Source organism: Vulpes vulpes, unplaced genomic scaffold (genome assembly GCF_048418805.1).
Source record: "Vulpes vulpes isolate BD-2025 unplaced genomic scaffold, VulVul3 Bu000000727, whole genome shotgun sequence".
NCBI classification, from domain to species: Eukaryota; Metazoa; Chordata; class Mammalia; order Carnivora; family Canidae; genus Vulpes; species Vulpes vulpes.
In genome coordinates this window covers 1-72,089 of record NW_027325706.1, presented here as the reverse complement: position 1 = coordinate 72,089, position 72,089 = coordinate 1, and the positions used below count along the sequence as shown (strand labels likewise).

The window sequence follows — 72,089 nt, the reverse complement described above, 5'->3', positions numbered from 1 at the left end:
CGAATCGAAAATAATCACATCAAAACGAAAATAAACGAATCGAATCAAAAAATTCGAATCGAAAAGAAACGAATTGAATTGAATCGAAAAAAATCAAATCGAATAGTAAATAATCGAATTGAAATGAAAAAAATCAAGTAGAAGCGAAAATAATCTAATCGAAACCAAAATAATTAAATGGAAATGAAAATAACCGAATCGAATCGAAAATAATCAAATCGAATCGAAAATAATCAAATCGAATCGGAAATAATGGAATCGAAACCAAAATAATCAAATCGATATGAAAATAATCGAATCGAAAATAATCAAATCGAAACCAAAATAATCGAATCGAAATGAAAAAAATCAAGTAGAAGCGAAAATAATTAAATCGAATCGAAAATAATCTAATCGAAATAAAAATAATCAAATCGAAACGAAAATAATCAAATAGAAACGAAAATAATTGAATCAAAAAGAAGCGAATTGAATTGAATCGAAAAAAATCAAATCGAATCGAAAATAATCAAATCGAAATGAGAAAAATCAAATCGAATCAAAAATAATTGAATCGAATCTAAAACAAATCTAACTGAAAATAATCAAATTGAATCGAAAAAATTCGAATAGAAAAGAAACGAATTGAATCGAATCAAAAAAATCAAATCGAATAGAAAATAATCAAATCGAAAATAATCAATTGAAATGAAAATAATCGAATCGAAACCAAAATATTCAAATCCACATGAAAATAATTGATCGAATCGAAAATAATCAAGTCGAATAGAAAATAATCGAATCGAAATGAAAATAATCAATCGAAACGAAAATCGAATCAAATTAAAAATAATCAAATCGAAACGAATATAATCTAATTGAATAGAAAATAATCAAATCGAAACGAAAATAACCGAATCGAAATTAAAATAATTGAATCGAAACGAAAATAAATAATCAAAACGACAATGATCGAATTGAAACGAAAAAAAATCAAATTGAAACACAAAAATAATCGAATCGAAAAGAAAAAAATCGAATCGAATAGCATCGAATCGAAAAAATCGATTCGAATTGAATCGAAAATATCGAATCGAAACGAAAATAAATGAATCAAAACAATGATTGAATCGAAACGAAAATAAATGAATCGAAACGAAAAAATCATGTAGAAGCGAAAAAAATCAAATCAAAAATAATCAAATCGAAAATAATCAAATAGAAATGAAAATAATCGAATCGAGATGAGAAAAGTCAAATCGAAATGAAAATAATCGAATCGAAACGAAAATAATCGAATCGAAAAGAAAATAAACGGATCGAATCGAAAAAATTCGAATTGAAAAGAAACGAATTGAATCGACATGAAAATAATCGAATCGGATAGAAAATAATCGAATCGAAACGTAAAAATTCGAATCGAAAAGAAACGAATTAAATCGACATGAAAATAATCAAATCGAATAGAAAATAATCGAATCGAAACAAAAATAATGAATCGAAATGAGAAAAATCAAATTGAAAAGAAAATAATCGAATCGAATCGAAAAAATTCGAATACAAAACAAATTGAATCGACATGAAAATAATCGAATCGAATAGAAAATAATCGAATCAAAACGAAAATAATCAATCGATACAAAAATAATCGAATTGAAACCAAAATAATCAAATCCACATGAAAATAATCGAATCGAATCAAAAATAATCAAATCGAAACTAAAATAATCAAATCGAATCGAAAATAATCAAATTGAATAGGAAATAATCGAATCGAAATGAAAAAAATCAAGTAGAAGCGAAAATAATCGAGTTGAAACCAAAATAATTAAATCGACATGAAAATAATCGAATCGAAATAATAAAATAGAAACGAAAATAATCGAGTCGCAACCAAAATAATCGAATCGACATGAAAATAATCGAATCGAAACGAAAATAATCGGATGGAATAAAAAGAATAGAATCTAAACAAAAATAATCAAATCGAAATAAAAAAAAGGAATCGAATCGAATCTAAGAAAATCAAATCTCATCGAATCAATAGAAACCGAATGGAATGGAATCGAATCGAATCGAAAAAAATCGAATCGAAATGAAAATAATCGAATCGAAATGAAGATAATCGAGTTGAATAAAAACATAATCGAAACGAAAATAATCGAATCGAAACAAAAAATCGCATCAAAACGAAAATAATCGAAACCAAAATAATCACACAACATGAAAATAATCGAATTGAATCGAAAATAATCACATCGAAATGAAAATAATCAGATAGAATCAAAAGTAATCAAATTGAAACCAAAATAATCGAATCAAATCAACAATAATCGAGTCGAATCGAAAATAATCGAATCGAAATGAAAATAATCGAATCGAATCGAAAATAATTGAATCGAAATGTAAATAATCAAATCGAAGTGAAAATAAACGAATCGATTTAAAAATTCGAATTGAAACGAAAATAATCGAATCGAATCAAAAACAATCGAGTTGAAACGAAAATAATTGAGTTGAAACAAAAATAATCCAATCGAAATGAAAATCGAATCAAAACGAAAATAATCGAATGGAATAAAAAGAATACAGTCAAAAGAAAAATAATCAAATCGAAATGAAAAAAATGGAGTGGAATCGAATCGAATTGAAGAAAATCAAATCGCATCGAATTGATAAATATCGAATGGAATGGAATGGAATCGAAACGAAAATAATCGAATCAAAACGAAGATAATCGAATCGAATAAAAACATAATCGAAACGAAAATAATCAATCGAAATGAAAATCAAATCGAAGCCAAAATAATCAAATCCACATGAAAAAAATCAAATCGAATCGAAAATAATCAAATCGAAACTAAAATCATATCGACATGAAAAAAATCAAATCGAATTGAAAATAATCAAATCGAAACTAAAATCAAATTGACATGAAAAAAATCAAATCGAATCAAAAATAATCAAATCGAAACAAAAATAATCAAATTGAATCAAAAATAATCAAATCGAATCGAAAATAATCAATCGAAACGAAAATAATAGAAACGAAACCAAAATAATCAAATCGACATGAAAATAATGGAATCGAATCGAAAGTAATCAAATAGTAACTAAAATAATCGAATAGAATAGAAAATGATGAAATCGAAACGAAAATAATCAATCGAAATGAAAATCAAATCGAAAACAAAATAATCAAATCGACATGAAAAAAATCAAATCGAATCAAAAATAATCAAATCGAAACAAAAATAATCAAATTGAATCAATAATAATCAAATCGAATCGAAAATAATCAAATCGAATCGAAAATAATCAATCGAAACCAAAATAATCGAAACGAAACCAAAATAATCACATCAACATGAAAATCATGGAATCGAATCGAAAGTAATCAAATAGAAACTAAAATAATCGAATCGAATAGAAAATGATCAAATCGAATAGAAAATAATCAATCCAAATGAAAATAATCGAATCAAAACCAAAATGATCAAATCGACATGAAAATAACCAAACGAAATGCTGTGGAAGCGAACCGTACAGGCAGTCAGGATGCGGGAGGGACAGGCCATGAGCTCAACTCTCAGACGTGTGTGAGCTGTGCAGGCCGACGTGTGCTGGACACTTACTGATGGGAGCTAGGACCGAGCTACACTCTCATTGAAGAAGGACATTTGCGATCTCTGCATTGAACTCAGATACACGAAGTAGAGTCCTGTCGCTTCCACATGCTTTTCACACAACCTCTTCCGGCACCTCACATAAATAAAAAATCTTTAAAAAAAATGAAAGAAGGTGTTCTTGATGTGCTCATAGTTTTAATTAAACATGAATCAAGTGACCTTTTGGCTCCTTGACATGCAGGATTCTATGTATTCAACATATAAATATTACACAGATGTTGACGTGTAAATATTACAAATAGAAGGAGAGCTAAAGAGAAAAAAATGTGATTTAACAAGAGAAAGGGGATCCCTGGGTGGCGCAGTGGTTTAGCACCTGCTTTTGGCCCAGGGCGCGATCCTGGAGACTCGGGATCGAATCCCACGTCAGGCTCCGAGTGCATGGAGCCTGCTTCTCCCTCTGCCTATGTCTCTGCCTCTCTCTCTCTCTCTCTCTCTCTTTCTCTGTGTGACTATGATAAAAAAAACATAAATAAAATAAAATAATAAGAAAAAATTTAACAAGAGAAAGGCAGTAGGTAAAAAGAAGAAAAAAAACAAGTAACACAGAATACAAACCCAAAGTGAATGTACTATAAATATATTGAAGATCTTAATACCATCAATATTGCATAAATGTAAATATTAGGCTAAAAGTATTAGGTCTAGTAAAGATGAACTTTATTGGGGTTAGCTCAATCAAATATTTAGAAATTAAGATGTCAATTTATGTTAAGAGGATCCCCCCAAAATGCCAAATATCTGAATTATTAAAATGATATAAATATGTACTATAAAGTACATCTCAACTGTGAAGATCTTTTACCTTTAAATATAATAAAAGAGGGATCCCTGGGTGGCGCAGCGGTTTGGCGCCTGCCTTTGGCCCAGGGCGCGATCCTGGAGACCCGGGATCGAGTCCCACGTCAGGCTCCGAGTGCATGGAGCCTGCTTCTCCCTCTGCCTGTGTCTCTGCGTCTCTCTCTCTGTCACTATCATAAATAAATAAATAAAAAATTAAAAAAAAAATAAATAAATATAATAAAAGAAGGACAATAGAAAGAAATTTTAGTATATAATACAGTTCTTCCTCATTATATGGTAATGGAATTACTTTATATGAGAATCTGTGTGACATCCTATATGTAACCTCTGTTCTACCTTTATCTGTTCTATCTTTATGAACTTCTTGGTAGTTTCACTTATTAAAAGATTCTAACAGTATTTAGCTCTCTCTAAAGGGACCTTTGAGACCAAAATGGTTGCAACAGAATCTTTCTTTCTGTAAAAGATACCATAAAACAATTAAATGTTACTTGAGTCCTCACTGAAAACCATTCTCACTAAAACTAATGATTCCCTATGTCAATATTAAAATCTATTTTTTAACCTCATTTTGGACTTATAAAAATATTAAAATATATTTAAATATCTCATACTGAATATCTAGCAATAGCCACAAGGAAAAATAGCACAAATTTAATACTATTATACTAAAATACATTTTATCTTTATACTTCAATGTTTTAATATTAATAACAGATTCTATACTGCTTTATATTTTTTCTTATTTAATCATCTCAACATCCTTGTAAAAATAGTACAGATTTATTTTAAAAATAAGGAGAAAAGCTCATGGAATAAAATATTTTGTCAGATGAACATGCATCCATTTCTTCTATATTTGTTTCTCTATAATTCATTATTGTTGTTCAACTTACTTGAGATTATTTTTTTGAAAATGTTTTACACTTCCATAGACAAATTTATGGCAAATAGAAATTATTATTTTGTTCTTTCACTCAATAAAGAGTTTTAAAGTCAAAACAGTATAAAACTGAGCTTCAAGGGAAGAATTCTGTGGCTAAGTAGAATCATGTAAGGATGTACTTAAGAGTAGGTTGTGTGGTTAACTGATATCATCACTCCATTACTTCTATAATTTTTCATGATTTATATTGTCTTCTCCAGATATTTCCAAGCTAGTGAGGAAATTCAGAACACAGTTTCAGGGTAACTACTATGTTTCCTTTTAACTCCCTATAGTTTAACTTCCTTCACATTTTAGGAAGGACAAAGTCTAAGAAAGGCATCTTCAAAGAGAAGACATTGAGGAAAGTTACTCATGGCATTTATAATCTTGCAGATTTATTTTTTTTATGTTCAAAATAAACAGAACCTGGAAAATTACTGAAAAGTACCTATGGGATAAAGTTTGGCATAATTCTAAAAACAGAATGAAAAAAGAAAGAAGGAAAAGAAAGAAAGAAAGAAAGAAAGAAAGAAAGAAAGAAAAAAAAGAAAGAAAGAAAGAAAGAAAGAAGGAAAGAAGAGAAAAAAAGAACAAAGAAGAAAGAAAGGAGAAAAGAAAGAAGTCATGTGAATTAGAAATGAAAGAACTAGGAGTAAATTTTTTAAAAAGGAATAAAAACATTTTTTAAAGTGTCCTCCAATATTTAAATACTTTATTAGGAGAGAAAATAGATCAATTATTCATGATTCATGACTATAGTTTTCAGATTAGTGTTTAAAAATTAAGGGGCTACACTTTTTTGACATTACAGAATAGTTAAGGTTGTCTAGAGATAGAATGAGATAGCTTTCTAGGCTTGTTTTCTCATTAATTTGGATGAGGTGGTTTCTAATATCCCTTTCAGTTTTACTATTGCAGTGTTATCTTTTTAAAAACGATTTTCTTTATTTAATAAAGAGAGAGACCACATGAGCAAGGCAGAGCTACAGGAGAGGGAGAAGCAAACTCCCCTCTGAGGAGTGAATCTGCTGTGGGGCTCCATTCTAGGACTCCAGGATCATGACCTGGGCAGAAGGCAGATGCTTAACTATCTGAGCCACCCAGGCACCTTGCACGATATTATCTTCCTCTGGATATTTAGAGTGAGTGTAACATGAGACAACCCACCTGCATACATCTGCTAAGCAGTTTACAACTCCCCGAGATTATCCCCCTCTTTACATTATCCCTGATGAATACTCTTAAAAGTCGAAGTGAATTCAAAACAATCCTAATGCTGTCCCTGATGCCCATACCTCTCTTATTGCAATGTACCACTTTTTACCATTTATTATGTTTGTTTAGACATTCATTTATTTCCTTGATAGACAGTAAGCACTGCTTATAAATTGTAATTTGGGGGGAAGGATCTTCCATATTGAAATCATTTGGGGTTTTAAAAGGCAAATTCCTGGAATTGATTCTAGAACTACAGGAAGACTTGCCATTATTTTCTGTATGATACACTGAACTTTATTCTTTTAAATGCTTAGTGTTACTAAGCTACTGCTATAAATTCTTTTATTTACCTTTGTGTTTTCCAACGTCTGTCAACTCTTGGCCTAATCATTACTAATACCCAGCCTCAGCCGTACCGAGCTGCTGATTTATTTCTGAATACATCTTCAGGATATCAGGATATCCTCAGACGTCATCGTTCTGGGCAGGCTGATGTTAATCTTGTTATAAACCTTGCTCCCTAGGAGCTATTTTCTGACTGCTTTCTCCTATTTATGCCTTACTTAGGATCCTGTTTCAAAATAGACCAAATGGAAACACACTCTTGCCTGACTGATGCTGTGATCTAGAATATCCTATTACACACTTTATCCATCAAGGTGAACCACACAGCATCTTGAAGATAGCCTAAATCATGCCCACATGTGCTACCTCCCTTTAATTATTCTAATTAAGACTCCTTTTCTTCCAACAAATGACCAGCCCTATACCTAAGACTCTTCTTCGGTGGCCCAGTCCTAATCACAAATATGCAATTTTACTTCTTGCTGTACCCTCAATGAGTGGAAAGCCTGGCTTCTTGTAAAAGATGAGAGAGGGTAGTCCTAGCCTCAGTGAGAGGGGGCATTTAAGGTAACATTATCACAAACCTCAAAACAGTTTGTCCCCTTTTCTTTTCACCTCTCTCCCCCATATGCCTAGACAGGATGAAACAGATGCTCATTAATTCTTAAAATCCCTTTAAACTATATAATGTACACTCTCAGATTAGTGAGATTAAAACACATGGTAGTTATATAGTTTATAATGTGTCCAGAATTAATCAATAGATCAACAGCACTATTTGCAAGGTAGGCAGTCAGGCCTGAAGATTTTTTACCAAAAGCCCAAAAAGGAAACACTTCTCAAGTTGCTGTTGGTTATCATGATCTGCGCAAACAAATTGTATTGCTGCACAACGTCAATAGCCCACATTCTACGCCTTGTTTTGCTTTTTAACACTGAGAAGACCAACAGCTGTTACTGATCTAAGAAGAACTAAAGCATTTACAGTAGGTGGTACCACCTGTGCTTTTCTTATTCCACCCTTAAAAATCTGCTACTTTATTTTGGAGCTGGATGCAGAATATGGCAGTGACTCAATGTCAGGGGGAGTGAGAAGTCAACTCTGGCTTAGTTCTGATAAGGAGTAACATGACCTTAATAAGTCACAACAATGTGTGTTGATGAATATCTTCTCTTGATTTTGCTTTATCCATTTCAAGAATCTAAGAAAAGACCATAAATAAAAAGGAAATTTGAATTCAGCTGACTTAACTGAACGAAAGATTTACAACCCAGATAAAATGCAAGATTCTATATATATGCAAATAATGATCTTAACTATTTCATGTTTCATTTTAGCTTCTTTACCTTAAACCCTAGAAAAAATACACTTGCCAAGTTACTGCCTACTTGATCCTATAGCTGTGGAATTTTAAATTTAAACAGGTTGTTGGTGAAACATGTCTTCTATTTCCAAGTGAAGTGTTTAAGAGATTATGGAAAATAGAGAATTAACTCAATTGGGGACAAAAATAGCTTCGAAATTTGGTAGCTTGAGTTACCTAGCACTTATATATGAAGTTTCCTCTAAATGCTAAATTTCAAAATGTTATATACAGAATAATTTAAGTCATGTAATACAAAACTTTTGACAAAAGGAAATGTATCGAGTGATACATTTACTTCAACTGAATCAGGGGATCCCTACACAACCATGAGTTGATGTTTCTGCATCTTGGTGTTCTAAATTAATCAATGTTATAGAAATTCAACTAGAATTTAATTGTTCAATGAAAAAAGCGAGGTAATAATCTCTTGTCATTTTTTTTAACAACTTTTCACATTTCCCATAGTAAATTGGGGGAGTAATCCCCCATAGTAAATTCCCCATAGTAAATTTCCTGAGTAAATTGTTTGCCAATATGGTATATTCTAACCCTGCCTATTTTTAACAACCTTTCTTGCCTTCTGAAGCAAAGAAACAAAAACGAAACCACTCTAGGACAATATATATATATATATATATTGCTTGAAAGCATTTCCCTTTAGGTGAATTACTTAAAATTCAGCCAAGTACAGACACTGTTTTTTAATTGCTGTTTTAGAAAACATTTGGACCTACCTGGAAATATTAAATATAAGTCTCATTTATAACACTAACAATAGGTTTCATTTATAATCATGAATAGAGTGTCAACTCAAAGAATGGCCCACATTTACTCCATCTGAGTTTTGTTTCTATTATTCACCTCACACTTCTCTGTTAGTTTTTGCTTGCTGTTTTCCAATATAATAATATTAATAAATAATATCATATCCAAATAGTTCTTAATTATGCTAGCACATTCTTTACTGATGGAGTGTTTAGTCAGAATTTTGTGTGTTTTTTAAAATTTTTATTATTTATTCATTCATGAGAGACAGAGAGAGAGGCAGAGACATAAGCAGATGGAGATGCAGGAAGCCCAACGTGGTAATCAATACCGGGATTTGGGGATCATGCCTTAAGCCAAAGGCAGACACTCAACTGTTGAGTCACCAGGTGTCCCATAATTTTGTGTTTTTCTTTCCAATCCAGTGAGACACATTTTTCCCTACAGAACATGTTGGCAACGGTGCTATCACACATACAGAAATCTTATGCTATTATTACATTATATGTTGGTATTACAGCAATGAATTTGTCTGGATAGCTGTAAAATATTTTTCTCTTATTACTATTTGTCATGTCCAGGGCATAGTCATGATGTTGGTGACACAGTGCTTAGATTCAGACTGCAAAATTTGGGGATTTTCTGAAAAGTGACTCTCACACTGACAGCTGAGACCCATTGCTAGGAATAGAGAACATCTCCCTGAAGGCTACATAGTTACAGTTCTTCTACATTAAGCCACCAGTTACCAATAATTACCCAACGTAAAGAACAAATCCTTCAAGTGTCTTGTTGTTGCTTCAAAAAGAATGCCAGGCTTTCCTTTACTCATCCACAATTAGTTTTGCTAACTTGAAAAGCATATGACAAGTCGACCGATCTATGAACCAGCTGCCATCTGATAGCTCACCTCTGCAAAATGAGAAGGGAGCTGATACCAAGATGCAGATTCATGAAAGACACCCTGAGAAAAATCAATGTGAAATAAAATAAAAGTGGATAAATGAAGTCTGTAATTAAGGACTTAACAGGAAGCATTTACTAGATGGAATAAGTTCCAAATGAAAAATAGTTTGAAAAGATAAGTCACAAAACCTGTGCTAAAAAAAATGGTAAAAGATAAAGAGGGCAAAGTACTTAGGAATTTCTATTTTACTACTGATAAGGCCACAAATGAGAATGTTCTGCCCAGAATTAATACAAAATTTAGGTGAATATGTTGGGTTACATCTCAGCCCTCTTGGACTCTTGTCTAAGTTTTTCTTTTTGGCAGACCAGGCTATCAAATTTTAGTAGATGAGTGAAAAATCAAATCATATTTCAGATAGTGAAATGATATGAAAGTGCCTAGCCTGTCTAGAATGGGAAAAGGATAAGACCATTAATTATAAAGTGAAACCACTTAGCAACTCAAGAATTGTATTTAGGATGCTGAATGTATAGTTGACAATAGTCATCCCTAAGAGCAGAGATCATATAATTTCATCTAGAAACAAGAAAGTAGATGTGCTTACTATACCTACTTACCATGCAATGTACCTACTTGATAACCTTCCATGTACTTATTTGCTTTTTGGCAGTTCATTCAATTAGATAAATTTGTATTAAGTACAAATTGTGTTCAAGGTACCCTTGAATGTCATGAAAGTAGGTAAACATGGTCACAGTTGGCATCACCTGTGTCAGTTGGCCTTAGGTTGCCAAATCTATTTTCTCTCTCCTTGAATCTGGGTTGCCCAGATTCCCCTTCAAGGGAATACTTACTGACTAGCTATGAGATATAGTCATTAGAGAGCTTACTGTGATCATTCTGCCTCAGTTAGAAAGAACCATTATTACCTAAAGTCATTCTTTTTCCTAATTTCAGTGCCTGAGCAAGACAGGAGAATAAGAATCTAGTCTTTGTGGTCTAATGCAGGATACTCTGACAGATAAGCCTTACTCTGAAGCTTTCCACATTGGCTGAGACTGTTGGATCTACATGCAGATCAACTTCTTCCTCCACCCAATCCTATTTCCTCTCTTTTTCTTTTATAGATGTTAGTTCATAATAAATAACTTACACCCCAACTACCATCACGGTATCTGCTTCTATGATGCTTGTTCTAGCCAATAAAATGTGGCCACTGTACCAGCTCTGAGACTAGACTTCAAAAAATCTTGCAGACTTTCACTCTGGGAACCCTACCAAGGCATCCTATCAACATGTCATGAGAGGCCAATAAAACAGCAATGAACCATATCAGAGGTCTTCCAAAGCAACAAGAAACCAATCAACCCAGCAGCTCACTGTACACACATAAACAGACGCATTTTAAACTAGAAGATGAGCCTAGCTGAGCCCAGCCCAAATTGCTAAATAGCAGAATCAGGAGCTAAATAAAAGATTGTTGTTTTAAACCATTGAATCTTTGGGATGATTTTTCATATAGCCAAAGCTATCTTATTATACAAGCATACTTAATATTTCTAAAAAGGCAATTTGTTTGAATTTTGATATTTTTATTATTTTTATAAAGACCCTATAATAATGAACATGCAATTATCATTTAGTATAGAGTTATTTTCAGCTCTAGTCACACAGCTCTGTGCTTATTGTGTGGATGCCTGGAAATCCGGCACTGTCTTTCAGCCAAGATAAAGGCATTTACCTTTAGGCATTTACTAATGATTTATCATGTGCTATTTAATACCTGAAACTCCCTTGTGGCTCTTAGGCCCAGTTGGTTTATTGATAGCTTACACCTTGTGTAACCAGTTAGCCTGAATTAATTATGTAAACAGGGTCATGAAAGACCTCACTGGAAACTTTCGAGTTGCTCTCCCCAAATTAGTATTTGTTTTACAAATTTTGGTAATTCAATCTAGAAACAAAATACATCCTTGTGTTCATAGCAAGGCTTAAGGCAGGTGCTTCTGGAAGTTTTGGGGCCCCTAAATCTTGCCTGAAGTCTCTTTTTTTTTTCTGCTTTATAGTATCTTTTGCCCTTATTAAAAGATTTGCATTAATATGCTTTATGGTGACTCTATAAGTCTATTCAATTAACCGATGTGTTGTACTCTGCAGGCTGTGTGTGAGTGTTTAGGTGCTCTTCAAAAATTAAGAACAAGATTTGTGAAATTTTTCTTAGTATAGATCTAAGGAAACCATAGCTGCACAAGATCAAGATCAAAGTTAAATTTGTTTTCTGGTTTTTTTTTTTTTTTTTTTGCTTTTTGATAAGGGTCTTTGTGTATGTGTGTTTATGTGGTTACATTTTGTTTGAACTTCTGGTTCTGGAGCAGTGTAAAGAAGTTCAATTACAAAAAAGGGAAAAGAGAAAACATGAAAGTCAGCTTCAAACACAAAAAGTAAACATATATTATTCACAAGTATAAGGACAAGAAAATAGAAAATGATTTAACATTATAATCCAATGACAAGTCAAAAGAAAAATAAAACATTTAATAGAATCAACTTCACACATGACAACAATAGAACATGATTAAAGGATATTAGGGCTGTAAACAGAACACATGCCCAAAGTAATATCTTTTAAATACTGGATATGTTGCCTGAATATCCCTTGATAAAAATTCCCTGAAGTTGATGATTTAAGGATTCCTGGTGAAATTCAAACATGTTACTAAAATATGGAAACAGCTTATTAATTAAGCAATATATGCCCCAAGACGATGAGCAAAAATATTATTTTTTTTGTAAGTTTCCTAGAGAAGAAAGTTCTTGATAAAGTTGATTGTAGCACAAAAGAGTTATGATTAAGTCAGCAAGAATATTTGAAGGTGTAGTGGAATAAAAGGACTAGAGGGTATGCTAGAGCAAAAAGTCCTAGAAACACAGGAGTAATGACTGAGAAAAGAAACACGGAAGATAATGGTTATTTTGACAAAGGAAGTAGTTACTTAATGTGGATCATGGTTTCTTCATAAATGTACAAGGGTTTACATTTACCCCATGGAGGTGTACTACAGCCCCATAGATCTCTTAGAGTATACTACACCTCGAATACTGAGCTGAACATAGTGAAAATACTCAATGGTTTACTGTATCCAACATCCTCCAAGTGCAAAATACTACTAGAGAGTGGCTTAATTCCACTAATATTATGTTACTAAGTATTATGGGTAATAGATTAATGAAACCTTTTATCCTTCTTCATGAGAATTTGACTTTAGGTTAATTTTCTAACTCTGTTCCCCTGGCAACTTAATAAGGTGGTATGTCCTCTATGTTTCTAAGCAACAAAGATTATGATTGAAAATAACCTCTGTTGGCAAATTTAATCTGGACTCAGAGATCTAAAAACTACTAGATAAGAAGCCATAGCTTCTTATGAGTATGATGATTCTATGCATTATGTCTTGAGAGGCCTCTAGAAGCTATGTCTAAGAAACTGTAACAAAATATATTGGCTCCTATGGAGCATGATACTTTTACCTCATGTCAGATCCTGCACCCACCGGACACACACATCCTCTTCTTGCAAGTAAGTAGTATAGGCCACTGAAATGTGCAGAAAATGAATGCTTGATGTTTCCGTCAAGCATTGGAAACTATATTTTTCATTCTATATCCTCCTCCTTAGTAGTCTGGTATCATATATGGCTTATGAGAGTCTTAGAACCTATTCCTCGATTTGGCAAAATTCCCTGGGTGAGTGTTACACTTCACATGTATGAAGTAATATAGTATGCTAATAAAATATGATCAGTTCATCACTATTTTGAACTTCATCATCTACAAAGGCCAAATGAGGTTACATTCATAAAAACCTGGGGTTAAGAACTGGGGATTGGGAATTCAACACCTTTTGGGGAAACAAAATTCAACCCATAATAGAAACATAACCTTGCAGGACTAAAATCATAAAGGTCAGATATATTGCCTCATTATTTAGGCATCCCTGAATTTTGTCAGGTATTTTTAAAATTAGAAGTAGCATAGAAATAATAGATATTTCCTTCAATCACCATTGCAACTTTCTTCCTTCAAGAGTCAAATGATTTCCTCACAAGATGAGACCAAAATGAAGTGAACACTTCCAACCCCTTCTTACCCTCCAAAAGCTTATTCTGATGCACTTTCAAGACATCAAATTCAATAAACATGACAGATATTGAATAAGGAAACTGTATAAGCAGAACATTTAGAAAAATCTGCAATAATTTGTGAGAAGTGTCTATACAAGTGCAAGACACTGGTCTTTTTCACATATTCCATGAGTCAAGCCTTTGTTACAGTATATTTCTGATTTATATACTTGTTAAAAGAGATACAGAGAAATGGGGTACAGTCAGTTGTATGAAATCAGTAAATATTTAAAAGGTGTGAAATAGAATTAAAATGTCAAAGTCAGCTTTATAATTAAAAAAGCAAGTTACAATATGACAAATGACATATTCATTACAATTTGCTTCTCAGAAAACTAGAGGTTACCAATTAAAAACCTAAGTTTAAGTCTCTTAAGTTTTTAACAATAACAAAAGCTGTTAAGGAACTCTTCCAAAAATCATCCAGATATATGTTTTCATCATATTTTCAGTCATAATTTCACTTTTTTAAAGAGATAGTTATATTTGGCTATCAGAAATGCTATCTGAAACATATCCCTAACTTATTTAATGTTACATGTCATTGTTTTCCATTATGATATGCCATAAGGAAATATTTAGTGCCAGGTTGAGTACTCAGGAAAAATTATAAATACACACTTGGCAAAGTTCCTGGGTTAATGATCTATGGGATAAATACCCAAACACCTCACGTTAAGCAAACTATTTAAAATATCTTTGTAGCGAAATTTAAAAAAAATGTTATTGTTAAGAAGATTTATGAAAATCACATGGGATACTACTCAATAATTGTCAAATAAACCACTAAAGTTTACCGTATGCTTTTGCAAAAGATCTACTTGTGTAAAGTTTCTGAGCAAGTTTGTTCCACATTGTGCTAAATTATCATCCTGAAAAAACTCAGAAAGTTCCTCAAATAAATGATTCTATACATATTATGTTTCATTAAAGGTATCCAATATGTCACATAAAGCTATTGCTTTGGACACATATGTTTTAAAAAATACCAAAATGGTAGGAGAACTTAACATTTCTTTCCATATCCACAAAACTTCTTTTCTTTTTTTTCCCCATTTTTGAGATATTTGACAAGATTTACTGTAGTATAATATGTCTTAACTCCTACATTGAACTTGAAGCTATTAAAAGTTGCAATAAAGACAGGGTAAGTCCTTACACCTCTTCTAGGTGGACTGGGCTTATTATTATTATGCTGTGAAGGATAACCATGTTAGTCCTCTAGGTTCACATTAGCTTTCTTTCCTCATTTGAAAAGGAACTTGTCTATGCTATTTTTTGATTAACTATCTTCTAATTAATCCAAATAGTCTTTGCACTGCCACTCTGAAAATTCCAAAAATTCTTCAATTTAATCCATGTTTAAGTACCTGTGAGAGAGGAGGGAAGAGCAAGATGGTGGAAGAGTTGGGGCCCTCAACTCACCTGGCCTGACAAACTTACCTAGATAAATTTCAAAACATCCTGAACACCTACTTATTCGACCTGAGATTCAAAGAGAGAATAGCTGGTATGCTACAGAGAGAAAAGTTTTGGCTTTCTAAAAGATAGAAAGGCTAAATAAATAAATAAGAATAAAGTGGGGAGGGGCACTCCGAGGAGCACAGCTCTCACTCAGCCCGGCACCTGGCAGGGGATGGGGCATCTCCCCCAGGCACAGACACCTGAGAATCAGCACAGCAGGCCCCTCCCCCAGGAGACCAGCTGGAAGAACTGGGGAAGAGCAAGTTTATTGACCAAGCAGCACTGAAATCTCCATGACTGAGGGAAAATCAAGGGAAAATAGAATCTAGAACTAGAGGGCCCCTTTTCCCCCCCTTTTCCATTATGACTCATTTTCATATTAGACTAAAAATCTCCAGTATTTTTTCTCTTTTCCCACCTTAACTATAATATTTTACCACCTCTTCATTTTTAAGTTTTTTCCTTTTTGACTTTCATATTTCTACAATTATATGTCTTAGATGTATTTTTCACTTCTGGATTCCCTTCAACATAATTTAATTTTGGGAGATATATGAGTTATGGGTTTTTGTTTCTTGTTTATTCTGCCTCGTTTTGTTTTACAATGGTGTAAGTTAATACCTTTTAACACACGTCAACATACACCCAGAAACAAGTGGAATAATGTGCTGATTCATTCTGTGAGATTATATTCTCTCTTCCTTCCCATTCTGCGCCCCCCTCTTTTATCTTGTTTTGGTGTTCAAAGTTGGGGCCTTAAATAAGTATTGATGGTATATATAAATTTAGGATAGAGCATCCTCTAACATACAGAACAAAATACACTCAAAACCAAGAGGAATACCCTCTAGGACCCCTCAGGTAGACTACATTATCTCCACTATCATTTATTCACCACCACCATCCCCCGCCCCCCCCTTTTTTCTCTTTTTTACTTTCTTTTTCTTATTCTCTGTGGTTTTTGGCCCTTTATTTTTACTAATTTGTTTTAAAATTTGTTTTTCACTTTAGTGATCCTTTTGTTTTATGTTGTTCTGTTTTATTTATTTATTTATTTATTTATTTATTTATTTATTTATTTATGGTCTCTGACCTCTTCGGAATCATCTAGGGTATATTTTACTTAGGGTGTGGTTGATATTTTTGTTTCAACCCACTCATACAGCCACTCTGCACTGGATAAAGTAACTAGAAGGAAGAATTCACCAAAAAAGAAAGAACCAATAACAGAGTTACAGAATTTGGATTTAAATCCAATGTCAAAAAGTCAATTCAGAAGTACAAATACAAAGCTACAGATGGCTCTGGAAAAAAGCCTAAAGGACTCTAGAGACTTTGTTATTGCAGAAGTGAGATCTAATCAGGCCTAAATTAAAAAGAGATTAAATGAGATGCAATCCAAACTGGATTTCCTAACTGCTAGGGTTAATGAGGTGGAAGAGAGAATGGGTGACATAGAAGACAAGTTGATGGTAAGGAAGAAAGCTGAGGAAAAAAGAGAAAAACAATTAAGAGCCAATGAAGAAAGGGTTAGGGAAATAAATGATAGCTTGATAAGGAAGAATTTACATATAATTTGACTCCAGAAGAGACTGAGAGATAGATAGGACCACAAAGTATAAAATTTTTTTTTTAATTTTTATTTATTTATGATAGTCACACAGAGAGAGAGAGAGAGAGAGAGAGAGAGAGAGAGAGAGGCAGAGACATAGGCAGAGGGAGAAGCAGGCTCCATGCACCGGGAGCCTGATGTGGGATTTGATCCCGGGTCTCCAGTATCGCGCCCTGGGCCAAAGGCAAGCGCCAAACCACTGCGCCACCCAGGGATCCCAGGACCACAAAGTATATTTGAACAAACCATAGTTGAGAACTTCCCTAATTTGGGGAGGGAAACAAGCATTCAGATCCAAGAGTTAGAGATTCCCCCCACCCCAATCAATACAAACCATTCAACACCTCACATTTAATAGTGAAGCTTGCAAATTTCAAAGATTAAGAGAAAATTCTTTTTTTGATAATAAATTTATTTTAGAGTTAGGAGTTCTTATGTCCTGTCTCCCTTTCTGATTTTTCCCAAACATTTAAGAGAAAGTTCTTAATGCAGCATGAGAAAAGAGATTCTTAATTTATATGGAGAGAAATACCAGATTAACAGCAGACCTCTCCACAGAGACCGGTCAGGCCAGAAAGGGCTGGCAGGATATATTCAGGGTCCTAAATAAGAAGACTTTCATTCAGAATTGGAGAGAAAAAGAGCTTCCAGAATAGGCAGAAACTGAAAGACTATGTGACCACCAAACCATCTCTACAATAAATATTAAAGGGGACCCTGTAAAAGAAAGAGGGAGCTCAAGGAAATAATCCACAAAAACAGGGACAGAATAGGTATTACGATAACACTATAAATTCATATCTTTCAATAGTTACTCTGAATGTGAATGGGCTAAATGATCCCATCAAAAGACACAGGGTATCAGACTGGATAAAAAAGAAAGTCCCATCTATTTTCTGTCTTACAAAAGACTCATTTTAGACCTAAGGACACTTCCAGCCTGTAAATGAAGGAGTGGAAACCATCTACCATTCAGATGCTCCTCAAAGGAAAGCTGGGGTAGCAATCCTCAAATCAGATCAATTAAAGTTTATCCCAAAGACTGTAGTAAGAGATGAAGACAGACACTATATCATACTTAAAGGATCAATCCAGCAAGAAGACCTACCAATCATGAATATGTATGCTCTTAATGTGGGAGATGCCAAGTATATCAATTAATAATGCCAAGTATATCAATTAATAACCAAAGTAAAGAGATACTTAGAAAATAATACACTAGACTCATGGGCCTTGGCAATCCGTGGGGTGCACCTGCGCAGCTGTGGATGCCGCAGGTTTTTGAAACATGAATTGTTCACTCTTCTTGACTGCCCTTTGCTTGTGAATAGCCTCAGCAGCTCCAAAACTCGATGAAAGCTTAAATGCATAATGGTACCAGTGGAAGGCAATGCACAGATTATATGGCATGAATGAAGAAGGATAGAGGAGAGCAGTGTGGGAGAATATGAAAATGATTGAACTGCATAATTGAGAATATAGCCAAGGGAAACATGGCTTCACAATGGCGATGAATACCTTTGGTGACATGACCAATGAAGAATTCAGGCAGGTGATGAATGACTTTCAAAACCAGAAGCACAAGAAAGGGAAAGTGTTCCAAGAACCTATCTTTGCTGAGATCCCCAAATCTGTGGACTGGAGAGAGAAAGGTTACGTAACTCCTGTGCAGAATCAGAGTCAGTGTGGTTCTTGTTGGACTTTTAGTGCAACTGGTGCCCTCAAAAGACAGATGTTCCGGAAAACAGGCAAACTTGTGCCACTGAGTGAGCAGAACCTGGTGGACTGCTCTAAGGCTCAAGGCAATGAGGGCTGCAGTGGTGGCCTGATGGATAACACCTTTCATCATGTTAAAGACAATGGAGGCCTAGATTCAGAGGAATCTTATCCATATCTTGGAAAGGACATAGAGACCTGTAACGACAAGACTGAGTGTTCTGCTGCCAATGACACTGGCTTCATGGACCTCCCTCAATGGGAAAAGACCCTAATGAAGGCAGTGGCAACTCTAGGGCCCATCTCTGTTGCTACTGATGCAGGCATTTCCAGTTCTACAAAGCAGGCATTTAATTTGATCCAGACTGCAGCTGCAAAGATCTAGATCATGGTGTTCGGGTGGCTGGCTATGGCTTTGTAGGAACAGACTCAAATAATAAATTTTGGATTATCAAGAACAGTTGGGGTCCAGAATGGGGCTGGAATGGCTATATAAAAATGGCCTAAGACCAGAACAACCATTGTAGAATTGCCACAGCAACCAACTATCCCATTGTGTGAGCTGATGGACCACAAGATTAGAGGACTTGAGGACAGCATATCTGGAGGAAGTTTATCTTAAAATTGACCAAACTCTTATTGTGTAAGATAAGACACTTGAATCATTGAGAATCCAAGTTGTGATTTGAATTCTGTGACATTTTTATCATTTTCTGTGACATTACCACTACTTTAATTACTGCTATATATGGCTTTATAATGTTGAAGACTTATTACTTAATTCTAAAATTTTTGACTTCTTATTTATTCAAAGGATATATAAACTTTACCTTTTGAAATAAATTTTAATTCAATAAGTAGAGGAAGAAAAAAATAAAATAATACACTAATAGTAGGAGACTTCAACACAGTCCTTGTCAGTAAATATCAGATCTTCTAAGCATGACATCACCAAAGAAACAAGGGCCTTAAATTATACACTGGACCAGATGGATTTCACAGATGTTTACAGAGCTTTCTAACTGAACACAACTGAATACACATTCTTCCCAAGTGCACATGGAACTTTCTCCAGAATAGACCACACACTAGGTCACAAATGAGGTCTCAACCGATACCAAAAGATAGGATTGCCCCCCTGCATATTTTCAGACCACAATGCTTTGAAACTAGAACTCAGTCATAAGAAGAAATTTGGAAGAAATTCAAACACATGGAGGTTAAAGAGCATCCTACTAAAAGATGAATGGGTCAACCAGGAAATTAGAGAAGAATCTATGGATTCAGGGAAACTAATGAAAATGCAGATACAACCATTCAAAAAATCTGGGATACAGCAAAGAGGTCCCAAGAAGGAAATACATCTCAATACAAGTCTCCTTCAAAAAACTGGAAATAACTCAAATACACAAGCTAAACTTGCACCTAAATGAACTGGAGAAAGAACAGCACATAAAGCCTACACCAAGCAGAAGAGGGGAGATAATAAAGATTCAAGCAGAACTCAATGAAACAGAGACCAGAAGAACTGCAGAACAGATAAAAAAAGAAGAACAGGAGTTGGTTCTTTGAAAGAATTAATAAGATAGATAAACCCTTAGCCAGCCTTATTAAAGAGAAAAAAAAAAAAAACCCTCAAGGTAATAAAATCACAAGTGAAAGAGGAGGGATCAGAACCATACCAAGGAAATACAAATGATTTTAAAAAACATTTTATGAGCAGCTATAAGCCAATAAATTAGGCAATCTAGAAGAAATGGATGCATTTCTGGAAAAATCACAAATGACCAAAACTAGAACAAAACGAAATAGAAAACCTGAACAGGCCAATAACCAGCAAGGAAATTGAAGCAGTTATCAAAAACCTGCCACGACGCAAAATTCCAGGGCCAGATGGCTTCTGAGGGGAATTCTATCAAATGTTTAAAGAGGAAATAATATTCTACTAAAGCTGTTCTGAAGGATAAAAAGGGATGGAATACTTCAAAATTTGTTCTAACAGGCCAGCATCACCTTGATTCCAAAACCAAAGACCCCACCAAAAAGGACAATTATAGAACAATATCCCTGATGAACATGGATGCAAAATTTCTCAACAAGATACTAGCCAATAGGATCCAACAGTACATTAAGAGGATTATTCACCATGACCAAGTGGGATTTATCCCTGAGATGCAAGGTTGGTTTAACACTCATAAAACAATCAATGTGATAGATCACATCAACAAGAGAAAAAAACAAGAACCATAGGATCCTCTCAATAGATGCAGAGAAAGCATTTGACAAAATACAGCATCCATTCCTGATCAAAACTCTTCACAGTGTAGGGATAGAAGGAACATTCCTCAGCATCTCAAAAGCCATCTATGAAAAGCCCACAGCAAATATCATTCTCCATGGAGAAAAACTGAGAGCCTTTCCCCTAAGATCAGGAACATGACAGGGATGTCCACTCTCGCCATTGCTATTCAACATAGTACTAGAAGTCCTAGCCTCAGGAATCAGACAACAAAAAGAAATAAAAGGCATTTAAACTGGCAGAGGAAGGCAAACTCTCCCTCTTTGCACATGACACGTTACTGTGTGTAGAAAACCCAAAAGACACCACCCCAAGATTGCTAGGACTCATACAGCAATTCAGCCATGCGGCAGGAGTCAAAATCAATGCATAGTAATCAGTGGAATTCCTATAAACTAAAATGAGACTGAAAAAAGAGACATCAAGGAGTCAATCCCATTTACAATGGCACCCAAAACCATAAGATACCTAGGAATAAACCTAACCAAAGTGGTAAGGGATTTATGCCCTAAAAACTACAGAACACTTCTGAAAGATTTTGAGGAAGACACAAAGGGATGGAAAAATATTCCATGCTCACGGATTGGAAGAATTAATACTGTGAAAATGTCTATGCTACCCAGGGAAATTTACACATTCAATGCAATCCCTATCAAAATACTATGGACTTTCTTCAGAGAGTTGGAAAAAATCATCTTAAGATTTGTATGGAATCAGCAAAGGGAATATTGAAAAAGAAAACCAGAGCCAGGGGCATCACAATGCTGGATTTCAAGCTGTACTACAAATCTGTGATCCTCAAGACAGTGTAGCATTGGCACAAAAACAGACACATAGGTCAATGGAACAGAAGAGAGAACCTAGAAATGGGCCCTCAACTCTATGGTCAATATTCGACAAAACCAGAAAGAATATCCACAGGAAAAAGGACAGACTCTTCAATAAATGGTGCTGGGAAAATTGGACAGCCATGTGCAGAAGAATGAAACTAGACAATGCTTTTACACCATACACAAAGATAAACTTAAAATGGATGAAAGATCTAAATGTGAGGTGAGAATTCCTCAAAATCCTAGAGGATAACACAGGCAACACCCTTTTTTAACTTGGCCACAGCAACTTCTTGCAAGATAAATCTATGAAGGCAAAGGAAACAAAAGCAAAAATGAACTATTGAGACTTAATCAAGATAAAAAGCTTCTGCACAGCAAAAGAAACAGTCAACAAAATAAAAGACAACCTACAGAATGGGAGAAGATATTTGCAAGTGACCTATCAGATAAAGGGCTACTATCCGAGATCTATAAAAAAAACTTATTAAACTCAACAGCAAAGAAACAAACAATCCAATTATGAAATGGGCAAAAGACATAAATAGACATTTCACCAAAGAAGACCTACACATGGCCAATAAGCACATGGGAAAATGCTCTGCATCACTGGCCATCAGGGAAATACAAATCAAAACCACAGTGAGATACCACCTCACACCAGTGAGAAGATTAAGAAGATTAAGAAGATTAAGATTAAGAAGATTAAGAAGATAGAAAACAGCAAATGTTGGAGAGGATGTGGAGACAGGGGAACTGTTGGGAACTTGGTGGGAATGTGAACTGGTTCAGCTACTCTGAAAAACAGTGTGGAGGTTCCTCAAAGAGTTAAAAATAGAGCTACCCTACGACTCCGCAATTGCCCTGCTGGGGAGTTACCCCAAAGATACAGATGCAGTGAAAAGCTGAGACACCTGCTCCCCAATGTTTATAGCATCAATGTCCACAACAGCTAAACTGGCATGAGCCATGATGTCCACTGACATATAAATGGATAGAGAAGATGTGATATATATATATATATCTAATATGTGATAGATAGATAGATATATAATATGTGATATATATATAATGTGTGTGGAATAATGGAATATTACTCAGCCATTAGAATGGACAAATACCTACCATTTGCTTCGACGTGGATGAGAGGGTATTATGCTGAGTGAAGTAAGTCAATTGGAGAAGGACAATCATTATATGGTTTCACTCATATGGGGAATATAAGAAATAGTGAAAGGGATTATAAGGGAAAGGAGGGAAACTGAGTAGGAAAAAATAGAGAGGGAGACAAACCTTGAGAGAATCCTAACTCTGGGAAATGAACAAAGTAATGCAGAAGCGGAGATGAGTAGGGGGTTGGGGTCACTGGGTGTCAAGCATTGAGGAAGGCACTTGATGGGATCAGCACTGGGTATTATAGTATATGTTGGCAAAAGAAACTTCAATAAAAAATAAATATTAAAAAAGTACCTGTGAGAGATCTCTTATTCTATAAATGCTCTAGTGGGGTAAGAGTATTTTCTCTGCTGGCAGAGGGGCTAACATTGAGGATATTTTTCAATCTATTGTTCTAGGACTTTCAAGAATATGCTCTCTTTTAACTGCCACAGCACAGGACGATATCAGAATTCACATATTCATGACTGTGTGGCTTAGAGCATTAGGTTAATTTCTAAGATCACAGATCTATGGTGAACTGTCACTCATGGATGGCTTGTATCATTTTTTCTGTCCTATGAAGCTGTGTATTTCTATCATTAATTAGCTATGTCATCATAGTAAAGTTACCACACCAATCAGAATTTCATTTTCTTTATTTGTAAAATAAAGGTTGGGGTGGGCAGCTGCTACCTTGTAAATTTTGATACATACAGAGGCTTTATCATCTATTACCTAAAATGAAGCATTTTTTAGAGTGAAAGGGCACTGCTTATAATTATGCCAGAGAACAGGCATACATGAGCGAGCAACGTCGTTCTGAACAAACTTCTAACTGGTGTGTTTTCATGCACTTTTAATCCAATTCAGTACATCTTCCATAGAATAATTATCTGTGGCTTCTCCCTCATCATGGAGTGTAAAATTCAAAAAGGCGAGAACCTTTCTCATTTGGTCACCCCTTTATTCCTAGAACCTAATACACATGCCTGGAATTTATAAGACAATAGACAATTTTTGTTTTTAATGTCTAAAAGAACGATTAGATGAGTCCACGGTTGTTTGGGAAAATGGATTAATGGTTAAAGGAAGAAGAAAAAAGAAGAGAATAGGTGTTAACCAAATATAACTACATAATACAGAATTTCTAAGTAACAGAGATGGCTATGCAGGAAAACACTGGACTTTGGTACATATTAGTAGAATCTACTCCAGATAATTCCTGTACTATCTTAGCTTACCCTAAGTAGCCATGATTTTTCATAGTAGCCCTTTTCGTCAGCCCTTAGATGTAAGCATATAGAACCTATTAGTTTATTGACAGTCAATATCAGAACTTGAGTCTCCTGATAACCTCCCTGTCCAGAATTTTTCCAATACAACATGCTCAGAACTGATAACAATGCTGCGTACCTATACACATTCTGTAAGTATGTTAATGAACACAGAGTCCTTAATAATTATTAGGACTCTGTTCCTGGAAACGATTTTTGGGTAGATAATGACTTGGGAAACAATTATAATTTAAAGTTAATTAAATAACTAAAATTTCACATATAAAATGATCACGTATTTGATAATACATGTTTAAGACAGATAAGAAAAAATGAAATCTTATGAGAGTTTAACAGCTCCCTCTACAAGATGGAACTCTAGGTGATATTTTGTCTGCCCCTGCCTATATATATATATATATACATACATATATATATATATATGTATATATACACACACACACACACACACACACACACACATATTCATTCACTCTTTCATTTTAAACATTTCTAGGGAGACAGTCACTTTCAGTAGTTCTTCAGTGATGGTACTTTGCTGGTGTAAACTCCAGGCCAGGCTCCGCCTCTGAGTGGTGACCTCTAACCTGTGCTCCATCTCTGAGGGGTCACAACCTCCTGGCCTTGGTCTCAGAGGGGTGAACACACAGTCTGCAAACCAAGCAAGAAAGATTTCTTTCTGACCCAGCAACAAACTGCTCAAAACTTGCAGCTGAAAACTATGCCAAACCGCATATACAGGTTTTTATACAACTAGAGATTTCTAGTTAAAAACCTAAGTTGAGTCTGTTCTTTAAGCCTATAAAAACTGTTAAGAAAGTTTTCCAAAAATAATCCAAATATATGTTTTAAAAATATAGTCCACTAAAATGTAGATATATATGTGCACATGTATTTATAGGCAGCGATATATATTCCTCCCTAGTGTTCAGATTTTCTATGTAAAAATAATTTAAAAATAAATTACAGGTAAATGCTTCTTAATAAGATGCATATAAGCTGAATTACCCAAGACTTTAAGTTTCACCATCCCAAAGTAATGACATAGGAATTTCTCTACCAATTACTGAAGTTTAAGAAATTCTCATTGAGACGTTTTGTTTTGTTTTCCTACTTCATTTTTGAGTTTTCAGATTTGGGGAACACCTGTTGAATAAGTTTAAGTACATGGATAAGGGGGGGGTGGGGAAAAATGGGAGTAGGGTCCCCAAGTCACCTGCGCTCACCCGACTTACCTAGATAACTTTCAAATCATCCTGAAACCCTATGAATTCTACCTAAGATTTAAAGAGAGAATAGCTGGAATGCTACAGAGAGAAGAGTTTGCACTTCTAACAAGGTAGGAAGCCGAGGGAAGAAAAAATAAAAAAGATTCCAGTGGCGGAGGGGCCCCACAAGGAGCCGGGCTAAGGCCAGGCAGCAAAAGCCTCCAGGACAGGAAAGCCCAGCCTGGAGAAGCAGGAAGTTTAAAAATCTGAACCGAATTCTTTCCAGAGGGGAAGGCGCTCAACAGGGAAACCGGGCAGAACCACAGGAGGGGCAATGGCACCTCCAACTCCCCGGGGTCACTAGGAGAGGAGGGCACCTGGGAGAGAGTGCACCAAAGACCACGGGTTGAGCTCTGTGAAGGGCTGGAGCACGCACCCGGCGGGACCTCGGGAGAAGCTCAGGCAGCGTCTCTGGCTGCAGGAGGCTGCACCCTGCTACCTTCGGGAGCCCGGGCCCCAGGAGTGCAATTCCAGCAGAACAGGCCCGGGGTCCCAGGGGACAAAGCAGACACAGCCCAGGATCCTGTGCTCCTTCTGGGACAGGCAGAGGCAGGGAGGGCAGAGGATAGCAAGGACCCTCCTGCTGCCAGGCACCCCCAGGCTGTGCAGATCAGCACCCCCTGCTCCTGGGAGCATCCAGGCGAGTGCAGACCAGTAGCCGTGGGAGTTACTGGGAGAGCTGACTCCAGAGCTAGAAGGGTGGCCGCACCAGTGTGGTTGTTCCTCCTGGTGTCACCCTGTGCCTGGGACAGAGTGGGGCCACCAGGGAACTGGGGCCTCAGGGGGTAAACAGCTCCCACTGAGCCATGCACACACCTGAGAGTCAGCACAGCAGCCCCTCCCCCACAAGACCAGCTGGAAGGACAGGGGAAGAGCAAGTTTTTGGCCTAGCAGCACTGGAAAGCCCCAGGGAAGTTGAGGGACTTATGGTATATAGAACCAGAGGATACCCCTCCTTGTCTTTTGTTTTTGTTTTTTCTTTTTTTTCTTCCCTTTTTTCCGGTACAATTCATTTTTAGCCACTCTGCACTGAGCAAAATGACTAGAAAGAAGAACTCACCACAAAAGAATCAGAAACAGTACTCTCTGCCACAATTTGATTACAATTTGATGTCAGAAAGCCAATTCAGAAGCACAATTATAAAGCTACTGGTGGCTCTGGAAAAAAGCATAAAGGAATCAAGAGACTACATGACTGCAGAATTTAGATCTAATCAGGCCAAAATTAAAAATCAATTAAATGAGATGCAATCCAAACCGGAGGTCCTAACGATGAAGGTTAATGAGGTAGAAGGAAGAGTGAGTGACATAGAAGACAAGTTGATGGCAAGGAAGGAAGCTGAGGAAAAAAAGAGAAAAACAATTAAAAGACCATGGGGAAAGGTTAAGGGAAATAAATGACAGCCTTAGAAGGAAAAATCTACATATAATTGGGGTTCCAGAGGGCGCCAAAAGGGACAGAGGAACAGAAAGTGTATTTGAAGAAATTATAGTTGAGAACTTCCCTAAGTTGGGGAAGGAAACAGGCATTCAGATCCAGGACATAGAGAGGTTCCCCCCAAAATCAATAAAAAACATTCAACACCTCAACATTTAATAGTGAAACTTGCAAATTCCAAAGATAAAGAGAAAATCCTTAAAGCAGCAAGAGACTAATTATATGGGGAGAAATATTAAATTAACAGCAGACCCCTCCACAGAGACCTGGCAGGCCAGAAAGGGCTGACAGGATATATTCAGGGTCCTAAGTGAGAAGAACATGCAACCAAGAATACTTTATCCAGCAAGGCTCTCATTCAGAATAGAAGGAGAGATAAAGAGCTTACAAGACAGGCAGGAACTGAAAGAATATGTGACCACCAAACCAGCTCTGCAAGAAATATTAAGAGGGACTCTGTAAAAGAAAGAGGATACCGAAAGATATAACCCACAAAACAGGGCCTGAATAAAATAGGTATTATGATGATACTAAATTCATATCTTTCAATAGTAACTCTGAACATGAATGGGCTTAATGATCCCATCAAAAGACTCAGGGTTTCAGACTGGATAGAAAAGCAAGACCCATCTATTTGCTGTCTACTGGAGACTCATTTTAGACCTAAGGACACGTACAGCCTGAAAATGAAAGGTTGGGGAACCATTTACCATTCAAATGGTCCTCAAAAGAAAGCAGGGTAGCAATCCTCATATCAGATAAATTAGAGTTTATCCCAAAGACTGTAGTAAGAGATGAAGAGGGACACTATATTATACTTAAAGGATCTATTGAACAAGAGGACCTAACAATCATGAATATTTATGCCCGTAATGTGGGAGCTGCCAAGTATACCAATCAACTAATAACCAAAGTCAAGACATAGTTAGATAATAATACACTAATACTGGGAGACTTCAACATGGCACTTTCTGCAAATGACAAATTTTCTAAGCTCAACATCTTCAAAGAAACAAGAACTTTAAATGATACACTGGACTAGATGGATTTCACAGATATTTACAAAACTTTACATCCAAACGCAACTGAATACACATTCTTCTAAGTGCACATGGAAGTATCTCCAGAATAGACCATCTACTGGGTCACAAATCAGGTCTCAAGGGATACCAAAAGACTGGGATTGCCCCCTGCATATTTTCAGATCATAATGCTTTGAAACTTGAACTCAATCACAAGGAGAAATTTGGAAGAAATTCAAACATGTGGAGGTTAAAGAGCATCCTGCTAATAGATGAATGGGTCAACCAGGAAATTAAAGAATAAAAAAGATTCATGGAAACTAATGAGAATGAAGATACAACTATTCAAAACTTTGAGATACAGCAAAAGCAGTCCTGAGAGGGAAATACATTGCAATACAAGCATCCCTCAAAAAATTGGGAAGAATTCAAATACACAAGCTAACTTTACACCTATAGGAACTGGAGAAAAAACAGCAAATAAAATCTACACCAAGCAGAAGAAGAGAGTTAATAAAGATTCGAGCAGAACTCAATGAAACAGAGACCTGAAGAATTGTAGAACAGATCAACAAAACCAGGAGTTGGTTCTTTGAAAGAATTAATAAGATAGATAAACCCTTAGCTAGCCTTATTAAAAACAAAAGAAAAAAGGCTCTAATTAATAAAATCATGAATGAAAAAGGAGAGATTACAACCATACCGGAAATACAAACGATTTTTAAAACATATTATGAGCAGCCATATGCCAATATTTTAGGCAATCTAGAAGAAATGGAAGCGTTTCTGGAAAACCACAAATTACCAAAACTAGAATGGGAAGAAATAGAAAACCTGCATAAGACAATAACCAGGGAGGAAATTGAAGCAGTCATCGAAAACCTCCCAAGACAGAAAAGTCCAGGGCCAGATGGCTTCCCAGGGGAATTCTATCAAACATTTAAAGAAGGAACAATACCTATTCTACTAAAGCTGTTCTGAATGATAGAAAGGGGTGGAATACTTCCAAACTCATTCTATGAGACCATCATCACCTTAATTTCAAAACCAGACAAAGACTCCACCAAAAAGCACAATTATAGAACAATATCTGATGAACTCAGATGCAAAATTTCTCAACAAGATACTAGCCAATATAATCCAACAGTACATTAAAAGGATTGTTCATCATGACCAAGTGGGATTTATCTGCTGGTTCAACACTCATAAAGCTATCAATGTGATTGATCATATCAACAAGAGAAAAAACAAGAACCATACGATCCTCAATAGATGCAGAGAAAGCATTTGACAAAATACAGCATCTATTCCTGATCAAAACTCTGCAGAGTGTAGGGATAGAGGGCACATTCCTCAGCATCTTAAACGCCATCTATGAAAAGCCCACAGCAAATATCATTCAATGGAAAAACACTGGGAGCCTTTCCACAAGATCAGGAACACAACAGGGATGTCCACTGTCACCACGGCTATTCAACACATAGTACTAGAAGTCCTAGCCTCAGCAATCAGACAACAAAAAGAAATCAAAGGCATTCAAATTGGTAAAGAAGTCAAACTCTCCCTCTTTGCAGACGACATGATACTTACTGTACACAGAAAACCCAGAAGATCCACCCCAAGATTGCTAGAACTCATACAGCAATTCAGTAATGTGGCAGGAGACAAACATCAATGCATAGCAATCAGTGGCATTTCTCTACACTATCAATGAGACTGAAGAAAGAGAAATTAAGGAGTCAATCCCATTTACACTTGCACTCAATAGCATAAGATACCTAGGAATAAACCTAACCAAAGTGGTAAGGGATCTATGCCCTAAAAACTACAGAACACTTCTGAAAGAATTTGAGGAAGACACAAAGAGATGGCAAAATATTCCATGCTCATGGATTGGCAGAATTAATACTGTGAAAATGTCAATGCTACCCAGGGAAATTTACACATTCAATGCAATCCCTATCAAAATACCACGGACTTTCTTCAGAGAGTTGGAAAAAATCATCTTAAGATTTGTATGGAATCAGAAAAGACAGCCGGGGGAATATTGAAAAAGAAAACCAGAGCTGGGGGCATCCCAATGCCGGGTTTCAAGCTGTACTACAAAGCTGTGATCCTCAAGATAGTGTACTATTGGCACAAAAACAGACACATAGGTCAATGGAACAGAAGAGAGAACCTAGAAATGGGCCCTCAACTCTATGGTCAATATTCGACAAAACCAGAAAGAATATCCACAGGAAAAAGGACAGACTCTTCAATAAATGGTGCTGGGAAAATTGGACAGCCACGTGCAAAAGAATGAAACTAGACAATGCTTTTACACCATACACAAAGATAAACTTAAAATGGATGAAAGATCTAAATGTGAGGCGAGAATTCCTCAAAATCCTAGAGGATAACACAGGCAATACCTTTTTTAACTTGGCCGCAGCAAGTTCGTGCAAGATAAATCTATGAAGGCAAGGGAAACAAAAGCAAAAATGAACAATTTTAATCAAGATAAAAAGCTTCTGCACAGCAAAAGAAATATTCAACAAAATAATAGACAACCTACAGAATGGGAGAAGATATTTGCAAGTGACCTATCAGATAAAGGGCTACTATCCAAGATCTATAAAGAAGTTATTAAATTCAACACCAAAGAAACAAAGAATCCAATCATGAAATGGGCAAAAGACATGAACAGACATTTCACCAAAGAAGACCTACACATGGCCAACAAGCACATGGGAAAATGCTCTGCATCACTTGCCATCAGGGAAATACAAATCAAAACCACAATGAGATACCACCTCATACCAGTGAGAATGGTGAAAATTAACAATACAGGATACAAGAAATGTTGGAGACGATGTGGAGAAAGGGGAACCCTCTTGCACTGTTTTGAAAGTGTGAGCTGGCACAGCCACTTTGGAAAACAGTGTGGAGGTTCCTCAAAGAGTTAAAAATAGAGCTACCCTAGATCCCAGCAATTTCCCTTCTGGGGAGTTACCCCAAAGATACAGATGCAGTGAAAAGCCGAGACACCTGCACCCCAACGTTTATAGTGGCAATGTGCACAATAGTCAAACTGTGGAAGGAGCTTCGTTGTCCATTGAAAGATTAATGATAAAAGAAGATGTGGTATATGCATACAATGGAATATGACTCAGCCATTAGAAATGACAAATACCCACCATTTGCTTCAACATGGATGGAATTGGAGGGTATTATGCTGAGTTAAGTCAGTCAATCAGAGAAGGACAAACATTATATGGTCTCATTCATTTGGGGAATATAAAAAATAGTGAAAAGGGAAAGGAAAGAAAACGAGTGAGAAATATCAGTGAAGGTGACAGAACATGAGAGACTCCTAAGTCTTTGAATCAAACAAGGGGTAGTGGACGGGGAGGTGGGCGGGGGGATGGGATGACTGGGTGATGGGCACGGAGGGGGGCACTTGATGGGATGAGCACTGGGTGTTATGCTATATGTTGTCATATTGAACTCCAATAAAATACATATACATATGTATTATATGTATTTTATACATATAATATTATACATATAATATTTTATATTTTGTTTATTTTATTTTTATATTTATATTTTATATTGTACATATAATATTTTATACATATGTATTATAAGTAATATATATATGTATATGTATGTATGTGTGTGTGTGTATATATATATATATATATATATATATATATATATATATATATATAAATATAAATGTCCCAGGCTTTAAGCAGGATAAAGGCTCTCCTTACTTTATCTGGTGCTATGTGCTCTAATGAAGTAAAATTCTTGGCAACTGGGAATCGTCATATTCTTAAAGCTTTTGAAAGTATCATTTTTATATTTACCAGATGCCTTATAGAGTCCAAATTCTCATAAAGGGAGAAAATAGTCTTCCTTCCTAGTTTTCTTACACACACAAAAGGTACATGGATAAATGTCTAGGAAAACCTTCGACTTATGAATAAATACCTAAGGAAAATTAGAAAAATTCCTAAGTTTGTATCTGACTTTCATCTCATTGGGACCATATAAAAGTCAGTAATTTTAGGTTACTTGGATGACTAGTTAAGTGTCCAACTCTTGGTTTCTGTTCAGGTCATAATACCAATGATTGGGCTCCATGCTCAGCACAAATCTACTTGAGTTTCTTTGCCTCTCTCTCTCTCATTCTCAATCTCTCTCTTTCTGAAAGAAATAAAATCTTTTTAAAAATAATTTTTAAATGTTTTAGATAATAACTCAATTTTCTCAAGCCATAGAAGAACCATCCCAGAGCAAATTAAACTTTAATGTGTATCAATGAATTCCAAGATATATAATATTATGAAAAAAGTATTTCTTCTTATTTCTGGGATTAATCAATGAATAATAAAAGGTACATTTGCCTAATCAATAAACAGAAGCAATTTAGAAAAAAAATAGAGACTGATGATTTAAATATAAGCCTCAGTTGCTACAAATACGGTGCAATATGGGTTCTATTACTGAAAGTACCAAAACTGGTGTATAATATATATATTTCATGAAATTCACCTGTAGTATACTCATCTGCAATGATACCCAACTGCTGTCATCCATTTTCTTTGTCTATAATACAGGTGAGTGAAGCTAAGTGATAAGAGATTAGTCATGATAGAAAGGAGGAACTAGAATTAAAATAAAAGAAAAAGCAAAAGCAAAGCAAAACAACAACAAAATGATGTAAATGGTTCCTTTCTATAGCTTATAAATATTCTCCTCAGGTTAAAATTATTTTTAATACATTGCAAACAGGAGACAATTGTACAAATTCAATTGACAATTTCAATTGAAATGAAAGGATTCAAGGATTTTCATATCCCCTATGTGAAAAGCTGCTTTTCACTTTATTAACTTTTTAGTCAGCATCCTCATCTCTCACCCAAACCCTAACAGCTGATACTCTGAAGTAGAGCCTAATTTTTTTCTTTTTCCCATGGTAACTCATCTCATGTTTTTGACTGCAACTGATTCCATATATGAACAAATAAATGATTTAATAGCCTTTAAATCATTTGACATGTTAAAAAAGATATCATGCAAATCAAAAGTATTATCACCTTTATTTATTTTTTTTTTAATTTTTTTAAAATTTTTTATTTATTTATGATAGTCACAGAGAGAGAGAGAGAGGCAGGGACACAGGCGGAGGGAGAAGCAGGCTCCATGCACCGGGAGCCTGATGTGGGATTCCATCCCGGGTCTCCAGGATTGCGCCCTGGGCCAAAGGCAGGCGCCAAACGGCTGCGCCACCCAGGGATCCCTGCGACACAGTTCAAAGCACAAACCGTCCTTCAGCAGCTCACGTGAAAGCCTGCCAGTAGGCAGCAGAACCAAGTTACCAAAAAAGGCATTAGAAGAAGGAACCGGCCGCCGCCAGAGCCTGTGGTAGTGGTCCCTCGCCAGCCTCCGTGCAGAGCCAGTTTCACTCACCCCGTGGGAGTGGGATGTACCCCCACACTGGTGCCACCTCAACTTTGGGTAGGATATTAAGCCCGATTATGCCACATTCAATTCAAGTGGTTTTTTATTTTTTTATTTTCCTCACAGTCTTCACCACATCCAACTTATTATTCCCATGGTACTACTGTAGCTGGGGGTGCTTATGGGACCCCACACAGGAGTTCCTACCTTCTAACCTCTGTTCAAAGAACATGTGCACCTGCTTCATCCTCTTCCCATATGAGAAAATCCATTTGAACTATTCACACAATTGAACATCTTGGTGCATTAAAAAAAAAAAAGGGTAGAAAAAAGAAAAAAAAGAAAAGAAAAGATAAGAAAAGAAAAGGAAAGAAAAGAAAGGGTGTTTGAGTTTCCCTCTGAAGAAACGAAAAAGAAAAAAAGAAAAAGAAGCAGCAGGGTGTGGTGCGCCGTCCCCTCCCCCACGGGCCCAATCAGTACCTGCTGTGAAGGCGTTTGTGGCCTCTGACGTCCTGGAATCAGGATCCAGGGCAGGACGTCGAGCTTGAGCGCTGCACAGCGGCTGGCACGGACCCGGCCCACACCCGACAGGGGCAGCGCCACGTGGTTGAGGGCGTGGAGGGTCCGCGGCCGCCGTGCGCCAGGCCCCGGGGCCACCGCAGCTCCGCCCGGGCCGACTTCCCCTTCCCGAGGCCGCCTGCAGCTGGTCCAGGACGTTCCCCAGAGCTGGACGCCGTCCTGCAGCCTTTGTCCCCGGCTGCGGCGAGGCCTGTCCACGGGGTCTCCGGGCAGGGCCTGCAGGGCTCCCACGTGCTCGCGGCAGAGGCCTCGCCGCCTGGACGGAGGCCTGGGCCTCGCTGAAGAGCGGGTCGGCTTCCGTCACACACACGGGGACGCGCTCCTGGGCCTCGTCCGCGACGCGGCCCCGCTCCAGCTGGGGCCCACAGACGCCCCCACCACTCGGCTGGGTTCTCAGCCCTCCGCAGAGGACACAGGGGCGACACCCCGGCCGCACCCTCAGCGCTCCGCGGGGGGCATCCGCGTGACCTCATTGCGCACGGCGTACCGGACGTCAGGCGCACGTCACGCACGCACGTCACGCACGCTGGCCGCACGCAGCGCCCCTCCTCGGCGGTGTCCTAGACGTGAGCCGCCGCCTGTCCTGGGTCTCGTCCACACACGAGACGCTCCTGGCGGTCCGGGGGAGAGCGCCCGGGTCTGGGCCGTGGGCCGAAGACGCCAGATCTGGCGGGTCCTCGCGGCGTGTGTGTTCTCCTCAGGGAGGCCGCGCTGCTTGCGTGGGGAGGCCTGGGCAGGCAGAGCACATGCACCTGCCGGCCGGCTCCATGGCACAGGATGACGGGGCGGGTCCTGGATGTGGGGAGCCTCCTCCAGGGCTTCCAGCCAGATCTCCAGGGGCACCTCCCTGCCGTGACAGGACCGGCTCCCTCCATTGTCCAGGGATGTGCTGCACTGTGGGGTGACTGGGCCCCTAGTCAGACCCTCGACCAGTTGGGGCTGCCTGCCCAGATGCTTGGCCTCCACGACACGTTGGACAACTGACGCCCCGTCGAGCTTCCTCAGCTGGGGATGGGAGTGCTCCAAGGCGGCCGTCTTCACCGGGAACTAGTCAGCTCCCTCCAGGCCTACTACGTTTCTGCAAGGTACGTTCTCAAAGGATCATCATAAGGATGATTCCCGGGCTTGCTTCAGGGGCAGGTTCTCTTCCTTGGCAGGAGTGTGGTCAGGAGTCTGCATCATGATCATTTCATGATATATACAAATATTGAATCATTATGTGTGCACCTGAAAGCAACATGACGTTACATGTCATGGATACCTAAACAAAAAGTGATTTTTTACAAACAAACAAAAAAACCCCCACAAAACAGAGAGAGAGGATACAGTAAGGTTTATTACTCACATAATGAAGCCTTCTTAAAAAAAAAACAAAACAAAACAAAAAAAAAAAACGGTTATCTCACGAGCAGGTCCAAAAGCAGAGCCTGGAGATAACAGATAAAAGAGACCAGTTAGGCTTTTCTTGAAATTAGGGGATCTGCTTGAGTGAATGTTCCCATGAATGGGCCTGGGATTTGCATGGTTGGAACTTCCTACTCGTGCCAAAGGAGGGAGCACCCAGCCTTTCTTATCAGCTTAGCCAGTTGTGGGGCAGATGACACAGGGCTTGAAAACTTTCAGCAGTTAAATGTCAAAGATGAAGTCAGAGTTTGTTAAGATGCCAGAAGACAATGGCCCTTAAGGGCCTTTGCAACCACTGCTTTCTCTCCCATGAATCATCTTTGATCCAGTGTAACAAAATGTGGGTGGTTTCTTGTATTCTGGACTTATGGTGTAAGCTGACGGGACCTTGTTTTAAGTACTTAACATTCTAAATTCAGAGACCCACCGGAAATTGGAATTGTTGAGAGGTGCCGGTTAGAGAAAGGACACACGTTAACCCTGCTCATTCATCCCTACCAATTACTATAGAATGAACATTGGAAAATAATACTATGGTTGACATGTTGCAGAGATTGCTGTTCATGGAAAGCCTTCCCACTTTGGGGACATGGAAGGGGGCTCTATGAATTTTATTTTGAAAGTTTGGTAAAGGCTTCAAGAAGAGGAAACAGTTTTCATTCTTTGTTTATACATGTGCTTGGAACAAGGATTGCTGAAATTCTCCTGTGCTAAATGAACAGAAGGAAGGAGAATTGGAAAGAGAAAAGAAAGAGAGGGGGGAGAGAATGTGTGTATCTGTGCGTATGGGTAAGCTGCAGACATGAGAAGGAGCAGAAACACCTTCTCCAAGGATACAGGGGGAGCATTCTGCAGGGTCCCACGGGACCTCGAAGGGCAAATACAATTGGGGGATATAGCCTTGCCATGACACCTACAGATTTGAGGAGTGAAGGGGCAAAAGGGACATTAAACATTAAAGGAATTCATCAGCTAAGGGTCAGCTGAGAGATGGGGCCAAACCCACAAATGTAAAAATGCCGAGGGGAGCTGCACACAAATACTTTGTCATGGTTTGTTGGAGCTCATAGACATGAATATAATAATTATATCAAGCAAAGAAAAGACTACAATCCCACGCTAGTGAGTAAGAAAATATTGGAGTTCCCTTTCTTAACTCATGCCTCAGTACACAAAAGGAGGGAAGGGAAGTTTGGGAAAGACAGACCATAATTTTCTCTGCTTAACTCCATCTTTCATTAGCTCAAGGTAAGACTAATCTGTGCTACACAGTTGGGAAGGTGAGAGAGGAAATGGTACTGTTGAGTTTGAGAGTAAAGTTTTAAATTGTAGCAAGTCAGCCTTAAATGGGAAAGTGAGGTCCTTCCAGAAACCAAGGGAGATCAGAGAAGCTTTTGAATCTGGTTTCTCATTTTGTTTTGTTTTGTTTTAATGAACCTTTAGCAGGAAATTTTATCAACATAGTACCACATGAAGATAGTTACTAAAATATAGAACTTCAAGAAATTATTCCAGATACAGTCACATAACTGAATCATTCTGGAGCTTTCGACCTCAGTATAGGTGTTCTATCCCTGTGGGGCTACCTCTGACCATCATTGGTATGTGTTTTGTACCCTTCACTGTGGATGGTTGAGAAAGTACAGTAAACAAGTGGAATTTGAAGGTCACTGTCCTCTGTTGTGTATGTGTGTGCATGTCATTCACATACAGAATTATCCAAATATGTTTATTATGGGAAATATGATCACCCTCCACCATGGGGTGGTTTATACTAAGAATAGTAGGCTATAGAATAAAAATTAAGAACATCAATATTTGTTAAAGAACTGTTCACACAGAAGTGAGAGGAAGCACATTTAAAAGTCGTAGGTGTGACCAGAATAACATGGAGACAAACTCAGAGGAGAAAGGGAAGAGTAAAGAGTGTAAAACCTACCAAAAAAGATTACCCTAAGATAAATACTAAGATGTTGCACTGATGGTAGCATTTCAGATATCCGAGTGTCTTAAGCTATTTCTGTGACATTTATGGAGGAGTTTGAATAATAAATGGCTGTAGAGAAAAGTTGTTGAACACTAGCCATAGGAAAGTGGAAATCCCTATATATATATATATATATATATATATATATATATATATATATATATATCCTTTGCAATTGTCTTATAAACATTAACAGAAAACTAAACAAGTGGAAAATATTTCATCTACCTAATTTTAAAAATTATCTCAGCCGGAAAAATGTAAAAAAATGGCTATCTATATAAAAGATAGTTCCTACCTGTTTTGCAATTTATGACATCATTTCATTATGACAACTGTGAGAGCAATAATGCAATGCTGTCGGAGCCATTTTCCAGATTTGGGACCTGGGTGACTGACTGTACAACCTATGGAAGACATTTCTCTTTTCTAGATCTTAGTTTATGAATCTAGTCAATTTTGACTAAACCTCTAGACTTTACATTTTTATTTTACTCACATGTCCACAAATAATTTCTATTCACACGCAGTGTAGGAAAAATAAACCACCTGTGTTTCCAACACTGTTGTCCCACGTAAAAGCTGTGTAACTTTGGACAATTGACATATGCTCTCAGTGTCTCAGTTTCCTTGTTAAGTAAGTCAAAGTAATAATAATAGTCACTCTGTAATGTAATGAGGACAAATAAGATATTATATACAAAAACTTTCACAGAGTGTCTGGTAAAAGGTGATTTCTTAGTAAATGCTATCTAATATTATAATTGCTTGTAATTCTAAAATGGCCTATGTTACATTTGTGTAAATGTATGTCTATATGAGTTTATATGTGATAGGCATATAGTGTATAAAGAGAGATAAATATATCTATAGTCCTTTTTTAGAGTGTAGGAGCATATATTTCTTTTAATATATTTAACAATTTTGAACTTTATAAAATCATTTCCACAAAATCCATATGCATAGATATGAAACTTAAAACATAGAATTTCTAGCTCTCGAGGATTCCCACAAGAGGGGAAAAAGATTCTCTTCATGACTGGAAGAATAGAAGCACTTTGAGACAAACATGTGCTTCAGACTATAATCCACTTTCCTTTCCTACCATGGCACAGACAGCGTTATGAACCAGAAAATTGTTTGAGCAGCCACAGATAAGGAATTACAAATCTGGAGGTTCAAGAGTTGTATAAAGCAGATGTAAGGTTAATTTGCATGGTTTAGTTCCCTCCCAGATTTTTTTCAATATATTTCAATGGCTTAAAACTCTGAAAAACTGATAGGAAATAAAAAGGTTTCTATAGGCTCTCTGATTTCTTGCTGACTCAGCTGTCTGAAGGCAAAGCCAATTACTATGGCTTGCATTTTCTTGTGCAGAAACCAGAACATACTCATAGTTAAATAGAGTCATTAAATATTTAGGGGAGGGAGAAAAGTTTTATGAATTGAGATGATGACAACAAAAAACTATGTATGGGTATTTTCCTCTTAAACAACAAGAAAACACTTTTCTGAGAGTAACTTGAAAATCTCAAGCATGAAATATGATTTGATTTAATATCCATTTAATGATTTTTTTATATTTTATTTTTTTATTTTATTTTATTTTATTTTTAATTTTTTTAATTTTTATTTATTTATGATAGTCACAGAGAGAGAGAGAGAGAGAGAGAGGCAGAGACACAGGCAGAGGGAGAAGCAGGCTCCATGCACTGGGAGCCTGATGTGGGATTCGATCCCGGGTCTCCAGGATTGCGCCCTGGGCCAAAGGCAGGCACCAAACCACTGCGCCACGCAGGGATCCCCATTTAATGACTTTTTTAAATGTTGATTTTTTGGTTGGCATGTAAGAAGAAATATCCTCTGATATAAAGCTAAATTTTATCCTTGGCGTAATAAAAAAACCAATATGGTCTTCTGAACAAAGAACTAGCTGAACAATTGGGATTCTATTATTGGCCTCACCAGTGACTTACTTGCTCAGTGACCTCGGACATATCGCTTAAATGGCTTTGTGCCTCAAGGTTCCCAGCTGTAATATAGAGATTATAATGCCTGCACCTACTTCATGGGACTGTAGAACTATTTCAGTTGAGTTTGTTTAAAACCCCAAAGGTTTTTGAAACTATCAGAAATAACAGTTAAATTCAAACAAGGTTGTATTTCATTAATTTCTTTTTACTGTTTGATTTGGCTTTCTTGTAGTCTTATATAATCCTTTTTGTACTAAAATAAGTCACTAGGATGAAATTAATAGGTAAAGATTTTCATGGGATATTAAGGAACAATTTTAACAGTGAAGGGAAATTAAGAATACACTTCTGAGATCCACTGATATAACTTCTACTCCTTGGCATATTTAACTCATGATTCAAAAGAGAATTGTAATATGATCATGTAACTTGGAACTTCTCACTAAATCTATAATTGGCAATTTTCTTTTTTTTAATATTTTATTTATTTATTCATGAGAGACACAGAGAGAGAGAGAGAGAGGCAGAGACACAGGCAGAGGGAGAAGCAGGCTCCCTGCAGGGAGCCCAAGGTGGGACTCGATCCCGGGACTCCAGGATCACGCCCTGGGCCAAAGGCAGGTCCTAAACCAATGAGCCACCCAGGGATCCCCTCAATCGAGATTTTCTCATACTGTCTCTATAAATGCACTGATAATGCATCTTCATTTCTCCAAATCCAGAAGACCTATTAAAGCCCTGTTCAAATGCCATGTCCTTCTAGATTCCTTCCCTCTTTGTAACACTATGTGTCATCCAATAAGGAGTTCTGAATAGTAGGAGGACTTGAGTAAGAGAGATAGCTCATTTTTTATATTCCTGACGTTTCATGATTTCTTACAATTATAAATACATTTGCATACAAATATATATGTATACGTTTATTATTTATTCAAAATTATTCTTGAAAAGAACTTTGAAAAGTTCTTCTCGAACTCCAAACTAGAACTCACTACTCCAACCACAGAAATATCTTATTTGCTCTGTTCTCACAACACTTCTTAGAGTCTTAGACTTTTGCATTTTTACGAAAACTTAGAATCAAGGTACGGTCGACATTTCTCACCTGTAAGTGAAATAGTCTCAACTTAATAATCCTTCCTCCTGCCATATCCCTTAGTCTATTTGGTGTCATACTTTGGTTTTTATTCTTTGTTTTGTTTTTACATATTTAAGCTTTTTATCGTTGATTTAGCTTCTTTTGGTCTCCAATATCATGCTGAAGTGCTGTCTAGTGTTCCTATGTGCAAAAGTGTACAATGTGTCTTACAAAGAAAATACATGTGGTAAGCTGCATTCAGACAAGAGTTATAGTGCTATTTGCCATTAATTCAAAGTTAATCAATCAACAATATATATTAAAGAAAGTATTTTTAAAGAGAAACATAAAACAAAGTTATATATTGATCAGTTGATAAAGATGTTGTGATCAGTTCTCAGGAATATATCCCTGCATTATCCTTAGGAAAAGTGGTTCTGTATTTGCTATTTTGGCATGTGTGGTCACTTTATAGAATATAACTACCCACCAATAATAAGAAATGGCTGTGCCTATTTTGTTTGTGTACAAACACTGCCTTCAGCAATATTTTAAAATCTCCCTTCTAATTCCACAGTAGTGCCTGTCTTGTGCACATTTCCAATTTTATGGTCATTTCAATTATAAACAAAAATTTGGCCAACTTTAAAGCTTCAGTTTCATATTCGTTTTAATGCTTGCCTCCTTCTTTCCCACAAAACTAGCCAGATAGCTATCCCAAGAATGAAACTGAGGCATACATCTTTTACTTTTTGTTATCTTGATATTCTGAGCCGCCTTCCGTGCCAAAATGGAATAGGACATGTAGTTACTCATATGAATATTGCTGTAGTTTTCTTTTCTTCACCCTGCTGCTCTTGTTAAGACTAACTGGTCATTGATACTGTTTCTGTGCAGCATCCAGATGCTGGCTCTCTTTTCACATCCAATATTGCACTCTGCACTCTGCATGTGATTATATCATTGTACACCAAAACAAATAGCCACATGTCTTTCTTCCTCAAATCATGTCATTCTTTAGATCTGGTATATGTGATATTCTATTATTTCTTCTTTTAATAGCTACCGTAGTAATCATTAATGTTATTGTAGATTTTTGCTTTCCCCCTTTTTGGGAAAATGATAGTATTATTCTTTGCCACTCCACACATTATATGAAGTCATGTGCTTCTTAGAGTAGAAACCTCTAAGAAGTAGGACATAATTTGCAATGTCCCCTTTCACTACCACAGCAATCTACATCTCACTGCAGACAGTAGAATCGTCACCAAATTATATTCTTGATGGAGTATAATGTTGAGACAAACCTCCCAGTTGATAGTATCAAAAGTAAAGTGGTGCCTTAAAAAATAAAGTATGTGGCATTGGCTTATAAATTCTCCAGATTGTAAAAGACAACGTTAATCAGAAGTTAAAGACTGCATTGGTGAAATATTTGATAAAATTGTTTTTTGAAGTAATTTACAAGGAAGACTGGATAACTAAGAAATGTTTAGATCTAAAGATTGGCATTGGTAGTATGTTTCAGTTTGGGGTGATTTCTTTAAGAAACGTATTTTGAAAAAAAGAGGCAAACTGAAAAAAAGTGGCCAGTTTGCAAGTAGGAATAAAAAATAAAATAGAGATTTCAGAAACTCAGTGATTTCAAATGTTGAAAAAATTTACCGAATTAAGACCCCAATACAAAGAGATAACACTGAGAAAACATTTTGACTCAGAAAGGCAGATCAGTGTTCAGCCTTGGTAATTTTGGTCTAGCAACGACGATGTGATTTAGCTGAATGTGAAGTTCGTAAAAGATACACATGATTGGCTCCTCCAAGTCAATAAGAGCTGGCTCTAGCATCCCCCCTGTCTCTCATCTTCCAATAAGCTATCTTTGGCTTTCTCTCATAGTCATAGAAGGAGTTCCAGAAAATAGGCAGAAGTATTCAATAACACTTGAGGCCTAAATGCATAACTGATCCACTGTGATTTCCCTTATATTTTATTGCGCAGAGCGCATCACAAGGATGTGAAAAATCATGAATGTGGAAAATGATTCCAAATCATAAATGTGGAAAGTGATTCCAAACCATGATATGAGTTTCCATAAAGTCCTATTACAATGCATACACATTTGCTAAATCTAATAAATGTTACTTAAGGCTACTAATAGGAGAGAGAATTAAGAAAGAAATATTAAATGGTAATAGTTCTAGTTTTTATTTTTTGTGATATTTCAATTACAACAATATATATTCCATCTAAGCTGTGAAAGATGAAGAAATTTACAAAATTTCATTTTACCCATTAATCATCTGCCAACCATTAAACTTAGTCTTGTAAAAGTTGTTACATTTTTATTTTTAAAGACTGTTTTTAGATAGATTTGCTTTGGTAACAAATAGCCCCCAAACTTCAGTGGCATAAAACATTACTTTTAGTAATTTTAAGCACATTTACTTTTAATCAGGAGCTATATGTTTGTATGCTTTATATGCCTTTCCATTACGGACTGTGATTAAAGGAACAATCTCTGCTTGGGACATCTCTGTTGGCAAAAAGACAAAGCAAGATAGCTGGTAGAAACTTAGAGTTACCTTTTCTACTCAAGTGTGTTAAGTCATATCTGCTCCCGATTAAATTGACAGCTTGTTATTGAAAATAGTAACAGTGACAATAATAATACAATAAAAAATGAACTTATTTCCTTAAACTAAAATATTATGGTGAATTTATATCAGATAGTCATAATAAGTAAGTATTTTAGGGAAGAGTAAGAGTGATAAGCTTATAGCAGACAATGGCTCATAGAAATCCTGAAATATTTCTGGAAAACATAAGGGAGGGAATCAGTATTGGGGTAGGCCATTTTTTCCTCCTTAGAAATAGCTCTCAGATCTTTTCTTCTTTATCCTTGTCTCCAGTCTCTCGAAAGTCCTTCTTTTTGTACAGTAACCCTTGACGTATCTTAAAAGGACAACAGAAAGCAAGGACCCCGAGTTTACATCCACATAAACCTAAAACTCTTCATACATTTTTCAAACACCATGACACTATATAATCTCACATTACCTAAACTTCATCACTAGGAAATAAGGATTCCATTAATTTGCTATTCTAATTTGTGAAAGAAACTTATTCATTCCAACAGGTCTACAACTGAAGTTCCAAATTCAGCTGCAACCTTATGCATCTAAAGACTAAGGGGAGTTTTATTAGTTTCTTAGGGCCACTGTAACAAACTACTAAAAATTGGGTAGCTTAAAACAACAAAAATTTATTTTCTCCTAATTCAGAAGATTGGAAGTTCAAATTAAAGTGTTGACAAGATTGGTGGTGACCGGAGGTTCTCTCCTTGTTCCTGGTGGTTGCTGGCCATTCTTGAAATTACTTGACTTGTAGATATATCACTCCACTCTCTGCCTTTGTCTTTACATGGTGCTCTCCTTTTGGATTTGTTTATGAATCTCTTTCTTCTTATGAGAACACCAGTCATATTGGATTTAAGCTCCACCTTAATCCACTATGTTTTCATCTTAACTTGATTGTATCTACAAAGACACCACTTTCAAATAAAGTCACCTGCATGGGTTCTGAGTGGATATATATTTTGGGAGATTACTATTCAAGCCAGTATAGGAGGCTCAACCAAATCTATTCAGGATAAACTCAAAGACCCACATCAAGACCCATTTTAATCAAACTGCCAAAAGCCAAAACCAGAGAATCTTGTAGGTAACAAAAGAAAAATGACTTATCATATATAAGGGATCTTCACTAAAATTATAAGCAGATTTCTCACCAGAAATTTTGGAGGCCATAAGAAAGTGAGCTGATATATTCCAAGTTCTAAAAGAAGAAAAAGTATAAACCAAGAATAATATATCCAGCAAAATTGTACTTCAAAAATATCATAAATTAAGATTTTTGTCTTATAAAAATCTGAGGGAATTTGTTACCACTACACATGCTCTGCAAGAAATACTAGAGTCTTGAATGTCAAAAGGAAAATATAATAGATGGTAACTGAAAGATGTATGAAGAAACAAGGATTTCAGGAAATATAAATATATAAGCAATTACAAAAGCTATTATTACTGTAACAATAGTTGGTAACTTTACTTTCTGTTTTTTGTAGGAATAAGAAATGAAAACTTTTTAAAATACTATTATTAGTCTAAAAGTATCATTGGAAGTTTGGTTTGTAATTCCACATTTTGTTTTCTACATAATTTAAAAAAACTGGTGAATTAAAAAAATATCAACTTACGGTTTTGGATATACAGCATATAAAGATGTAATTTTGTGACATCAGCACCTGAAAGGAATAGGGATAGAGCTATAAAGGAGCAGAGCTTTCATATAGTATTGACAAATTCAAATTAGCATATTATTATAGTTTCAGGTATAATTTTAAATATAATCCTCATAGTATTCACAAAGAAAATAGCTTTAGAATACACACAAGAGGGGGTTAGACAGGACTTTAAATGTTTCACTAAAAGAATCAACTAAACATGAAAGAATATGGTAATGCAAGAAATTAGGGACAAAAAAGCTATAAGACATATTTGATGTAAATCAAATAGCAAAATGACAGAAGTCTTTATCAGTAATTACATTAAATATAAATTGATTAAATTCTCCAATCCAAACATAGAGAATGGCTGAATGGGTTAAAACATGGTTAAACTATCTGCTGTCTATAAGAGACTCACTTTAGATCCAAGACACGAACGTGTGGAAAGTGAAAAGATGGAAAAAACCCTTGCAAATAGTAACCAAAAGAGGAGAGGGTGGCTATAGTAACACTAGAAAAAATAAACTTTAAATGAAAAAAAGGTAATAAAAGTTAAGGGACATTATATATTAATGTTCATACGGCATGATACAAAATTATAAACATTTATATACCTAATAACAATCAAAATATATAAAGCAAGGTTGTCTTCCCTTGGTAATCTAATCTTTCTTCTTGGAAGAAGCCTTAAAGAAATAGTTTTGCAATAATAGTTTGATGCTTTAATACTTCACTCTCAATAATGATTAGAAAAATCAGAAGAGATTTCTCTGGAGAGGGAAGAAGGAAATAGAGGACTTGAACCACACAACTAAACCAGTTACATCTAACAAACATATATATAGAGTTCTCTACCCAACAACAATCATTCTTTTCAACTGTACATGGGATATTTTCCAGGAAATTGGAACCCTTGTGCACTGTTGATCAGAATGCAAATTTGCACAGCCATTGTAGATAAACAGGGAGGTGTGTATGTGTGTGTGTTTTAAGATTTTATTTATTTATTCATGACAGACACACAGAGAGAGAGAGTGAGAGAGAGAGAGGCAGAGACACAGGCAGAGGGAGACGCAGGCTCCTTGCAGGGAGCCCGATGCAGGACTTGATCCCAGGACTCCGAGATCTTGCCCTGGACCGAAGGCAGGTACTAAACCACTGAGACACCCAGGGATCCCCTCAAGATGGTCAATTTTAATATATCATGTATATTTTACCACAATTTTAAACTGGAAAAAATGATTATTTACCGTTAAAGCAAAAATAATAACAATGTGGTGTGGAGTTTATAACATATGGGGAAATAAATGTGTGACAACAATAACAAATGGCCATGAGGATAGAAATGGAAGTATACTATTATAAGGTTCTCACACTTTACATGAAATGGTTTAATATTACTTGAAGTGTTGAAACGTTAAACATATATACCATCAACCTGCAATCACTAAAATAAGTATTTATAGTTAATTGGTGAACAAAAGTGATATGTGAATTCATAAAAATATCCAATTAGTATAAATTAAAGAGAAGAAAAAGGCAACAAAGAACACATGGAAAAATGGAAACAAAAATAGTAAGATTTAAACCTTGAATGGTTAAACATAACACTACTGTGTTATCTGAGACATATACCTGAGAGGAAAAAAAAAGCAATACCTATACAAAGATTTATATGCAAATTGTTTGTAGTTTTATTCATAATATTCATAATATTATTATTCATAATATCTTAAAACTGAGGGGCACTTGGGTAGCTCAGCGGTTGAGCATCTGTCTTTGGGTGAGGTCATGATCCTGGGTTCTTGGGATCAAGTCCCACATCAGGGTCCCCCCAGGGAATCTGCTTCTCCCTCTGCTCATGTCTCTGCCTCTCTCTCTCTGTGTGTGTCTCTCATGAATAAATAAAATCTTAAAAAAAATAAGACACACACAAAAAAGCATATACTATAGGATCTAACTAAAGAAAATTTTAGAAAATTCAAACCAATAAAAGATGTCAGAAATAAAATCAGTTATTGCCTAGGAAAGATTGGAGGTAGCTTGGTTGGGAACTGTGATTACCAAGGGAAGACACAAATTTTTGTAGGTTATGGAGATGGGTTCAATATCCTGATTGTATTAATTGTTTCACAGGTTTATATATTGTCACAACTTACCAAATTCTAACTATAAATTAGACTTTATTGTAGTTAATTACATCTCAAAAAATAAAACTAGCATAAAGGCTGAAACAGAGACATTAGCAATCCCATTTTAAACAACAAATATAAAGATTAAAAAATTACCTTTTATTATAAGACATAGTTTACATATGTTTTCTCTAACTAGAATTCCTATATGCAACATTCCAGAGAAGCTGTGTTAAAAGACACTGTGTTAAGAAGTAATGTCTAAAAATTTGTCAGTCTATACCATCTGTACCCATTGTATAAACATCTTTCTGTTAGATAACTTGAAGATTTATTATGGAAGCAGCAAATATAGTGCATGTTCACCAAAAATGTATCACATACTGTAGGAGAAGACACAGGCCATTGTATATCAACTAATTGGTCATGGAAAAACTATATATATTAAAAACAAAAAACTTCAACACATTAAGTCAATCATACTTTTGGAACAAGACACATTATTGGTTTCATTTTAAAATTTAGGAGATCCGTGGGTGTAAAATTCATACAATAGTGTTTCTTGTGATTCCTTTTAAAAATGCAAATATCTCCTAGGCCTGCAAATTTCCTGAAATTCAACACCTTCTGCTCTGTTGAAATACACAGATATGTTCATCTTTAATTAATAGCTCACTACAGACTGAAATTTAGTACCCTTCAATTATTATGGTTTGATTTAGAGAAACAATACTTAATTTTTTTTTTTATAGTCAAACTTATGGGCACCTGGGTGGCTCAGTCAGTTAAGCGACCTACTTTTGATCTCAGTTTAGGTTTTGATCTCAGGGTTGTGAGTTCCAGCCCTGTGTTGGGCTCCATGCTGGGTGTGGAGCCTACTTAAAAAGAAATAAAATAAAACAAAAATCAATCAATCAATAAACAGTCAAATGTATTATATTAGTGGTATATGTTATTAAAACTACCTCTCAGAATGCATGGGTTGGAAAGATAATGAAAATGTTTCCCAGTTTGGGAATTACCTCCTTGTCATACGTCAAAAAGTTATTAGAATTAATTATTAATATTAATATTAATCAATTAATATTTACTTCCATCACTTTGTTCATATCTGCATAAGTCCCTATATTGCAGATACCTTATGTAGTCTTAATCTATATCTATACCTGTATGTAACCAAGTGTGCTGGAAATCTGAGACAAAAGAATAGCTTAAAATGGATGAGCATATTTTAGTCTATATGAAATTTACTATCAATTGAGACGATAGGTCTTAATTGATTTTAGTTATGTGTGTATGGGGGAGAGTGTAGGTAAAGGAAACATTAATTGTATCTTTGCCTCAAATTCTGACTCAATAGAAACTTGAATTTTTCATTTTAAATGTTATTTGTTTAACTATGTTAAGTTTATTTTTACCTGAGAAACTTAGGAATCACAGAGACACAAAGATAGTAGTGATCCCATTCTAAATAGTGTGGATATAAAATCTTTTCCTTATGGTGCTAGTTTGTACAGCTCATTTCCATGCCCTGTTACTCACTAATGCTATTATAGTTAAATTGGAATCTTTCTAGTGACAATCACACTACATGAAATGTTTCCTTGTAATTATATTAGAAGAAGATATGTTGTGAAAACTGTTAGCTTGACTAGTTAAAACTTGTAAAATGTATGTTATTCTTGCACTTAGCTACATATTTTTGGAAGAAAAAAAAGTATATACAGTGTTCCTTGGCACCTGTGCGTATGTGTGCTCTCTCTAAAACAAACAAACAAACAAATAAATAAATAAATTATTTTTAAAAAAGAATCTCTGATTTGTAGCCAATTCCAGCAAAAATGTGGGTAACCTGGGGACCCACTACTTGTGATTGGTGTTTGAGGTGGGACAGTCTGAAGCTTTAATCATTGGGGTCTGCATACTGATCCTGGGTAGTTAGTAACGGAATTAAAATAAATTGTAGGACATGTAATTGGTATCTGCAGAAAATTGGAGAATTTCTTGGTGTAGAAAATCTACATATTTGGTGTCTAAAGTGTTGCCAAGAGAGAAACAATTTTCTTTTAAAGTCAAAATATACTCCCATAAACCTGGAATTCCCCAGAAAATACATTGTCTCCATAAGGATGAAATAGGAATTATGCCTCCCCTGCCACACTATGGAAATGAAAAATGTCTGGATTCTTTATCATTGAGTGAGGGCAGAAAATAATTCTAAAATAAGCAGAACGCACTGTATTTATAACCAAGTGCCATTTTACATATATGCAAGTTTGTTTTGGACATAGATATTATTCTTTTTTCATGATGCCATAATGAGGTCATACATTATGGTTGCATATTTGTTTAAAAAGGTTGTAAGCTTCCAGAAGGTGGGGATAGTAGCGTTGAATTTCTCTCATTATCTTCCTGCTGCTGGGTCCAGAGCAAATGTGCAATAAATGACTTGGGTGAAGAACATGGATTATTTGTGCCAGAAGGAGCAGTAGTGTTTGGGGGAAAGGTCATGGCCGAATGCCCTTATGGATTTTGCTTATCTTGGGCAAGGGATGTTAGAATAATTGTAAAATATGGAGAAATTCCTTTTCACTCTGGAAATTTGGGTTATTTTGTGTGCAGAGACCGATATCCTGATGGCTGAGTTATAACTAGAAGAAAAACACTGAATGTGGTTGGGGACAGCCATTTCTCTTTCTTTTATGGGAAGAAATTATGGTTATTACCTGAGATTTCATAGCCATGAATAGAGTACTGATAGAAAGATTCTGAAGTATCTCAGATTTTTCTAGGTATTGTTCTAATCCAAAGAATCAAGGGTTCATAGGTAGTATGAATTAGGAAGCATACAGTTATAATGTTAAGGATTAAACAAACACAAAGACAATGACTCTGAATCCAGACTGCCTAGATTCATATACCAACTCAGCATTTTTTAAAGACTTTATTTATTTATTTATTTAATTATTTGACAGAGAGAGAGAGAGAGAGAGAGAGCACAAGCAGGAGGAGTGGTAGGCAGAGGCAGAAGGAGAGAGAGAGGGAGAAGCAGACTCCCTGCTGGACAAGGAGACTAATGCAGGGTTCCATCCCAACCCTGAGATCATGACCTGGGCTGAAGGCAGACGCTTAACCAACTGAGCCACTCAGGCACCCCTAGCCACTCAGTTGCCCCCCAACTCAGCTTTAACTAGCTGTATAACTTGGAGATACTATTTCTTTGTCTGTACAATGGGGACACCCACAAATTTCACCTCATACAATCATTGACAATATAAGTGAGTTAATTTAGATAAAGTGTGTTTAGGTCATATCTTGACACAATATTACCATATTAATATTATCTCTCTGCTTTCTTACCTGGACACCAGTAAGCTGAGGGGAAGGGAATATACTATTCAACTCTACCTGTTCCACAGCTCTAAAGGCTGCAACATAATAATAACAATAAAAATGATAATAAAATTTATTAACATCTTGTATATCAGTCGCTGTAATTTTATATTTATTTCTTTCCCTTATTACAATGAGGATAGTAACATCAATATGTCCATCTTACAAAGAAACTTATCATTAAAGAAACTTATTACCTTGCTTAAAAACAAACAAATAATAAGCAATGATGTTAAATTCCGGCTTAGTCTAACTTCTGAGTACTCTTTTAAAACCAGTTATGCCATCTTAAAAGGAGAAGAATTTGATAAAACATGCATTGGATAGATGAAAGAACAAATGAATTTCAAAAAAAAACCACATCATCTCTTTTCACAATAAATTTACTTTATGGATATGTTTAGTAATGATAATGACTTCACATTCATTTCAGCACTGGTAAATGTGTTTTTTTTCAGTATCTTTTAAAGGTACTACAGCAAAGTGGTCTCCATAAGGCAAAATAAAATGTGGTGCCCTGGTATCTGTTTCTTTAATTGAGCTTTTAAAATATATATCATTTGAATGAAATTATAATGATTTCATTAACCTATTTTGCCCTTTCTCAAATATACTGACTATAAATGTGATAGGAAATTACAACTGCCCATTGCTGGAAGAAAGCAATCAAGCTAGATTGACCAATATGATTATTACATGCCTGTCTGACAACTTTTTCCCCCTAGATACTGAAGCTGAAGTTGGCAGACCATATAAATATCTATTTGTCTATTTATGAAAAAATTAAATCAGGAAAACTCAGGATCAAAATTTTAATTAATCAGTTTTACAGAAGGAAATCTCAAATTTTTAGTTCTTAGGGATTTCCATTTTAATAGTAATTATAAAACATTCTGGCTTAGTTTGTTATACAGAGGTGATGGATATACATTCAGTGATTTTCAACGGGAAGCTTAAAATGCATTCCCAAATACCAAAATGTTTTACTGTGAAATAATTTTAAAATTTAGGAGAAAAAGAGACTATTAAGCTCTTAAAGGTGTTTAGGTTCATTTGCTAGATACCATATAAGCCAGATGCTATATGAGATATAAGGACTTGCGGATTTAGTAATTTTCTCATCTTTCAAATGTGAAGAAGTGTTGTTAGATATGCCGACATATAGATACCCAGAGGAAAAAAAGAAACAAAAAGCGATGTGGTACTGGAGAGGAGGAAAATAAAATAGCAATCAAATAAAGAACAAAGATGCACTGCATTGTATAGGGGAATGCAACAAAATATTTTCTCTTTCTCCTTCCACCCCTTCTCACCTCACTCTCTCTCTCTCTCTCTCTCTCTCTCTCTCTCTTTCTCTATCTCTGTTTCTGTCTCTGTCATCTCTCTCTCTCTCTCTCTCTCTCTCTCTCTCACACACACACACACACACACACATTCACACTTACACTCTGGATTGTGACCTGTAGTTTAAAAAAAAAAAAAAAAGAAATCTAAAGTGTTTGGCTGCTGGCACAGAAGCCCCATTTATAGGTGTAGTCTTTTAGGAATAGAGATTACAGAGAATCATACATCAGAAAATGAAAAATTTTCTTTCCAAAAAATCATTGATCATTTTATTATATATATATAACTATTTAATTCACCCTACAGGCCATTTTTTCAAATAATTGCTACTTTTGCCCTTGCTTTCCAACATTATTCACTCATTTTACCCATTTGAGAAAAATCCTCCCCTTAATGAAATATATCTCAAAACAGCTAGCATAAAAGACAAAAGAGTAGTTAGAATATTGAGATTGGCTTATTTTTGTGGGTTGAAAGGATTTTCAACCCACAAAAAAGGGCTTGTTTTCAAATAGGTAGTCTCTACATACATACCTGTGAACAGGATCTAAATACCTCCTATTTAAATAATTTATTATTTGGTTAATGACTGAAAAAGAAATTACTTGTCTTCGTCCAGTAAAAAGTTATGCTCTGAATTAGTATGATGTCTTCTTGTTCAAACCACACATAAATACACAGAGACCTTGATTTTTGCTGAAGATGTGTCCTGAGATTTGATGTATAAACCCATAGTTTGCCCCCCTTTTGGTCTTTCCTGGCACTTGGAGTCCCCATCATATTTTAATATGCTTTATATTCCAATTAGCAGTCCGCTTAAAAATCAGGTTGAAAATTTCTTGTTTATGGGAAGGGACTTTTGTTTTCTCTGTAACACCATTAAGAATTAGAACTGCTGTTTGAAATAGCAGGAATAGACAAAAAAATCCATTGATATAATATTGGACGACGTCTTTCCATAGAATGCTTATTACAAATGATAAACAGGCCTTACCAGGAAGTCCAGGTCATTTAACTTTCTCAAATTATAATTATAATTACCTGTATTTTGAGTGACAGGACCAGGTATCTAGAACCTCAGAGAAGATGCTGTTTTCTCTCTCTCTCTTTTTTTTTCCCCATACCAACAAATTTAAGGGCAGTTTTGAAATAAGACATGTTAATTCTGGAAACGACAATATCACTCTCCAATTTTCTTACAATGCTGGTGCTTTCCTTCCCAGTGTCCAGTAAATTTCCTCAGATCCCTACACTGGGAATAATTAGAATACATATCTCTGTAATCCACATTCCAAGAAGCAAACTCAGAGCAAATCACAATTTTTCTTTTTGCAGAGTAACTTAGTTTATGTTTGTGAGGGGGAAAAAACAATAAGCATAAACTTACCTGTATCAACACATGATTGATTAATAACCTCAAACCCTTTCTGTTTATTTGTATTGGAAAATTGGGTACACGCTAACCATAATAATTTTTTTCTTGGTGAAATTCCAAACACTACTTTGAGTTATAAATAATTTTATGCAAGCAGATGTAGAACTTTTTTTCTTTCTTTCTTTAGTTAACTCTGAGTCTGGGGAGTTCTGCTCAGGAGTGAATTAGCAATTTTGCTTCCATCAGAACCACTTCTCTGCAGAGGTTTATTCTCCAAATAAACCTTTTTTTCCACTTAAAGTCTCCCTAGCAGCCACAAACCCTGTGGCTTCCAAATTTTGCACCTTCTAAGATTTTTCCACCAGCCTTCCTTTCCACTCTCATCTTCATCCCACACCTTTCTTTCATGAAATACCTTCCACTTAATTCACCAGACAATTGTAGAAAATTTTGCTGACCCGGAGTCACTGAAAGCCCAGAAACCAATATGTGGAACACAGGAACCTATATATATGCCTAGGACTTCAGAGTAAGGAGCTTAGGTGGTTCATCAATGAGGAATAGTTATATAAGAATACATATTAAATATACAGAGACAAAGATAAAAATAGAGGGCAGCCTGGGTGGCTCAGCGGTTTAGTGCCTCCTTCAGCCCAGGGTGTGATCCTGGAGACCCGGGAGGGAGTCGATGTCAGGCTCCCTGCCTGGAGCCTGCTTCTCCCTCTGCCTGTGTCTCTGCCTCTCTCTCTCTGTGTGTGTGTCTCATAAATACATAAATAAAATATTTAAAAGAGAGAGAGAGAGAATAGAGATATACTATAGAGATTTATGTACTATATATAAAGAAAAAGATATATGTGCCAGTAGGAATTTGTTTGAAAAGTGTAAATGGAAGAAAAAAAAAAGAAAAGAAAAGTGTAAATGGGCAAACTCTCCCTTAGTTTTTAAATTTTGTTTTGTTGTTGTTTAAAACAGTTTTAATTGTGCCCATTGTTCACAAGAGCGTGAAGAAATTGACACTCATGTTTAACAGCTGGTTTGAAAAAAAGTTCAAATTTTTCTGTAGTGTGATTTAGGAATATAAATACCAATGTATATTAGAAATCAGAAAACTGTGCAAAATATCATATGTAACAATTAGACTTCTAGGGACTCCTCACAAGAAGAATTTACAGATATGTTCACGTTCACCTCAAGTATGCTTAATACAACATTTTTATAGTAGTGAAATGTTGACAGTGATGTAAATACCCAACACAGAGAAATTATTAAATTAATAGTACACATGTACACATATACACACATGTACTGGAAAAATATATAGCTATTAAAATGGCATTATAGAAGACTACTAAATGATTAAGAAACTGTTCATGATCTATAAGATGACAAAGGGTCCTTAAATTATATATATATATAACAAGATATACACATGTGTGCATATGCATATATGTATATATACAAAATTAAACCTGGAATGAAGCCCACAAAAATGTTAATAATTTATCCCTGAGGTATGATAGTTTTGTTTTGTTTTGTTTTTGGTGAGAATATTTAAATTCTAATGTCTTAGCAATTTTCAATTATGTAACAGTGTTGTTGTCTATAGTTACCATGTTTCACATTAGATCCTCAGACTTCTTTTATCTTGTAGCTGAAAGTTTGTACCCTTTAACTAAGTTCTCCCTCTTTTCCCTCTTACCAGAGATGGATCCATCTCTGGCAACTGCTTTTCTACTATCTGTTTCTATGAGTTTTGTGTTTCTGTGTTTTGGATTTTTTGTTTGTTTTTCTTTTTAGATTTCACACATACATAATATCATGCAGTATTTGTTTTTTTCTGTCTGGCTTATTTCAGTTAGCATAAGCCCTCAAGATCCATATTGTCTTCAATGCCAGAATTTCCTTCTTTCCCATGGCAGAATAATATTTCATCATGTGTTTATATATATATCACATCTTTTTTTAATCCATTTGTCCATTAAGTGACACATATTATTTCCATATCTTGCCTGTTGTAAATAATGCTATTTTCATTTCCTTTGGATATGTACCCCAAAGTAGGATTGCAGGATCATATGATAGTTCTATTTTTAACTTATTATGGAAAGTCCATACTGGTTTCCTTAGTGGCTATAGATAATTATATAGATAAATATATAAATTCTTTGTTGAGTGAATGAATGAATACAAAACTAATGGAATAATTTAATGAAAAGTAAATGTTCAGGGTTAATTATAGTTATATTGCCTGATCTGTGCATACCACCCTCTCCCTTTATTCACTCCTGAATACAAAATTCTTCTATCACTCCATGTCTCTCATAGTGTTTAACACAATGCCAGAATGGTGTAAGGTGGAAAATCGAAGCCTATTTATAAGGTGGGATTCCCTCTATGTTAAGAAGTTCTGTGTATATGATACCTATGTGTTTTACACCAACAAACATGTTAAAAAGTAACATCTATTATCATAAATTGAATTCACTGCAGTTTTTACCACTTTTCCCTTAATACTCTTCTAATTATTATTTTTTATTTTTATGTTATAATTTCTCTGGTCAGCCCTTCTAGTGAATGATTTTGTCTTCTAGCACAGTATTTTTCTACCTAGTGGTGGTAAAGAAAGTTTTATTTCCTGATTTATCTTCAAATGCAGACCAATAATTACATAAAATACAATAAGAATTTTTAGAAAGAAATGTTAAAAAAAGACATGCCAAATAAAAACCCAAGCTTTTATATTTCATTCTAAATATAGGAATCCACTTCCATAAATAAGGAGTCCATAGGCAAAAGTGATGATAAGGGAGATTAATAACTATTTTTTCATGGAAATCTTGATAGATCTCTTTGAAACTCAGTGTTTTCACCTGCAACATGGGAATTAAGATAACTAGACTGAAGGATTATTAAAAACATCAAACAACTCACGTAAAATATCATGTAAGCAGGTTATCATGTATGCATGTTTGTGTATGTGACATCATTACGATTATTTATTTTCATTACTTGAGCCGTCTGATTCTCAAGCACTTCATAGTGTGTTCCCTGGTCTCCTCCACTCCTGGTTCCCTCAGGCAGAACATTATATATATTTTAACCAGAAGTTTCTTTTCTTTCCAAAAAGACCACTTTATTTTGACTCTGTTCTACTACTTCCCTTAGATGTTTGAAAACTGTTTTTAATATCTTCATCCTCAAGCTCATCAATTTCTGTTTTATACAGAGAGATTTCCTTTGTTATTTCTAAGTAGGATACTTTCTTGGTTTTGCTTTTTTAAGTGGCTTTTTATACTCCTATGCTGTCATATACTGTACTTCACCATATCCTTTTCAAGATTTCCCTTTTTCTTCCTTCAAAAATTTATCTTCCGGAAAGCATTCCTATCTGCTCATGCTTTCACATGAGTTAGTGAAATGTGAAATTTGTTCCCCAAAGTAATGTTCCAGTTCACTTTGACACAGGAAAATACAACAATAAACTGTAATTGTTCTCCTGTAAACAGGTACGTAACCCTCCGTTAAGCTGCTCCTGTGTGTGCAATGGAACTTGAAGTAGCGTGAGTAACCTGCTTGTGAGGAGACCACATAGAACTAAGACACACACACAAAAATGATCCCTGGAAGCTCTTTGTTCAGCCTTGCTCTACTTTCTAATAGTGGATTTTGCCTTCATTTCATTTGCTTTTCTTCTCCACGTTTTGTTTTGCACCACAGTCCTCTCTAAAGAGTGCAAGCCAGTAGTTCTCCTTGAGTCAGTCTCTCTGCATGGTCACATTCCACAGTGCCACTTTTGCATCTGGTAGCACATTTATGGTTTTGCTACTTTGATCTGTTTAATTGTACTTCCTACTGTTCTCTAGAGAACTCTCTTCGTATCTGTCTACAACCTGTGCTCCTCCTGTAAAAAGCAATGTCAGCTGCATTAAATAAAATTCATTTTTGAGTGTATATTAGAGTCCCAGTTTCACTTGTGTATTTTACTTTCCTGGAAGTACCTGAGAATCTCCTTGTAAAAAAGTCTCCAGGCCATATATACAGACAGAAGCTATAAAAGCAGGCTTGTCTCATTTCTCTGGCACCTTGCACTATACACCCTTCACACACAATCCCCCACCACTGCGTATGGGCTGCTGATGGGGTTGCTGGGAAATGTCTTCACATATTTCATCAGTGTTCAGACAGATGGTCTTAAACAGAAACTGTTTGTGTTGTTGTTTTCCTAATCAAACATTTGCTTCATAGAAATAAAATTAATATTCTTCCCACTTTCCTCTTAAAGCATGGTATCTCTTCAAATTCCTCAACCCAATAGCTTTTCTCCTTGCTACCGTTGTGCCTATCATATGTTTTATGCTATGCTTAGAAAATTCTTGAAATCAAGGTCCAGTTTCATTGTCTACAACTTTTAGTCTTTCAATTTTCAAAAATTACCAAGGCGAGATTCTGTTTGCAATTACTATTTTTAAATAGTGTAGTAAATCATATGTAAGATGTGCTTAAATATGTAAAACATTTCTTTAGAGTACTTACTTCCTTGAACTTAGTTCTTGAGCTGATCATTTCCAATAAATAAGCAAGTGCTTATTATTTTGTTGCCACCTTGCATCAGCTCAGACTCCTTCTTTCCTATTTCTGAAGTTCCTTTATAAATATTGCTACCATCATTTAGGGAGCACAAGTATCACCATTGTTTTTCTTTAGTGCCAACTTAAACTGCAACTTTTTTTTTCCTTTTACTCTCCATACTCTATCTCTGCACAACCTCAGATGTCTGTAGGAAGTGTCTTTGTTCTTGTCTGTTTTTCTCTTCTCTCACCATCCTATCTTTACAGACCTGTTATTTCCATTTGGATTACTGCTTCCATGTCCTCACCCTGACTTTCTCAGTCTATGTACTCCTTTAAAGATTTCTGCAGCTATTTTACTCTTTAAAGCTGTTGGCTTGATTCCTTCCCTGGGGAATTTTCTTTATATCATTTTTAAAAATATGAGCCACCACTTTGTGACAGCTGGAAAGGTGAACAGGAATTCTCTATTCTTGATTATTCCTCTTATATTTTTAAAAATTTCTTCTTCTCATAGGGACATTCTCAGCCTCCAAATACCTCTGCCAAATTTCTCAGCTGTTGAGAGATTAATTTCAGCTATTACCATAGCAGGATCAGAAAAACTAACATCTTTCACATTGCATTATAGAACCTCTATTTTCCCTTGTGTGTGTGTATGTATATGTATATGTATATATGTGTGTGTGTATATATATATATATATATATATATATATATATATATATATATTTAAAAAAATCTATCAGCTCCTATCATTTTTCCAGGGATCTTTTTGGTAATACAACTATAAATGTGTGTATGTAAGTTAGCATCATTTGATCTCATATTGAAGATTGGCTTACACTTTGATTTTATTGCCAAGTATCTTGGAGTCAGAAAAACCTCAAACACTAGCCCCAGAGGGAAGGGTGGAAGTAAGCTCTGGTGGCAGTTTAATGAATGTTTACCCTTTTGAATCAAAGAGTAGTAATCCTTCCCCCCATTGATATTATCACTTACTATAGATAAGCATTTCCATTCTGTGTCTCTAATTTTCCTGCCCTCAGTCTTACCCACTGATTTATAGAATACATTATTTGCTACAATTATCATCCCATACAATGTTGCTTCTGACCAAGGCATTCACTTTACAACAAAAGAGTAAAGCAAAGGACTCATACCCAAGGGAATCACTCACCTTGTTGGGTGCCTCATTACCCAGAAGCAGTTGGTCCAGTTATATAGTGGAATGGCTTATAGAAAATACCTGGTAGAATTGAAGAAATGTTCTAAATTTTTTTTTATTTATGACCACAAATGTTTTTTTCTGTCTTAGAAAACAGATTGGAAACTCAATGGTTGAAAGTGAGAATGACTCCTTTCATTATAATCCCTCAGAACACCCTCAAAAATGATTTTGTCTCCCCTCCCTATAATTTACTGCTTTGATGGTTTACAGGTGTTCGTTTCCAAAGGCGGAATTGTTTTACAAGGGCACAGTGATGGTTTCAATGAACTCGAAATTAAAAACAAAACAAAGAAAAAAAACCTTACTCTTACTGAGTTTCTAATGCAACCAAATTAATAGGTAAAGGCCAACTGTTTGTAGTTACAATCTTAATAGTAAGGTGCAATATAATTTCTGCTACACAGTAGAAGCAGAGAGGATTATGTTTGTCCAACTCATGGGTTCTCAAGGCCACAGCAATCAAATATCAAACATAGCATGATATTTAAGGAGTCAAAGTTTGAATCACCTTACTAAGCAGAGTATCACAAACTTTTGAGGCACTGACTGAGTATAAATGGAACATAGCGTGGAAAGTGAAAGAAACAAGTTTTAAATAGCAACTAAATACCAGTTGTTAAACAAAGACTAGACAAATAATCATATTGTCTTCATTGTTCTGTATCTTATCAGTTGCCTTTTTTAAAGCTTTTCTTTTCTCAGCACGCCATGACTACATTGGTCAGTAGAACTTGCGATTCTTGATCTCAGGATTGTGAGTTCAAGCTCCATACTGGGTATGGAGTATACAATAAATAAATAAACAAGTAAATAATATGAATTTAAAAAGTGAAGACTTTCTTTTTTTCTGCACAATTTTTATAAAGGGTTGAGGGAATGACTTATTAATCAGTCTTTACAGGTTATAGAAGGGGGTTTGTGATTACACTAGAAAAGAAATAAAGACTATCTAATGCTATATATAGTATAACATATGATGAGGATTTCAGGAAAAGAGCAAACACATTGTCACTTGCACATCATCTTTGTCAGTCACATGATCTTGTTGCCATTGTTTGGGAGATAAGCTTGAATAGAAGGCTGTGTACTGGCACTGAGGAAAAGGATTGTTGGTACTCAGAACCATTCTCACCACCTTCCGTGCTCTCTCCTATAGCTTAGAAGCATGTCTAGAACACAAATTTCCCAGGGTGCTTTGTGGCAGGGCTTTGGTTTAGATTATAATAATATGAGTGACTGTTAGATCTGGAAGGCAGAAGTGAAACAGTTCTATTCTTCCTTTTGCAGCAGAAAGCAAAAGCATGGATATGGTGAATGTGAGAATTTTTAGTGTCTGCTGGCCATTAAGAATCATTCTCTTCAGTGTTACAGCCTGCCCTGCAGCAACCAACAGCAGTGACTTCCCGTACCTTTTGAGCAGGGTTGGAAATAGGAACTTCATAATTCCCCCAAAGCTATCAACAAACCTGAGATCTATTGGTGGTATGCCCTGACCTTTTACTTCTCAGTCCTTTCAACAGATTTGTAAGCACTTAATTTGCTGTGCTAAACTCTAAATTGCTTGCAATATTTAAAGAGGTTTATGTTATCCTAATAGAACCATCAATGACAAAAGGTTATACATAAAGTGAATGAGGATTTATAAAGATTTATAAAATAATACTACATGGACTTCTATGCTCATTTAAATAACACTATGCATGTAACAAAATAATTTCTAGTAAATAAAGGGCTCTTAATATCAGTAATCAAATAATATCAATAAATAAAAGGCAAACATCTACAGAGAAATTAGACAAAAGTTGTTAAGAACCAGTACTTAAGAATGCGGTCATTGCTATCCCCTGCTAATTTCTTCTCTGAAAATCCAACTCAACAAAAATAGGCCAAAAAGCAAACCAAAAAAAAAAAAAAAAAAAAAAAAAACCTCACAGAAAGAAACAACAACAAAACCAACAAAGGGGAATAGATAAAGCATCCATATAATGTTACTTTAAGAAAAGGGGTAATAAAAAAAAAAAAAGAAAAGGGGTAATAGGAAAACTTCCCAACAGAGAAAAAACATGGAAGAAAACCGAGACATTAAAGCAGATAAAATTTGAATCCAACACTCCCAACATTAACACAAAAATATTAAATATGTAATCACAACTTTTACAAAAAAAAAAAAAAAACACTAAGCACACAGGAAAGAATGGCCAGTAAAGAGGAAGATAAATAGGAAGAAAAGAAACAGAACAGTAGGATACATAGAAAAGTGAAATGAGAAAAATTAACAAAAGGAAACTAAATTCAAATAAGTAGTGAACAAGTAGTAAAGAAAAGACAGGAACCAAATATATAACATGTGCAAAACTGAATATGTGAAGGAGAAAATGAAATAAACAAATGTTCCGTTGAGTTTATTAGGAAAGATCCATTTGGCTTCTTGGTGAAAAAGAGTATGTCACTTATAAAGGAAAGGAAACAAGACAGATAAATTGAAAATGAAGGTCCAGGTAATCACTTTGGCTGCAATATTCATTGATAGAAGATCAACACTTGCAAAGAGACTCAAGGAAAGAAAATATGATACAAGGATCTTATATCCAGCAAAGTCATCTTCCAAGTATAAAGTATATAGACAAAACAGTTTTTACCGTAAAATAGCAGGATACATTTTTCATACAAGCCTTTCTGGAAGAAAGGCTATAGTTAGGTAAGAAGTGAATGGAAAGATCCTGGCAAAAGACTATTAGGGAGAATTTATTTATTTACTTATTTTTAGAGATTTTATTTATTTATTTATTCATGAGAGACACAGAGAGAGAGACAGAGGGAGAAGCAGGCTCCGTGCAGGGAGCCTGATAAGGAACTGCAGGATAGTGCCCTGGGCGGAAGGCAGGCGCTAAACCGCTGAGTCACCCAGGGATCCTCCAGTGGAATGAATTTAATATATTCAACTAAAAATTGAAACCATAAAAACCAAGGCAGGAATAGGAATAATAGGATAGAATATAAATATTGGATATTCTGATAATATCAAATGAATAAAGGAAAACAAAATAATTTGGATATTAAAATAATTCTCCTTATTACCTTATGCACAATAGCTTGCAGCCAAAGGACATCTTTTAAAATGACAAATTCGGGCAGCCCCGATGGCACAGCGGTTTAGTGCAGCCTGCAGCTCGGAGTGTGATCCTGGAGACCTGGAATCGAGTCCCACGTCTGGCTCCCTGCGTGGAGCCTGCTTCTTCCTCTGCCTGTGTCTGTGCCTCTCTCTCTCTCTCTGTGTCCCTATGAATAAATAAATTTAAAAAATAAAATGATAAATTCAGGGACAAAAGCATAGATTTCATACAAAGATAAACACAAAAGGAAGATAATATTAAGTGACGGAGCAGAGGAAGGTATGAGGGAGGAAGAGAATGCAAGATTTTTTTCTCATAATGAATACAAAGGGGAGCCTAAATATTTTATTCAAAAGTCTCATTATAAAAATAATCACTTAAAAACTTACTAAATATTAGAGTAGTCATAATATATATGTATAATGTAGCTATATATGTAGATTATATATGTATAATATATCAGAAGATATATATTTATACTCAAACATAAGCACAAATATATACAAAATCTGATATAGCACATCACTTTAGAGTCACGGGAAAGAAGGAGGGAAAGGAGGAGGAGGAAAAAAGGGGGAAGAAGGAGGAAAGGGAGAGGAGAAAAATGGGGAAGAAGAGGAGAAAGAAAACAGATTAATTCCATAAATATTTTTTTTTTTATAATTGAGCTTTAATGAATAGTAGGAAACAATTCAGCATTGCTTCCACTCTCCAAGGGTAGGTTTTCTTTGTTATAAATATTGTTAAATGTTTCCCCAGGCAAGTGAAATATTTTAATGTAGAACTATAGACAAAATATAAATGAATATTGGAGGATATGTATCAATGATGAGTTTGAGAACTTGAAAATCTTTTACCTTAATATTGTCTCTCCGAATTAATTATTTAATGAATATTTTATTATTATCATAAAGAAAAAGAACTGTGTTGGAAAGGGACAGGGAAGGCAATTAGCTGTATGTGATTATTTAAAAAAGAGCAAGTGGTAGGAACATGTGAAGGTATCTTTTTATTTTGATTATTTTCACATATCTGGTTACAGAAACTATCATCTTTTCAGTGCTTCAAAATGCACTAGAATATTAGTTACTGTATACAGGCAGGATTATTTTTTTACTTGTTTGTCTTGTTTTTACAGTTTGCTGCCTTATTCCTAGCACCTAACACCATACCTGATCTGATATATGGTAGATGCTCATTGATAGTTGTTGAATGAGAGATCATTTTTGGAGAAGTGTTCTTGTATTAATTCTTGTTCGCAAAGCTAATGGAAAAGAAACTATCAGGTTAAAAACTGTTTGCTCCTAATAATTATTTTCATCAAATGAAAACACTTCCAGTCATGAGATCAACACAAGAAAGCATTTCATAGAATAAAACATGCAGCCATAAATATATGGAAAAGTTATAGTCATTGTTTATACACATACTAAAAAAATAACTCTATATTGAGTAGTATGTAACCTAAAATTAGAGAAAATAGCTGACATTTTGCTCAACGAATTATTACTTGCAATAGCCCCAATTGGGGAAACATCTATATTTTCTCATATTCTTAGGGCTTTTGACGTGTGTTGCTAAGTTGCCTATTCACCTATTGATATGTCTACAAGCACCTTACCACATATATTCCCGGAACAACTGTAAATTATTGTGCATTAAAAAATCATTTTCAGTTATGACAGCCTAGTGAACGATATCTGGTTATCAGTTGATCACAATTAACATTGGACTACATAAATGCAATTATTGATTACTTGTATTTCCTCCTTTGAAAGTTTCTAGGCATAACAGCTTTTTTCAGTTTCTCTATTACTATTTTTTCAAATGACCATTTTATCTCTTTTTTGTTTAAGGATATCAGATTTTTATTTCACTATTTTTTGGAAAATTATATTCTCTCACATTTTTTTTGCCTAAGTCTTTTGTTTTGAAATTTTATGATTTTTGACATGCAGAAATCTTATATTTATTTAAGCTAATCTTTATATATGGATATATATACACATATATATTCACACCCTTCAAAAATAATTTGTGCATATTATAATTCTTCAAAATATATCTTTGAGTAATATCTTATTTTAAAATATATTTTGAGACACATACATTATCTACATTTTGCAGTAGGAATTTAATCTCTCCAGCATCATTATTGAAACAAATTGATCCTCTACCTACAGGTGTCAACAGCTGAATATTTGCTTCACTTGCATTTCTTCTGAGGCCTTCTTTGGTGTTCCATTGATTCATTTTTTTGAGAATGTATAGTGCATTGCTCTTACTCATTTTTATTTTTCTGATGTTAGAGATAAAAATATTCAATTGTCATTTGTTAAATAAATCATTACATTCAATGGTTCAAAAATGTTTCAAACTAATTGAGAAGCTGTACATTTAGAATTGTTACTTCCACCCAATCCTCACTCATCTTGAGACCACTACATTACTATGTTTTTGTTATTATATTACTTTTTCTTCACACAAATAAAGCAAACAGGAATATGTACTTATATTTCTTCCTCTTACAAAAAGTTGACAATCCATAGAGAGTGTTCTTCAGGTAACGTAGCATTATAGCCTGCAATTTTTCTGTATCTGTGTGTTTAAACCGCAGTTTATTTAACTTGTTTTTATTTGTGGAAGCTTTAATAGTTTCTAGTCTTCTGCTGTTACAAATGATGTAACAGAGAAACACTTTACAAATGGACTTTATTATTGTGCAGATGTATCTTTACTATAAAACATGCAAGGTAGTACTCATATGTCAAAATTTTCATTACTTAGTCTAACGTATTCATGGTTTTACGTCAGAAAATTTGGAGAGCTGGTATTGGGAGGGCAAGTCTTCTTTATCCTGAGAAAATCTGGCCTTAGCTGCGGCTAAGTTAGAGGAAAATAAAGCATGGAGAATTTACTACAGTTCTGAACTGCCTCTGCTTACAAATGATACATGGCACCTCTTATTATAATCTGTTGGCTGGAATCAAGAACATGCCCACCAACCCAACACTAAAGAAGTAGGTTGAGAAACATTTCAAAGTACATGGAAAATGCAAAATTACTTTCTGTACAATGGTTAAACCAAATAGAACCAAATAGTCCTTTGCTTATTTCTTCCCACACATTCTGCCAAACAGAAGCAAATCTCTATCCAGTAATTGTACCCAATGAGAATCTCATGTATTTTTCAAACTACTAGCATAAAACAGGCACACTCAAGAGGTAACTGGAAAAAGTCTAATGAGAGAGAGTTACACAAGGTGGTATTTATACAGGAGTTGGGATGATTAAGGGAAATGTAAAGAACGGTGAAGCGCCTGCCCTGAACATGAAGCAGCAGCAAGCAATCAATGCGTCTTTTACCCCTTAGACGTGAAGGGATAAAGAAGGGAACGGCTATCAGAACGCTCTTAGAAGTACAGTTGTGTAATGCATGACCAGAAGCTGTGGACAGTAGTAGAGAAATACACATGTTTAAAAACAAAACAATACAAAAACACCACCACCAACAATAAAAAACACACAAACCCTCAAACGAGCAGAGAGAAACACAGAGAAATAAGAAACCTGATATGTATCTCTCTTTCATCTTCCTCTAGCGTCCGATGTGTGCATTCCATGGGCTGATCACAACTAGCAGCAGAGGCAAGACAACCAGATTGATGAAGTCCATGGAGGTCAGCCTCTGCGACACAGCAGGATTGGGATGGGGGGAAGGTAAGTCTGGGATGAGCAAATAGGGAATATCCAGTTCATCACAAACCCTCAGGTAATGTCACATAGTTTCTTCATATGTTCAAATGTGGTTCCTTTGAGTCCGGAGCTCAATGGTCTAAAATGACAGGGCATCAGCTTTCATCTCTCCATAAATTCATGCAGAAAATGCATGGTAGATCAAAGGCAGGATTACTACATTCACTAACAGGCAAATATATCAAGCACTTGTCCACAGAAATTTTGGAATTCCTGCTGGGAAGACAGAGTGAAGCTGTTCTATCCTGGGGAGTTCTCCTTTGTCTCTAGCAAGAGTGCGAGGAGATACATAAAACAAGCAAATGTGATAATGTAGATTCTCTGTGTAATATAAGTGCCTGACATGAAGCTTTTTGTTGTTGATGGTGGTGTTGTATGAGCGGTTGACATTAGGTTTTTTTTATGGCCAGGAAATTTTTATTAAAAGACAGTCATCTTGAATAAATATATTATTAGTTCTGTGACCCAACTACTAGCAAAACAACCAGGCATGGAATTAGGCCACCCCCGCCATGAAGTTTCCTTTCGCAAAAAAGCCTTAGTTAACTGAGATACTTGACAGCTTGAGGGACCCTGCTTTTACATCCCCAACCCTAATTCCTGCTCTTATGCTTTAAATTAGCTGGTGAAAAGTGAACGCATGAAACTCTATAAACACTCCACACTTGAACCCTAATAAAGGCAGAACCCCAAGTTCAGGGTTGTCTGTCTCTCTGTCCGTCCCTTTCTCTCTCCATCTTCTATGTCTCTCACCCCCTTCTCTCTACCTTGCCTTTACTCTGTGCCTTTGGCATGCCATATTCCCTCCAGGACGTGTGAGTTATAAATCTTGTTCTTCGAAGTTCCTTGATGATTTCTTGCCGAAATGTGTCCTATAACCAAAATAAAAATCATATGAGCCAGTGCAGCCACAGTATTAGCAATCTTGAAGATTCACTACAAATCCAGAATAGGCAAAGGTATAGAAACATAAAATAAATGACTGATTGCTTATGGCTTGGAAGGTAGCTGGGATCATAAGGTGGTGAAAGCTAAAGGGTACTGGATTTTTTTTTAAGGTTTTACTATTTTAGAGTAGCTTAGGTTGCCAACAAGACTGAGAGGGAGGGAGAGATCCCATCTCTCCCCCTATATCCCACACACATTATCCCATTATCAACAATCAGCCTACTTTTTTTTTTTCTACCAAAACGGTAAGCTACTTTGACACATCATAATCACCTAAAGTCTATAGTTCACCTTAGGGTTCACTCTTGGTGTTATTCATCCTATGGGTTTGAATGAATATATAATGACATACATACATCATTATTATATCATACAGAGTATTTTCGCTGTTCTAAAAATCCTCTGTGCTCTACCTATTCATTTTTCCAACCACCCCGACCCCAGCTGACTACAGATACTTTTATTGTCTCCAGAGTTTTATCTTTTCCAGAATGTCACATATTTGGAATCATGTAGCCTTCTCTATTTGTTTCTATTTCTTACTAAAATGTTAATATATATGCTAATATACTAGTACTGAAAGTTCTTCATTGTCTTTTTGTGGCTTGATAGCTCATTTATTTTTAGTGCTAGATAAATATTTATTCATTCATTCATTCATCCATTCACTCATTCACTCTTCTACTCAAGGCCATGTTGGTTTTTTCCAACTTTTGGCAAATTAAACTGAAGCTGCTATAAACATACATGTGCCAGTTTTTGTGTGGGCACGATTTTCTATTTATTTGAGTAAATACCAAGGAGAATGTGGCTAGATTATATATTAAGAGTATGTTTAGTTTTGCGAGAAACTTTGAAATTGTCTTCCAAGTGCCTGTTCCACTTTTGATCCTCACCAATAGTGTGTGAAATTTCCTCTTGCTTCCTATCCTTACTAGGACCTGGTGTTGTCAGTGTTCTGGATTTTGGCCATTCTAGTAAGTGTGTGCAGGTATCTCCCTGTTATTTTCATTTTCACTTACCTGATAACATATATTGTGAAGCATTTTTTAATACGTGTATCTGCCATTTGTGTATTATCTTTGGTAAAGTATCAGTTAAGGTCTTTGGCTTATTTTTATTTATTATTATCATTATTTTTAAAGATTTATTTATTTTTATTTTACATAAAGAGAATGTGCAAGCAGGGGGAGGGACAAAGAAAGAGGGAGAGTGAGAATCCTTAAGCAGATTCCCCACTGTGCATGGAGCCAAATGGGAGGCTTGATTCCAGGACCCCAGATTATGACCCACGCCAAAATCAAGAGTCAGATGCTTAACCAACTGAGTCACCCAAGTGCCCCTAACCTATCTTTGGCTTATTTTAAAATCGAGCTGTTTGTTTTCCTATTATTGAGTTTTAAGACTTCTTGGCATATTTAAGGGGCCCCTGAATGCTCAGTCGATTAAGTGACCAATTCTTGGTTTGGCTCAAGTCATAATCACATAGGTAGTGAGGTAGAATGGGAGCCTGGCGTTCCTTCCCCACACTGAGCCCCACCTCAGGGTCTGAGCTCAGCAAGGAGTCTTCTTGAGGATTCTCTTCCTTTGCTCCTACCCCCACTCATGCTTCCCATGCATCTTCTTTCACTCTCTTTCTTTCTAAAATAAATAAATAAATCTTGTAAATAAAAAAGAGTTCTTTGTATATTTTGGATAATGGTTTTTTATCAGGTGCATTTTTTGGAAAAAAATATTACCCATTCTGTGGCTTATCTTCTAATTCTCTGGATATTGATTTTCATTGAGCAAAAGCTTTTAAATTTAATGAAATTCAGCTTATCTTTTTTTTTTTCATGGATCTTGCCTTTGGTGGTGTGGTAAAAAGACCTTATGATAGCCAAGGTAATCTAGGTTTTCTCATATACTCTCTTCATGGAGTTTTATACTGTTCTTTTTCACATGTAGGTGAGTTATTTTTTGTAAAGGGTACAAGATTTGTGTCTAGGCCCATGTTTTTGCAGATGATTGCCCAATTTTTCAGCATCATTTTTTGCAGAGACTATCTTTATTGTATTACCTTTTCTCCTTTGTCAAAGATCAGTTGACTGTATTTATGGAGATCTATTTCTGGGATCTCTGTTTTGGCCCATTACTCTATTTGTCTGTTCTTTTGTCAATGCCACACTGCCTTGATTACTATAGCTGAGTAGTAAGTCTTAAAACCAAGTAGCATCTGCCCTCCAACTCTGTTGTTCTCCCTCAATAGTGTGTTGGCTATTCTAGATATTTTGTCTCTCCATATAAATTTTAGAATTAATTTTTGATACATATAAAATAACCTGATGGGATTTTAATTGGTATTACATTGATAGCTCCCTCTATCCCCCCTTTATATATATATATATATATATATATATATATATATATATTACATTTTCATAATATTGAATCATCTTGTCCATAAAAATAGAATATATCTCCATTTATTTAGTTTTTGTTTGTTTTTTTGTTCATCTAAGTATTTCATTTTTTTACTTATTTATTTGTTTATTTATTCAGAGAAAGAGAGAGAGAGAGAGAGAGAGAGGCAGAGACACAGGTAGAGGGAGAATCAGGCTCCATGCAGGGAGCCTGATGTGGCACTCGATGTCGGGTCTCCAGGATCAGGCCCTGGGCCGAAGGTGGTGCTAAACCACTGAGCCACCTGGGCTGCCCTAAGTATTTCAATTTTGAGACTGTTAATGTAAATGTTATTGTGGGTCTTTTTTTTCCAATTTTTTATGTAAATTACAGTTAACCATTCAATATTAGTTTCAGGTTCAGAACCTAGTGATTCATCACTTACATACAATACCCCATGCTCATCAAAAGTGGTCTCCTTAATACCCATCCCCCATGTAATGCATCCCCTGCTCACCTGGGAAGAGTGATCATCAGTTCCTTCTATGTAGCTAAGTGTCTTTTTCCTGGTTTGCCTCTCTTTTACCCCCTGTTCATCTGTTCTGCTTCTTAAGTTCCATATATGAGTGCAATCATAAGGCATTTATCTTACTTGACTGACTTACTTTGCTTAGCATAATACTCCATAGCTCCATCCACGTTGTTGCAAATGGAAAGATTTCATTCTTTTTATGGCTGAGTAATATCCCATTTATTTATATATACACATTTGCTTATCTATTCATCAGTCGATGGCATTTGGGCTCTTTCCATAATTTGGCTATTGTTGATAGTGTTGCTATAAACACTGGGGTGAATGTATCCCTTCGAATTAGTATTTTTATATCCTTTGGGTTAATACACAGTAGTGCAATTCCTTGATCATAAGGTAGTTCTATTTTTAACTTTTTCAGGAAATTCTGTACTATTTTTCAGAGTGGCTATACCGGTTTTCATTTCCACCAACAGTGTGAGAGGTTTCCCCTTAAAATACAACATCCATTCATAATAAAAACCCTCAGCAAAGTAGGGATAGAGGGAATCTATATCAATATCACAAAGGTCATATGTGAAAAACCCGCAGCTAATATCATTGTCTGTGGGGAAAACAGAGCTTTTCCTCTATGGTTAAAAACAAGACAGTGTGGTCCACTCTCACCCATTGTTATTTAACATAGCAGTGGAAGTCCTACCCTCAACAGTCAGACAGCAAAAAGAAATAAAACACATCCAAATTGGCAAGGGAGAAATCAAACTTTCACTATTTACAGATGACATCATACTCTATACGGAAAACCTAAAAGACTCTACCAAAAAGTTGCTAGAACTGGCACGCAAGTTCGGTACAGTCACAGGGTAGAAAATCAATATACAGATATCTGTTGCATTTCTATACATCAATAGTGAAACAGCAGAAAGAGGAATTAAAGAATTGATTCATTTACAGTTGCACTCAAATCCATAAGATATTTGGAGTAAACTCAACGAAAGAGGTGAAAGTCCTGTATTCTGAAAACTATAATATACTGATGAAAGAAACTAAAGAGGATGCAAAGAAATGGAAAAACATTCCATGCTCATGGATCAAAAGAACATATATTGTTAACATATCTATACTACTGAAAGCAATCTACATATTTAATACAATTCCTATCAAAATACCACCAGGATTTTTCACAGTGCTAGAACACACAATCCTAAAATTTGTATGGAACTAGAAGAGACCTTGAATAGCGAAAGCAATCTTGAAAAAGAAAAACAAAGCTGCAGGCATCACAATTCTGGACTTCAAGCTGTATTACAGAGCTGTAGTGATTAAGACAGTGTGGTACTGGCACAAAAACAGACCAAAATCAGTGGAACAGAGTAGAGAACCCGGAAATGGATTCTGACAACTATATGGTCAGCTGATCAACAAAGCAGGAAAGAATACCCACTGGAAAAAAAGTCACTTTAACAAAAAATAGTGCTGGGAAAACTGGACAGCAACATGCAGAAGAATGAAACTGGACCACTTTCTTACGTTCAAATGGATTAAAGATCTAAATGTGAGATCTGAAACCATCAAAATCCAAGAGGAGAACACAGGCAGCAACCTTTTTGACACCAATTGTAGCAACTTCTTATTACATATGTCTCCTGAAGGGAAAGAAAAACAAAAATAGACTATTGGGATTCATCAATGTAAAAAGCTTTTGCACAGTGAAGGAAACAATCAACAAAACTAAAAGGCAACCTTGTAGAATAGGAGAAGATATTTGTTAATGACATATCTGATAAAGGGTTAGTATCCAAAATCTATAAAGAACTTATCAAACTCAACACCCAAAAAATGAATCATCCAGTTAAGAAATGAGGAGAAGACATGAATGGACATTTTTCCAAAGAAGACATAGAGATGGCTAACAGACTCAACATCAATGAAAACATGCTCAACATCAATCATCAGGGAATTACAAATCAAAAGTACAAAAGATCTCATTTCACACCTGTCAGAATGGCTAAAATTAACAACATAGGAGACAAGTGTTGGCTAGGCATTGTGTTTTTAATTTCAAATTCCACTTGTTCATTGCTGGCATGTAGGAAATCAGTTGACCTTTGTATATTAACCTGTCATTCTGTAGCCTCGCTATACTCATTTAATAGTTCCAGAAATATTTTTGTTGAATTTTCAGACTTCTACATAGATAGGTGTGGAGTGAAGAGAAATTAAGAAAAATGGAGTGCTTTGGCATGTTTCAAAATGGTTTCTCT

General features: G+C 35.7%; 1 long non-coding RNA gene across 2 annotated transcripts; it reads right to left on the bottom strand.

The window, feature by feature from the left end:
• Positions 1-42,944: 42,944 nt before the first annotated feature.
• Positions 42,945-72,083, bottom strand: LOC140596687 (uncharacterized). Of its 2 annotated transcripts, XR_011998592.1 has the most exons (6): positions 71,356-72,083; positions 65,778-66,835; positions 62,173-62,373; positions 45,019-45,066; positions 44,551-44,597; positions 42,945-43,715 (listed from the first exon to the last, which is right to left on the bottom strand). It is a non-coding gene; the product is annotated as an uncharacterized lncRNA (long non-coding RNA). The 2 variants fall into 2 exon arrangements; XR_011998591.1 differs by having other exon boundaries at positions 42,945-44,597.
• Between the last annotated feature and the right edge of the window lie 6 nt (positions 72,084-72,089).